The 72089-nt window shown below is 36.5% G+C and overlaps 1 protein-coding gene and 1 non-coding gene across 4 annotated transcripts; one reads left to right on the top strand and one right to left on the bottom strand.

Annotated features, from left to right (window-relative positions):
• Window positions 1-4008: 4008 nt before the first annotated feature.
• LOC115859961 (U6 spliceosomal RNA) lies at window positions 4009-4111 on the top strand. The gene has a single exon (XR_004042279.1). It is a non-coding gene; the product is annotated as a U6 spliceosomal RNA (small nuclear RNA).
• Window positions 4112-46213: 42102 nt separating this feature from the next.
• LRIF1 (ligand dependent nuclear receptor interacting factor 1) lies at window positions 46214-63964 on the bottom strand. Of its 3 annotated transcripts, none has more exons than XM_060301420.1 (4): window positions 63458-63765; window positions 51152-52661; window positions 49638-49910; window positions 46214-48818 (listed from the first exon to the last, which is right to left on the bottom strand). In XM_060301420.1, exons 1-4 carry the CDS (start codon window positions 63523-63525, stop codon window positions 48381-48383), a joined length of 2289 nt encoding a protein of 762 aa, XP_060157403.1. In that variant the 5' UTR covers window positions 63526-63765; the 3' UTR covers window positions 46214-48380. The 3 variants fall into 3 exon arrangements, with proteins under 3 accessions (XP_060157403.1, XP_060157401.1, XP_060157405.1); XM_060301418.1 differs by having other exon boundaries at window positions 46215-48818; window positions 51152-52653; window positions 63458-63964; XM_060301422.1 differs by lacking the exon at window positions 51152-52661 and having other exon boundaries at window positions 46221-48818; window positions 63458-63955.
• Window positions 63965-72089: the final 8125 nt, after the last annotated feature.

The raw sequence follows: 72089 nt of genomic DNA, 5'->3' as shown, positions 1-72089 counted from the left end.
ATATGATAATCTCAATAGATGCAGAAAAACTTTTGAAAAAACTCAACACCCATTTATGATAAAAACTCACCAGAAAGTGGGCATGGTGGGAACCTACCTCAACATAATAAAGGCCATATACGACAAACCCACAGCAAACATCATTCTCAATGGTGAAAAATTTAAAGCATTTCCTCTAAGATCAGGAACAAGACAAGGATGTCCACTCTTGACACTATTATTCAACATAGTTTTGGAAATCCTAACCATGGCAAACAGAGAAGAAAAAGAAATAAAAGGAATACAAATTGGAAAAGAAGTAAAATGTCACTGTTTGCAGATGACATGATACTATACATAGAAAATCCTAACGATGCCACCAGAAAACTACTGATGCTAGTCAATGAATTTGGTAAAGTTGCAGGATACAAAATTAATGCACAGAAATCTCTTGCATTCCTATACACTAGCAATGAATTAGCAGAAATATAAATTAAGGAAACAATCCCATTTACCATTGCAACAAAAAGAGTAAAATAGCTAGGAATAAAATTACCTAAGGAGGCAAAAGACCTGTATGCAGAAAACTATAAGATACTGCTAAAAGAAATCAAAAATGACACAAACAGATGGAGAGATATACGATGTTCTTAGATTGGAAGAAACAAGTTTGTCAAAATGATTATATTACCCAAAGCAGTCTACAGATTCAATGCAATCCCTATCAAATTACCAATGGTATTTTTCACAGAACCAGAACAAAAAATTTTACAATTTGTATGGAAACAAAAAAGACCCCAAATAGCCAAAGCAATCTTGAGAAAAACACAAAACAGAACAAAACAAACAAACAAACATGGAAGTGAAGGAATCAGACTCCTTGACTTAAGACAATACTACAAAGCTACAGTAATCAAGACAGTAGGGTACTGGCACAAAAACAGAAATATAGATCAATGGAACAGGATAGAAAGCCCAGAGAGAAACCAACACACATATGGTCACCTTATCTTTGATAAAGGAGGCAGGAATATACAGTGGAGAAAAGACAGCCTCTTCAATAAGTGGTGCTGGGAAAACTGGACAGCTACATGTAAAAGAATGAAATTAGGACACTCTCTAACACCATACACAAAAATAAACCCAAAATGGATTAAAGACATAAAGGTAAGACCAGACACTACAGAACTCTTAGAGGAAAACATAGGCAGAACATTCTTTGACATAAATTACAAGATCTTTTTGACCACCTCCTAGAGTAATGAAAATAAAAACAATAATAAACAAATGGGATGAAATGAAACTTAAAATCTTTTGCACAGCAAAGGAAACCATAAATGAGATGAAAAAACAACCCTCAGAATGAGAGAAAGTATACGCAAATGAAGCAGCTGAGAAGGGATTAATGTCCAAAATATACAAATAACACGTGCAGCTCAATATCAAATAAACAAACAACCCAATCAAAAAATGGGTGGAAGTGCTAAATAGACATTTCTCCAAAGAAGACATACAGATGGCCAAGAGGCACATGAAAAGATTCTCAACATCACTAATTATTAGAGAAATGCAAATCACAACTACAATGAAGTATCACCTCACACCGGTCAAAATGGCCATCATCAAAAATTCTACAAACAATAAGTGCTGGAGAGGGTGTGGAGAAAGAGAAGCCTCTTACACTGTTGGTGGGAATGCAAACTGATACAGCCACTATGGAGAACAGTATGGAGGTTCCTTAAAAATCTAAAAATAGAACTTCCATATGACCCAGCAATCTCACTACTGGGTATATACCCAGAGAAAACCATAATTCCAAAAGATGCATGCACCCCAATATTCATTGCAGCTCTATTTACAATTGCCAGGACATGGAAGCAACCTAAATATCCATCAACAGTGGAATGGATAAAGAAGTTGTGGTACATATATACAATGGAATATTATTCAGCCATAAAAAGGAATAAAATTGTGCCATATGCAGAGACATGGATGGACCTAGATACTGTCATACAGGGTGAAGTAAGTCAGCAAGAGAAAAACAAATATCGTATTAACACATATATGTGGAATTTAGAAAAATAGTAAAGATGAACCTATTTGCAAAGCAGAAGTAGAGACAGAGACATAAAGAACAAACTTATGGACACCAAGGGAGGAAAGGGTGGGGGGGTGGGATAAATTTGGAGATTGGGATTGATATATATACACTACTATGTATAAAATAGATAACTAATGAGAACCTCCCGTATAGCACAGGGGAAAAGAAAAAGAAGACACAATCTGTTTGTTAGACATATTTTAAGGTAACCTTAAAAATACATTCTAATATACACTAGGTGTAGACAAATACTGTTTGATTCCACTTATACGAGGTACCTATAATAGTCAAATTCATGAGTCAGAATGTACATTGAAAGATGCCAGGGACCAAGGGATGAGGGGTGGGTTGGGGAGGGGGAATGGGGATTTAGTGTTTAATGAGGACAAAATTTCAGTTTAGGAAGTTGAAAAATTCTGGAGATGAATGATGGTGAGATTTGCACAACAATGTGAATGTACTTAGTGCCACTGAACTGTACAGTTAAATATGGTTAAAATCATGTGTTTTATATTATGTGACTTTTACCACAATTTAAAAAATTACTTTAAAAAAATCAGGAGACTTTCCTGCTTGAAACCCTTCAATAACTATGTTTCTCTTAGAATAAAGTCCAGATTCCTTATTATGCCTACCAGGCTCTACATGATATGCTTTACTCTTAGGTCTTCAACCTCAACCCCTGCCATTACCACTCTTTTATTCTATGCTTCAATTATGTTAAAATTTATTTAGTTGCTCTAAGTTTTATCAGTACTAAACTTTTCCCACTCATCCACTGATACCCTTTGTCTGGACAATTCTTACCCTCTGCTTTCTCTAAGAAAGCTTTCCTTAATACTGTAAAGTTTAATATTGAAATTGAGCAGAACCCCTGAGGGGCTCCTGGGCACAAAATCCTTTCTGTCTCCTGTTTCTTGACTCTGTCTCCATGACCTTCCCTGAGTTCCAAAGGGCAGATTCCAACAGTTGCTAACCTGGGAAAGGAAGGGATGAAAAGACAAGGGAGGGGCAGCCAGGAAACAATAGTGCAGCCTTAAGGCATGGTCCTGGTTCCACCTCAAGGGATGCACATAACAATGTCTTTAAGCCCTTTAACATGTCATTATTCTTCATACCAGAGAAAGGCCTCCTGAGGCTACATTAAAGGAACCAGAGAAACTCATCAAGAAGATTACCTGAGATCAGATTAGAGGAGTAGAGGCCCTGCACACACACTAATCTTATCAGCAACCTCACCCTTGAACCATTGCTATAAAACTCCTCATCAAATCCTCCCCTGTTGGGACACATAGTTGTTGGGGCAGGAGCTCATTGTGTCCACCTTTGCCTGGCAAAGCAATAAAGCTATTCTTTTCTACTTCAACCAAAACTCTGTCTCCAAGATTCGATTTGGCATTGGTGCACAGAGGCTGAGCTTTCAGCATCAATATCTATTGAGGTTTTATCAAGTATGAAACAGTGTGCTAAGAACTTTACATACATATTCCTATTTAGTCTTGACAAAATGTCTCTTGTGTTTACCTCCATAACACACTCATAGAAATTCCATAGTTCTTATCACATTTTTTAATCAACTATTTGTCTATATTAATTATATTGGCCTGATCACATTAGAAAAAGAGAGAGGAAATGTAAAAATTAACTATAAATAAAAATTGGGCCATAACCACAGATATAGTTAAAATTTTACAACCCTTGAGAGAATATAGTAAAAAAAAAAATTAGGACAATCAATTTTTTAAATGTATGTGGTGGAGATAATTTTCTAAAATAATAGAAATCATCCAAATTGATTAAAACGAAAAAGAGGATTTCTGTTTCTGATAAGACAACAGACAATATTACTAGACTAAACTTCTTATTTTAAATAACTAAGCTGCTAGATAAAAACTTTAAAATGTTTTATTAAGAGCACTGTTGAATGCTTGCTTTGGCAGCACACATGCTAAAATTGGAATGATACAGAGAAGATTAGCATGGCCCCTGCACAAGGATAATACACAAATTTGTGAAGCATTCCATATTAAAAAAAAAAAAAAAAGCACTTTTGAGCAGCAAAGAAAGTAAGAAATTCTCAATCCAGGGATATAGTGATGGTGTGAACCAGGTAGGTAAAAGGAATTTGAGGGCCTTTGCTAAACTAGGTGAACTTGGGTATCAGTTTTCATAGTCTCATGGCACATGGAGTACAGGAGGAAAATTTTGTGATCTGCTCAAAATGGGGACTATAAGAAGAGATCTTTCCCCGTTTAAGTCAAAGACCCCAAAGGGTTTCACCTTAATGTAAGAGAGAACTAGAAATACTGCTCACTTTCACCAAAGATTACATGAAAATCTGTCTGAAACTTGGCAGTTTAGCAGAGGAAAGCAACAGTCCTAAAACACTGAATTCATAATCTGGCTTAAGGTGTGAGATTAAATTTGCACTTAAGGTGCAAATTTATAGTGTCTGAATCATTCTTAAACTCTCAAACTAAAAATTTAATGTAGCTCCAAATAAAATGTTATCCTTAGCTCTGGCAGAAACAAAATGCACACACTTTCTGAAGGAACCCACATAATACCAGGTCTCCATGAATTTTTAAAAGCAAATTTTCAATGAAATTGAACTACTCAGACAAAATTCACTAAACACATGAGAAAACAAGGCACTCTTAACCAAGAGAAACAACAAAATAGGAAAGGATGCATGAAACTCCAGATATTGCAGTAACTTGACACAAAATATAGATAGTCATGTTATTATATATTTACAAAAATTAAGGACTGGTTTTCAAAATGTGCAGAGAAGAATCTAAAAGACTAAGCATTTTGAATAATGAAAATTTAATAATTGAAAATTTTAAAACATAAATGAATACATTGAACAGCAGATTTGATTCAACTAAAGATAGATTAATAAACAGGAAGATTTATACAAGTAGATTAATCAGAATGTAGCTGCAGTGTGTTAAATTGTGTCCCCAAAAAAGATATGTTCAAATCCTTGGCACTGGGACTTCCCTGGTGGTTCAGTGGTAAAGAATCTGCCTTAAAATGCAGGGGACATGGGTTCAATCCCTGGTCAGGGAACTAAGATCGCACATTCCATGAGGCAACTAAGCCCACGTGCCACGACCTCTGAGCTTGCACACCTCAACTAGAGAGCCTGCGTGCCACAAACTACAGAGCCCACATGCTCTGGAACCCGTGCACCACTACAGAGTCCACGCACCCTGGAGCCTGTGCACCACAACTAGAGAAGAGAAAACCCACATGCCACAACTAGAGAGAAGCCAATGTGCTGCAATGAAAGATCCTGCATGCCTCAGTGAAGATCCCGTGCACTGCAACTAAGACCCAACGCAGCCAAAAATAAATAAATTAATGAATAAATAAATCTTAAAGAAAATCCTTGGCACCTATGAATATGACCTTATTGAGAAATAGGGTTTTTGCAGATGTGATTGTTAATAATCTTGAGATGAGTTCATCCTAAATTTAGGGTGGGCTCTAAATCCAATGTCTGTTGTCTCTATAAGAGAAAGGAGAGGAAGATTTGAAACACAGATACAGATGAGAAGACCCATAAGGAAAGACCATGTAAAGTCAGAGGCAGGGAATGGAGTGATGGGTCTACAAGCCAAGGAACACCAAGAATTGCCAACAACCACAAGAAGTAAGAGAGTGACATGGAACAGATTCTTCCCCAGAGCATCCAGAAGGAGCAAACCCTGAAGACACCTTGATTTTGGACTTCAACCCTTCAGAACCATGAGAGAATAAATTTCTGTGGTTTGAAGGCACCAAATTTACGGTAATTTGTTCCAGCAACTCTAGCAAATGAACACAGTATCACACAGAAAGAGTGAAAAATATTAAAGTGAAGTTAAGAAATGATGAGGACTGAATTAGAGAGTCTAACGTAAATGTAACTGGAGTTCCAGAGAGAGGAGATACAAAGCATGGTAGACACAATACCTGAAGTGATAACAGCTGAGAGTATTCCAGAAATGATGAAAATACAATTAATAAATAAGAAGTCCAATGAATTATTTTCATGAGGGAAAATAGAAACTCATGCCTAGACATAGCATGATGACGCCCAGTAAAAATAAAGAATTTTAAAACAGCCATAGAATTTGTGGTTCTAGTAATGGGCAAACAGAAGTATAATATTAGAACACCAAAGTTGCCTATGTCCAAAGGTATGAACTAATGCTACAAGTACTTGCATTTTGATATTTTGGGTGTGGGGAAAAAGTCTTGTGGGAGACCTTTATATTGAACCACACCCTCAGTCATAACAAAAGAGAGGTTGACCCACTGTATTTCCTTCAAACTCTGATTATTTGTGGAATGGACTGCTGTGGTTTTGAACCAAGTAGGAAAGGAAAAAGAACAGGAAAATCAAAAAGAAACATACTTGTGTGGTTATAACAGCAGACAAGTCTCCCATGTTGTTGCACACTAGGTAAGCAAGGTCTAGGTGGAGTAATGACTCACAGAACTTAAATTTGGTTTGAAGTTGTCCCAACTAAACATGCTTAGAGACCTAAGAGAGGTAAATCAAAAACCTATATTGAGGAGGGAAAATCCATCTTATGCCTCAGGAAGTGTCCCAAAATAATTTTTCAAGGACAATGGCTAGCAAGTAATCAAAGTTTCTGAGACAAAAAAGAAAGCAACAATATAACATGAGCAAGAACCAACATAAACCAGAGTCAGCAGAGACAGAGTTCAGATGTTGAACTTTTCAGACACATGTTTTAAATCAATTGTGTTTACCATGTTATAAAAGTAAGTCACAAATGTTAAAATTTCTACCAGAAATAGGAAACTATAAAAAAACACAGACTTTAAAAAGAACCAAATAACATCTAGAAATGAAAAAAGGCAATAACTGAAATTAAAAACCTCAACAGATGTATGTGGTAACAGATTGAATACAAACAAATGACAAAATATGTGACCAGGAAGATAGGAGAAAAATATATTGAGAATGCGGCATAGATATATATAAATATAGAAAATGTACAGAGGACAAGAGATACATAAAATACAGTTTGAGTTCATTTGATTTTAGTCCTGGAAGGAATAGAGAGAAATGAGCCAAAGGAAATATTTGAAGAGAATATATCTAAGAATTGATGAAAGGCTCCAATGTATAGATTGAAAAGGTCCATTTAATTTCAAGGATAAGTAAAAATAAATCCACAGTCATGACTATCATATGAAAACTGAAGAAAACCAAAGACAGAAAAATCTTGACAGCAGCCAAAGAAAGATTATTTCTGAAGAAATGACAGATTGACCATTGATCAGTAGTAAATCTCTCCAAAGACAGTGGACTTCAAAGTGCTGAGTTTGAAATAAGAATGTTCTTAGAGAAATAAGTCAAGAGAATTTTTCATCAGCAGATGCTCATTAAAGAAAATTATAAAGGATAAATTTCAGGCATAAAGAAAGTGATCCTAGATGGAAGGTCTGAAATACAAATAGAATCAAGGAGAAAAAAAATAGTAGTAAATATGTGGGTAAATGTAAATGACCATTGATTCTATATAAAATAATTATAATAATGTATTGTTGGGGTGGAAAAAGAGATGGATTTAAAACACTAGACAACAACAAGTCAAGAAGAGGATAAATGGAGTTAAAATGTTCATTGTATATCTAAGAGGTAGATAAATATTTTTTAAATTCAGACTTTGAAAAGTAAAGTGTACATGTTATAATTTCTAGAGTAGGCACCATAAGAGGAGAAATAACATTTTAAAACTTCCAAGAGAATATAATAATGATAAAATAATATTTAGTCAATTAAAGCAAAGTCAAGAAAAAAAAGAGTGAACATATATGATAAATGTAAAGGACAAAATAAGAGGGTAGAAAGAAACTCTAATTTATAAGTAATTAAATTGAATGTAAATGAATGATATTAACTAGTCAAAGGACAAATTATCATACTGAATTTTTTTAACGTTAAACTATATATTGTTTATAAGAGAAATATCTAAAATTTCAGAGGAATGAAAATATATAGGATATGTCCTTTGCTCATAATCCATTTAGACTGGAAATCTACTAAAGAAAGACAAAAAAGCACTTGCATTCATTTAGAATTTAAGAAGTACACTTCCTAGAAACCCATGGAACAGAGAAGAAATATAAATTACATATAAATTTTTAAATATAAATTAGAATATATTTTGAACTGAATGATAACACTAATACTGTATATCATGATCTATGGGAAGGCACTGCAATTTGGAGAGAATTTACAGCCTTAAATGCATATATTAGAAAAAGAGAAAAGATGAGAATTAATGAGCTAACATCTCAAGAAGTTAGAAAAAGAGAAGCAAAACAATTAAACGTAAACATTTTTTTAAAGCAGAAGGAAGAAAATTAAACAAAGGAGCAGAAGTTAAAAAATAAAAAACAAGCATAAGCAAAGTCCAAAGTATGCTCTTTGAAAAGACAAACTTCTGGTGGTGAGACTTCGGGTGGGGTGGGGAGAAAGGAGAAAGAGAGGGTGGGGGGGGAGAGAGAGAGAGAGAGAGAGAGAGAGAGAAAGCCAGAGAGAAAAGGCAAATAACAAGAATGGAAAAGGGGACATCATTACAGATGCTGCAATGACATTAAACAGATAATAAGAGCACCATCTTTAGAATAAACTAGATAATTCTACAGTAGCAGAAAACAACACAGATTTATTTCTTGCTTGTGTTACATATTTATTATTGGGAGAGGGCCACTTCTCACTGAAGTCACTCAGACACCCTAGCTAATGGAGTTGAAATTTATGCCCACAAATAAACCTGTGCACAGGTTTATAGCAATTTTATTCATAATTGCAAAAGCTTGGAAGCAAGCAAGATGTCCTTCAGTAGGTGAATGGATAAACACACTGTGGTACATCCAGGCAATAGAATATTATTCAGTGCTAGAAAGAAATTAGCTATCAAGTCATGAAAAGACATGGAGGAATCTTAAATGCATATTCAAAGTGAAAGAAGCCAATCTGAAAGCTACATATTGTATGATTCCAACTATATGACATTCTGGAGAAGGAAAATCTATGGAGACAGTAAAAATGATTAGTGATCACCAGGGGTTGGGGGAAAGGAGGATGAATAGGCAGAGCAAATAGTATTTTTAGGGCAGTGAAACCATTATGTACGATACTATAATGGTTGATACATGTCATTATACATTTGCCAAAACCCATAGAATGTTCACCAAAGTGAACACTTATGTAAATTATGGGCTTTGGATGATCATGATTTGTCAATGTAGGTGCATCAAGTTTAACAAATGTACAACTGTGGAGAAGGATGCCAACAGTGGGGGGAGGATGTGCATGTATGGGGACATGAAGTATATGGAAACTCTGTACTTTCTGCTAAATTTTTCTGTGAATCTAAAACTACTCTTAAAAAATAAAGTTTGCAATCTAAAAAATAAAAGTGAAGCAAAGACAATTTGAGGCAAAAATAATACAGGCATTTATCACCAGAAAAACCTCATTAAAAGAAATTCTAGATTGGGAGTCAACAAGATGTTGACATAGGAGGATCCTGAGTTTCCCTCCTCCCACAGATGCAATGAATGTACAGTTACACACATAGAAATTCCCTCTGAAAGAGATCCAGAAACTAGCTGAGTGATTTCTACACAACAGACTAATGAGAAAATACTGACACTGAAATGGGTAGGAAAGACTGAGACACTCTCTTACACCATAAACCCCACCTTTAGCACAGTACCATACAGTTGGGAGGGAACACCCAACTCCCAGATTCTTCTCAAAGAGTGAAGAGTTTGGACCCCACAAAAGTTTGGATCCCAACTTTTGGACTCCCATCAGAGGGACAGGTTCCCAAAACACCTAGCTCTGAAACCCAGTGGGGCTTGTGTCCAAGAGACCCACAATACAATGGAAAACACAAAAAAGCAATTCCTAATGGGCACATGAGAACTCACCATGCCTCTCCCTCCAGGGTTCAGCACAGATGAAGCAGGTAAAATCACGCATCTCCTAGTATTTCCTTGAAAGAAGCTTATCAGAATACTTTGAAATCTACTATCTGAGGGCCAGCCTTCCAGTTTTGCAGGTACTAGGGACTGGCTGCAATTCTCCCCAAAGACCAGGGAAGAATGCAGACACCCATTCCACCTTCTCCTTCAGCCCATTCCAAATTATTAGTATCTGACTGGAAGGAGATTGTACACATGTGTGCAACCCAGTTTTTAGAGCTTCCACAAAAGGGGAATGTCCCCAGATTGCGTGGCTCTGATAACCAAAGAGACTTCCTTCAAAAGTCCCACAGGTCTCATACAGCATATAAAGAAACAATTCTTAACAGGCTATCCTCCAAGGCTTAGTGCAAAGGGAGCAGGCAAAATCATACATCTCCAAATCTTTCCCTGAAAGAGGTTTATTTGCATACTTAAAAACTATTGTCTGAAGGTCAGACTTCTAATTTAGCAGGCACTAGGGACTGGCTGCCATCTTCCCCAGAGGCCAAGAAAGCTTATGTACACCCTGATCCAATAACAAGATTAAGTTGACAGTGTCTTCCTGAAAGGAGCTTGTACACACATATAGTGCCCCAGGATTTGCAGGTCCCATATGAGGTATGGGTCACTGGATCACTTGGCTCTATAGCCAGTGTTGCTTGCATTCATGAGTCCCACAGGACTGTAACAAATATAGAAACACTTTCTTAACAGGTGTAGGGGCATCCCCTTCTCTGTGGCTGTACATCAAGGATCAGTACAGACAGAACAGGCAAAATGGCCATCTCCCAGTTTCTCCCTTGGAGGAGGTTAAATGCATACTTTCCCAGCTGCTACCTGAGGATCCAGGTTCTAATCAACCTGCATCTAGGTGCTGATTGAAATCCTCCCTTTTGGGACACTGAGATGTCTTGACATACCCTAAACTACCGGGAGCCACTGAAAATGGAGAAGGAGGCTTGGACAGTCACAAAAGATTGAAAGACAGCTAGGAGCTCAGGCCAAACCATCAATGAGGTTCAATCTCCTATAAAAGACCACTCTATCAAGATGGGGAGAGGTGGTTATTTTATCTAATGCACAGAAACAAACACAGTCAAAGAAGATGAAGAAACAGAGGAGTAAGTACCAAACAAAATAGCAAGATAAAGCTCCAGAAACAGATCTTAATGAATTGGAGATAAGTGACTTACCTGATAGAGAGTTCAAAATAATAGTCATAAAGATGCTCACTGATATCAGAAGGGTAATGCAAGAACAAAGGGAGAATTTTAATGAAGAGATAGAAAATATTAAACAGTACCAAAAAGAAATCATAGAGATGAAAAATATAACTAAACTGAAAATTTCACTAGAAGCATTCAATAGCAGACTAGACCAAGTAGAAGAAAGAATTCCAAGGCAGTGGAGTTCATCCAATCAGATGAGTAAATAAAAAAGAATGAAAAAAGTGAATATAGCCTGATGATGATAGAAGACATCATCAAGCCAACCAATATATGCATTATAGAGGTCCCACAAGGAGACAAGAGAGAGAAAGGGGGCAGAAAGCTTATTTTTAAAAAATAATGGTTGAAAACTGCACTAACCTGGAGAAAGATAAAGATATCTAGGTTCAGGAATCCCAGAGAGGGACCCAAATAAATAAACCCAAAGAACCATACCAAGACACATTATAATTAACTTGCCAAAAAGTTAAAAACAAGGAGAAAATCTTAAATAGCCAGAGGAAAGCAACTTATAATTTACAAGGGAACTCCCATAAACTTTCAGCAGATATTTAAGCAGAAACTTTGCAGACAGGAAGATGTATTCAAAGTGTTGAACAAAAATCTGCCAACCAAGAATACACTACCTGGCAAGGTGTGCCTTTAGAACTGAAGGAAGGATAAAGAGTTTTCCAGACAAGCAAAAGCTTATGAAATTAATTACCAATAGAATAACCTAACACGAAATGTTAAAGAACATCTCCAAGTTGAAACAAAAGGGCTCTAATTAATAACAGAAAAATATATGAAAGTATAAAACAACAGTATTAAAAAACAGCTATAATTACATCAATTTGTTAATGGATACACATTGTAAAAAGATATAAATTAGTGATATCGAAACCAAATGTGGAGAGAGGGAGTGTAAAAATGTAGAACATTTGTATGCATTCAAAGACAAGTGATCAGCTTAAAAGAGACTGCTATAAATATATTTTATATGTCTCAAAATAACCACAAAGTTAAAGCTTATAGTAGATACACAGAAGATAAAGAGAAAGGAATCAAACAATATCACTACAAAAAAATGGCAATAGTAAGTCCACGTCTATCAATAATTACTTTAAATGTAAATGGACTAAATTTTCCAATCAAAACACACAGAGTGACTACATGGATTCAAAAAACCCAGAAAACAAAAACCAAGACCCAACTATATGCTGTGTACCAGAGATGTACCTCAGCTTTAAGGACACACATAACTGAAAGTGAAGGGATGGAACAAAGATATTCAATGCAAATAGAAATCAAAAGAAATCAGGGGTACCTATACTTATATCAGACAAAATACACTTTAAGCTAATGACTGTTACAAGAGACGCAGAAGGTTTTTCTATAATGAAAAATGGATCAATTCACCAAAGGGTATATAAAAGTAGTAAATATTTCTGAACCAAATATAGAAGCACATAAATATATAAAGAAAATATTAACAGATCTGAAGAGAGAAATTGACAGCAATACAATAATAGTAAAGAACTTAAATACCACAATTCAATAATGGATAGATCATCCTGACAGAAAATCCATATAGAAATATTCAATTTTAACTACACATTAGATCAGATGGTCATATCAGACACTTAACATTCCATTTAACAGTAGTACAATACACATTTTTCTCAAGCTCACATGAAGCATTCTCCAAGACAGATCATAATTTAGGCCACAAAAGTCTTAATAAATTTAAGAATATTGATATTATATCCACCATCTGTTCCTACCACAATGGTATGAAATTAGAAATCAAATACAAAAAGAAAACTAGAAAATTCACAAACATGTGGAGAATAAACATGTTCCTGAACAACCAAGGGTCAAAGAAGAAATCGAAATAAAAATTAAAAAAAAACCTTGAAACAAATAAAAATGGAAACACAACATACCAAAACTATGGGATGGAGCAAAAGCAGTTCTAAGGGGAAAATCTAGAGCGATAAATGCCTACATTAAGAAAAAAGGATGATCTGACATAAACTAACTGTAAACCTCAAGGAACTAGAATAATAAGAAGAAACTAAACCCCAAGTTAGTAGAAGGAAGGAAATAATAAAGATCAGAGTGGAAATAAATAGAGACTAAAAAGAAATAGAAAAAAAATCAATGAAACCAAGAGCTGTTTTTTTAAAAGAAAAAGAAAATATACAAACCTTTAGTTATATTTACCAAGAAAAAAAGAGAAAGGATTCAAATAAATAAACTTGGAAATGGAAGAAGAGTCATTACAACTGATGCCACAGAAATACAAAGAATCATAAAAACAAGTATATGCTTGTTTATTGAACAATCTAGAAGAAAGCAATAAATTCCTAGAAACATAAAACCTTCCAAGATTGAATCATGAAGAATACGAGCAGTCCAATTACTAGTAAAGAGCTTGAGTCAGTAATCAAAAACCTCCCAAGAAAGAAAAGTTTATAATCAGAAGACTTCACTGATAAACTCTACCAAACATTTGAAGAATTACTATACATCCTTCTCAAACTTTTCCAAAAAATAAAAGAGGGGGGCACTTCCAAACTCGTTTTATGAGGTCATCATTACTCTGATACCTAAGTTAGGCAAGGACACTACAAGAAAAGAGAATTATAGTCCAAAATCCCTGACAAACGTTGATGTAAATATCCTCAACAAAATATTAGCAAATCAAATTCAACACTACATTAAAATGATCATACACCATAACCAAGTGGGATTTACTCCAGGGAAACAAGGATGATTTAACATCTGCAAATAAATCAAGGTGATATACCACATTAACAAACTGAAAAATAAAAATTATATGATCATATTAACAGATGCATAAAAATCATTTGACAAAATTTAACAACATTTCATGATAAAACTCTTAACGAATTGACTACAGGGGAATGTATCACAAAGTAATAAAGTCCATAAATTACAAGCCCACAGCTAACATCATACTCAACAGTAAAATGTTGAATTTATTTCCTCTAAGATCAGGAACAAGATGAGGATGCCCACTCTTGCTACTTTTACTCAACATAGTAGTGAAATTCCTAGCCAGAGCAATCAGGCAATAAAAAGAAACAAAAAACATCCAAATAAGAAAGGAACACACAAAATTATTTCTATCTGTGGATGGCATAATATTATGTATAGAAAACTCTGAAAACCCCACCAAAAACACTGTTAGAACTAACAAACAAGTTCAGTAAAGTTGCGGGATAAAAATTAATATAAAAATGTAAATTGTTTCTATACACCAACATTGAACTATCAGAAAGAGAAACTGAGAACAATCCTATTTACCATAGCATCAGAAATAATAAAATACTTAGAAATATATTTAACCAAGGAGTTCTAAGTTCTATATACTGAAAACTAAAAGAAACTGAAGAAAATTCAAGGTAATGGAAAGATGTTCTTGTTCATGGATTGGAAGAATATCATTAAATGTCCATACTGGGGACTTCCCTGGTGGTGCAGTGGTTAAGAATCCACCTGCCAATGAAGGGGACAGGGGTTCGAGCCCTGGTCTGGAAGATCTCACATGCTGTGGGACAACTAAGTCCATGCACAACAACTACTGAGTCTGCTCTGTAGAGTCCATGTGCCACAACTACTGAGCCCATGTGCCACAACTACTGAAGCCTGCACATCTTAGAGTCTGTGCTTAACAACAAGAGAAGCCACCACAACGAGAAGCCCACACACCACAACGAAGAGTAGCCCCCACTCACCGCAACTAGAGAGAGCCCACGCACAGAAACAAAGACCCAACGTAGCCAAAAAAAAAAAAGAAAGAAAACGTCCATATTGCCCAAAGCAATCTACAGATTCAACATAGTTCCTATAAATTCCAATGACATTTTTCTCATAAATAGGAAAAACAACCCTAAAATTTATATGGAACCACAAAATACCTCAAATAGCCAAAGCAATCTTGAGAAAGAAGAACAAAGCTGGAGGCATCACATTTCCTGATTTCAAACTATTTTACAGGGACTTCCCTGGTGTTCCAGTGGGTAAGACTCCACACTCCCAATGCAGCAGGCCCTGGTTCAATCCCTGGTTGGGGAACTAGGTCCCACATGAAAATAAGAGTTTGCATGCTGCAACTAAGGGGTCCACATGCCGCAACAAATATCCCACACGTCACAACTAAAACCAAGTGCAGCCAAAATAAAAATAAATAAATATTTTTTTAAAAACCTATTTTACAAAGCACGGTCATCAAAACAGAATGATTTTGGCATAAAAAATACATGTAGACCAATGGACCAGAATAGAGAGCCCAGAAATAAACCTATGGATATGTGGTCAATTAACGTACAACAATAGAGCCAAAAATATACAAAGGAGAAACAACAGTCTCTTCAATAAATTGTGCTGAGAAAACTGGTTAGCTACATGAAAAAGAGAAGAACTTGACCCCTGGCTTACACCATACAAAAATTAAACTAAAAATGGATTAAAGAGTTGAACATAAGATCTGAAACTGTAAAATTCTTAGATGAAAAGAGACTGTAAGCCCCTTGACATTGGCTTTGATAATTATTCTTTTTGGATTTGACACAAAAAGAACAAACAAAGGCAAAAATAAGCAAGTAGTACTACATCCTGAACAGACATTTTTTCCCAAGAAGAAATACAAATACAACAGGTACATGAAAAAAGTGTTTAACATCAGTGATCATCAGGAAAATTCTAATCAAAACCACAATGATCTAGAGAGACCTTCAAGATGGCAGAGGAGTGAGACATGGAGATCACCTTCCTCCCCACAATACATCAGAAATACATCTACATGTGGAACAACTTCTACAGAACATCTACTGAACAATGGCAGAAGACCGCAGACTTCCCAAAAGGCAAGAAACTCCCCACATACCTGGGTAGGGCAAAATAAAAAAGGAAAAACAGAGAGAAAAGAATAGGGACAGGACATGCCCCACAGGGAGGGAGCTGTGAAGGAGGAAAAGTTTCCACACACGAGGAAGCCCCTTCACTGGTGTAGACTAGGGTGGGGTGGGGGGGTCGGGGGACGGTGGTGGTGAGGGGGAAGCTTCGGAACCATGGAGGAGAGCGCAGCAACAGTGGTGCACAGGGCAAAGTGGAGAGATTCCTGCACAGAGGATCAGTGCCGACCAGCACTCACTATCCTGAGAGGCTTGTCTGCTCACCGGGCAGGTGGGGGCTGGGAGCTGAGGCTCGGGCTTCTGAGTTCGGGTCCCAGGAAGAGCACTGGGGTTGGCTGCGTGAAAGCCTGAAGGGGGCAAGTGTACCACAGCTAGCTGGGAGGGAGTTCAGGAAGAGGTCTGGACCTGCCTAAGAGGTAAGAGACTATTGTTTCGGGGTGCAAGAGGAGAGGGGATTCAGAGCACTGCCTAAATGAGCTCCAGAGACAGGCACGAGCTGCGGCTATCAGCGTGGACACCAGAGATGGGTATAAAACACTAAGGCTGCTGCTGCAGTCACCAAGAAGCCTGTGTGCAAGCACAGGTCACTATCCACACCTCCCCTCCCAGAAGCCTGTGCAGCCTGCCACTGCCAGGGTCCCATGATGTAGGGACAACTTCCCCGGGAGAACACATGGTGCCTCAGGCTGTTGCAACATCACACCAGCCTCTGCCTCTGCAGGCTTGCCCCACATTCCGTATCCCTTCCCCTTCACTGCCTGAGTGAGCCAGAGCCCCCTAATCAGCTTCTACTTTAATCCTGTCCTGTCTGAGCGAAGAAGAGACACCCTCAGGTGACCTACATGCAGAGGCAGGGCCAAATCCAAAGCTGAACCCCAGGAACTGAGCAAACAAAGAAGAGAAAGGGAGATTTCTCCCAGCAGCCTCAGGAGCACCAGATTAAGTCTCCACCATCAACTTGATGTACCCTGCATCACTGGAATACCTGAATAAACAATGAATCATCCAAAAATTGAGGTGGTGGACTTTGGGAGCCACAATATATATATTTTTTCCTTCTTCTCATTTTGTGAGTATGTATGTGTATATTTCTTTGTGTGATTTTGTCTGTAAAGCTTTGCTTTTACCATTTGTCCTAGGGTTCTGTCTGTCCGTTTGTTTTTGTTTTTATAGTATCATTTTTAACGCTTGTTGTCATTGGTGGATTTGTTTTTTGGTTTCATTGCTCTCTTCTTTCTTTTATTTTTTCTCTTTTTTATTACTTTTTAATTTTTTTATTTTTAATAATTATTTTTAAATTTTATTTTAATAACATTATTTTATTTTATTTAGTTCTTGCTTTCTTTTTTTCGCCCTTTTCTTCTGAGCCTTGTGGCTAACAGGGACTTGGTACTCCAGCCGGCTGTCAGGCCTGTGCCTTTGAGGTTGGAGAGCTGAGTTCAGGACATTGCCCACCAGAGAACTCACGGCTCCATGTAATATCAAACAGCAAAAGCTGGGTTTCCCTGATGGTGCAGTGGTTGAGAGTCCACCTGCCAATGCAGGGGACACGGGTTCGTGTCCCGGTCCGGGAGGATCCCACATGCCACAGAGCAGCTAGGCCTGTGACCCATGGCCACTGAGCCTGCACGTCCAGAGCCTGTGGTCTGCAACAGGAGAGGCCACAACAGTGAGAGGCCCATGTACCGCAAAAAAACAAAAACAAACAAACAACAACAACAACAAATGAAAGAGCAAAAGATATCCCAGAGACTTCCATCTCAACACTAAGACCCAGCTCCACTCAACAACCAGTAAGCCACAGTGCTGGACACCCCATGCCAAACAACTAGCAAGAGAGGAACACAACCCCAGCCATTAGCATAGAGGCTGCCTAAAATCATAATAAGTACACAGACATCCCCAAACACACCACCAGACGTGGTTCTGCCCACAAGAAAGACAATATCCAGCCTCATCCTCCAGAGCACAGGCACTAGCCTCCTCCACCAGGAAGCCTACAAAAGCCATTGAACCAACCTTAGCCACTGGGGGCACACACCAAAAACAACAGGAACTACAAGCCTGCAGACTGCAAAAAGGAGAACCCAAACACAGTAAGTGAAGCAAAGTGAGAAGACAGAGAAATACACAGCAGATGAAGGAGCAAGGTAAAAACCCACCAGAGGAAACAAATGAAAAGGCAATAGGAAGTCTACCTGAAACAGAATTCAGAGTATTGATAGTAAAGATGATCCAAAATATTGGAAATAGACTGGAGAAAATACAAGAAACATTTAAAAATGACTTGAAAGAACTAAAGAGCAAACAAACAATGATGAACAACACAATAAATGAAATTAATTAAAACTTCTCTAGAAGGAATCAATAGCAGAACAACTGAGGCAGAAGAATGGATAAGTGACCTGGAAGATAAAATAGTGGAAATAACTACTGCAGAGCAAATAAAGAAAAAAGAATAAAAAGACTTGAGGACAGTCTCGGAGACTTCTGGGACAAGATTAAATGCACCAAGATCCGAATTATATGGGTCCCAGAAGAAGAAGAGAAAAAGAAAGGGACTGAGAAAATATTTGAAGAGATTATAGTTGAAAACTTCCCTAATATGGGAAAGGAAATAGATAATAAATTCCAGGAAACACAGAGAGTCCCATACAGGATAAATCCAAGGACAAAACCTGAAGACACATATTAATCAAACTATCAAAAATTAAATACAAAGAAAAAATATTAAAAGTAGCAAGGGAAAACCAACAAATAACATACAAGGGAATTCCCATAAGGCTAAAAGCTGATCCTTCAGAAGAAGCTCTGCAAGCCAGGAGGAAGTGGCAGGACATATTTAAAGTGATGAAAGGGAAAAACCTACGACTAAGATTACTCTACCCAGCAAGGACCTCATTCAGATTTGATGGAGAAATTAAAATCTTTATAGAGAAACAAAAGTGAAGAGAATTCAGCATCAGAAAACCAGCTTTACAACAAATGCTAAAGGAACTTCTCTGGCAGGAAACACAAAAGAAGGAAAAGACCTACAATAACAAACCCAAAACAATTAAGGAAATGGTAATAGGAACATACATATCAATAACTACCTTAAATGTAAGTGGATTAAATGCTCTAACCAAAAGACATAGACTGGCTGAATGGATACAAATATAAGACCCAGATATATGCTGTCTACAAGAGACCCACTTCAGACCTAGGGACACATTCAGAACTGAAAGTGAGCGGATGGAAAAAGATATTCCATGCAAACGGAAATCAAAAGAAAGCTGGAGTAATAATTCTCATATCAGACAAAAAAGACTTTAAAATAAAGACTATTATAAGAGACAAAGAAGGATACTACCTAATGATCAAGTGATCAATCCAAGAAGAAGATATAACAATTGTAAATATTTATGCACCCAACATAGGAGAACCTCAATACATAAAGCAAATACTAACAGCCATAAAAGGGGAAATTGAAAGTAACACAATCATAGTAGGGGACCCTAACACCCCAATTTCACCCATGGACAGATCATCCAAAATGAAAATAAATAAGGAAACAATAGCTTTAAATGATACATTAAACAAAATAGACTTAATTGATATTTATAGGCCATTCCATCCCAAAACAACAGAATACACATTCTTCTCAAGTGCTCATGGAACACTCTCCAGAACACAACATATCTTAGTCACAAATCAAGCCTTGGTAAATTTAAGAAAATTGAAATAGTATCAAGTACCTCTCCTGATCATAACACTATGAGACTAGATATCAATTACAGGGAAAAATCTGTAAAAATTACAAATACATGGAGGCTAAACAATACACTACTTAATAACCAAGAGATCACTGAAGAAATCAAAGAGGACATCCTAGAAATAAATACCTAGAAACAAATGACAATGAAAACACAATGATCCAAAACTTATGGGAGGCAGCAAAAGCAGTTCTAGAGGGAAGTTTATAGCAATACAATCCTACCTCAAGAAAGAAGAAATATCTCAAATAAACAACCTAACCTTACACCTAAAGCAAATAGAAAAAGAAGAATAACAACAACAAAACCCCAAAGTTAGCAGAAGGAAAGAAATCATGAAGATCAGATCAGAAATAAGAGAAGAAGAAATGAAGGAAACAATAGTAAAGATCAATAAAACTAAAGGCTGGTTCTTTTAGAAGATAAACAAAATTGATAAACCATTAGCCAGACTCATCAAAAAAAAAAAAAAAGGGGGAGAAGACTCAAATCAGTAGATTTAGAAATGAAAAGGGAGAAGTAACAACTGAAACTGCAGAAATACAAAGGATCATGAGGGATTACTACAAGCAGGTATGTGCCAATAAAATGGACAACCTGGAGGAAATGGACAAATTCTTAGAAAAGCACAACCTTCTGAGACTGAAGCAGGAAGAAATTGAAAATGTAAACGGACAAATCACAAGCACTGAAATTGAAACTGTGATTAAAAATCTTCCAACAAACAAAAGTCCAGGACTAGATGGCTTCACAGCCAAATTCTATCAAAAAATTAGGGAAGAGCTAACACCTATTCTTCTCAAACTCTTCCAAAATATAACAGAGGGAGGAACACTCCCAAACTCATTCTATAAGGCCACCATCACCCTGATACCATAACCAGTCAAAGATGTCACAAAGAAAGAAAACTACAGGCCAATAACACTGATGAACATAGATGCAAAAATCCTCAAGAAAGTACTAGCAAACAGAATCCAACAGTACATTAAAAGGATCATACTCCATGATCAAGTGCGTTTTATCCCAGGAACGCAAGGATTCTTCACTATATGCAAGTCAATCAATGTGATACACCATATTAACAAACTGAAGGATAAAAACCATATGATAATCTCAATAGATGCAGAAAAAGCTTTTCACAAAATTTAACACCGATTTACGATAAAAACCCTGCAGAAAGTAGGCATAGAGGGAATGTACCCCAAAATAATAAAGGCCATATATGACAAACCCACAGCCAACATCATTCTCAATGGTGAAAAGCTGAAACCATTTCCACTAAGATCAGGATGAAGACAAGGTTGTCCACTCTCACCACTATTATGCAACAGTGTTTTGGAAGTTTTAGCCATAGAAATCAGAGAAGAAAAAGAAATAAAAGGAATCAAGATCAGAAAAGATGAAGTAAAGCTGTCACTGTTTGCAAATGACATGATACTATACATAAAGAATTCTAAAGATGCTACCAGAAAACTATTAGAGCTAATCAATGAATCTGGTAAAGTAGCAGGATACAAGATTAATGCACAGAAATGTCTTGCACTCCTATACACTAATGATGAAAAATATGAAAGAGAAATTAAGGAAACCTTCCCATTTACCACTGCAACAAAAAGAATAAAATACCTAGGAATAAATCTACCTAAGGAGACAAAAGATCTGTATGCAGAAATCTATAAGACAATGATGAAAGAAATTAAAGATGATACAAAGAGATGGAGAGATATACCATGTTCCTGGATTGGAAGAATCAACATTGTGAAATTGACTATACTACCCAAAGCAGTCTACAGATTCAATGCAATCCCTATCAAACTACCACTGGCATTTTTCACAGAAGTAGAACAAAAAATTTCATAATTTGTATGGAAACACAAAAGACCCTGAACAGCCAAAGGAAACTTGAGAAAGAAAAACGGAGCTGGAGGAATCAGGCTCCTGACTTCAGACTATACTACAAAGCTACAGTAATCACGACAGTATGGTACTGGCACAAAAACAGAAATATAGATCAATGGAACAGGATAGAAAGCCCAGAGATAAACCCATGCACATATGTTCACCTTATTTTTGATAAAGGAGACTAGAATATACAATGGAGAAAAGACAGCCTCTTCAATAAGTGGTGCTGGGAAAACTGGACAGCTACATGAATAAAATAGAACAGTCCCTAACACCATACACAAAAATAAACTTAAAATGGATTAAAGACGTAAATGTAAGGCCAGACATTATCAAACTTTTAGAGGAAAACATAGGCAGAACACTCTATGACATAAATTACAGAAAGATCCTTTTTGACCCACTTCCTAGAGTAATGGAAATGAAAACAAAAATAAACAAATGGGACCTAATGAAACTTAAAAGCTTTTGCACAGCAAAGGAAACCATGAACAAGACGAAAAAACAATCCTCAAAATGGGAGAAAATATTTGCTCATGAAGCAACTGACAAAGGATTAATCTCCAAAATTTACAAGCAGCTCATGCAGGTCAATATCAAAAAAACAAACAAACAAACAACCCAATCCAAAAATGGGCAGAAAACCTAAACAGACATTTCTCCATAGACAATATACAGATAGCCAATAAACACATGAAAGAATGCTCAACACCACTAATCATTAGAGAAATGCAAATCAAAACTACAATGAGCTATCACCTCAGAGCAGACAGAGTGGTCATCATCAAAAATCTACAATCAGGGCTTCCCTGGTGGTGCAGTGGTTGAGAGTCCACCTGCCGATGCAGGGGACACGGGTTCGTGCCCCGGTCCGGGAAGATCCCACATGCTGTGGAGCAGCTAGGATCCATGAGCCATGGCCGCTGAGCCTGTGCATCCGGAGCCTGTGCTCCACAACGGGAGAGGCCACAACAGTGAGAGGCCCGCGTACCGCAAAAAAAAAAAAAAATCTACAATCAATGCTGGAGAGGGTGTGGAATAAAGGGAACCCTCTTGCACTGTAGGTGGGAATGTAAATTGATAAAGGCACTAGGGAGAACAGTATGGAGGTTCCTTAAAAAATTAAAAATAGAACTACCATACAACCCAGCAATCCCACTACTGGGTGTGTACCCTGAGAAAACCTAATTCAAAAAGAGTCATGTACCACAATGTTCATTGCAGCTCTATTTACAATAGCCAGTACACGGAAGCAACCTAAGTGTCCATAGACAGATGAGTGGATAAAGAAGATGTGGCACATATATACAATGGAATATTATTCAGCCATAAAAAGAAATGAAATTGAGTTATTTGTAGTGAGATGGATGGACCTAGAGACTGTCGTACAGAGTGAAGTAAGGCAGAAAGAGAAAAACAAATATTATATGTTAACACATATATATGGAATTAAAAAAATGGTACTGATGAACCTAGTTGCAGGGCAGGAATAAAGATGTAGACATAGAGAATGGACTTGAAGACATGGGGTGGGAGTTGGAAGCTGGGGCGAAGTGAGAGTAGCATCGAATATATACACTACCGAATGTAAAATAGTTAGCTAGTGGGAAGCAGCAGCATATAACAGGGAGATCAACTTGGTGCTTTGCCATGACCTAGAGGGGTGAGATAGGGAGGATGGTAGGGAGGCTCAAGAGGGAGTGGATATGGTGACATATGTACGCATATGGTTGATTCACTGGGACGAAGTGAGAGAGTTGCATGGACATACATACACTAGCAAATGTAAAATAGATAGCTAATGGGAAGCAGCCACTTAGCACAGGGAGATCAGGTAGGTCCTTTGTGACCACCTTGAGGGGTGGGATATGGAAGGTGGTAGGGAGATGCAGAGGGAAGAGATATGGGGATATATGTATATGTAAAGCTGATTCACTTTGTTATAAAGCAGAAACTAACACACCATTGTAAAGCAATTATACTCCAATAAAGCTGTTTAAAAAACAAAAAAAGAACAAAACAAAACAGAAAAAACCCACAATGATCTATCACCTCAAGTCTGTTAGGATGTCTATTATCAAGAGACAAGAGACAAAAATATTGATGAAGATGTAGAGAAAAGGGAACAATTGTGCACTGTTGGTGAGAATGTAGACTGGTAGAGCCATGGTGGAAAACAGTATGGAGGTTCTTCAATAAATTAAAAATAGAGCTATCATATGACTCAGCAATATCTCTTCTGAGTCTATGTGCAAACGGGACAAAACCACTCTCTTGGAAAAGTATCTGTACTCTCATGTTCTTTGCAGCATTATTTGCAATAGCAAAAGCATATAAATAACCTACGTACTAAGTGTTCATTATGAATGAATAGACGAAGAAAATGTGATACCCACACACAGATTGGAATATTACTGGTCTCAAAAGAAGGGAATCCTGTCATTTACAAGATGGATTAACCTGGAAGGCATTATGTTAAGCGTAATAAGACAGAAAGAAAAAGATTAATACTGTATGATATCACTTATATGTGAAATCTTCTTTTTTAAATGTCAAACTCATTGAAATACAATATAAAAATGGTTGCCAGGGTCTGGGAGGCTGGGGAATTAGGGAGAGGTTGGTAAAAGAATACCAACTTTCAGTTATAAGATCAATAAGTTCTGAGGATCTAATGTGTAACATGGTATCTATAGTTGATTAAACTGTATTGTATAATTGAAAACTGCTAAGAAAGTAGACCTTAAATGTTCTCACTAAAAGAGGAAAAAGTAAATATGTGAGGTACTGGATGTGATACTTAACTTGATGAGGGTAATTCTTTCAGAATGTATATTAATATCATATCATCATTGTACACTTTAAATATCTTACAATTTTATTTGTCATTTATACCTCAATAAAGGTGAAAAAAAAGAAATTCTAAAGATGTATTTGCTTAAAGCAAGTACAAAATGGTGCTAGACAGAAGATCTGAGATGCATAAGTTAATGAGAAAAGAAAGTGGGCAAATGTAAGTGAACATATATGAAACAATAATATTAGTGTTTATTGGAATTTTAAAATTTTACTTAAAAGATATACTCAAATTGTCAGACAACAATAACATTTAAATTATGAGAGGTACATATATGAAGTTAAAGTGTTCTGAAATCTGTATAATCTGGGAGATGAGTAAAGATTTCAATTAAATTAAGACTTTAGTAAGTTAAGTTTGCATGTTGTCATTGGTTGGGTTACCACTGAAAGTACGGAAATAACACAAATAGCTGCCAAACTAGTAGAGGTAAAAAATAAAATGTTTAAAAAAAATACTTATTCAATCCAAAAATATCAAGAAAGGACCTTTCTACTAGTGGAACTAACAGAAAGCACCAAATAAAATGGCAAATATAAGCCCAACTATTTCAATAGAAAAACTAAATGTAAAATCATTAAAGGTCCAATTTTTTAAAAAAAAATCATTAAATTGGATAAAAACAAAATTAACCTAACAATAATAACAACAAAAACTGTCTTTACATCAGGCAGAAAGTACTTTAAGGAAAACAACATTATTACAGGTAAAGAATCACTTCATTTCACCAGAAAAAAATTAAATATTTTTATGTACCTAATTACATAGCCCTAAAATATATAAAAGCAAAAATTGACAGAACCATAGGGAGAAATAGGCAAGTAAATAAGTATAGTGGAAATTTTCTAGAAAACTTCTTTCAGTGGTAGATAGAACATTAAAAAAATCAGTAAAGATTTAGTAAACATGATAAATAAAATTGACCTAACAGACCCATATAGAATGCTATCCAACCAATCTGAACAATACAGATTGTTTTCAAACACACATAATATTAGTTTACTATTTCTATTTCACAAATTTAGTGGCTTAAAACAACATAAATTTATTCTCTTACAGTTCTGGATATCCGACGTCTAAAATGGACCTTAAGGAACTAAAGTCAAGATGCCATCAGGTCAGATTCCTTCTGGAGACTCTAGGAGAGAATATGTTCCTCTTTTAACTTCTAGAGCCTATGGCATTCCTTTGCTCCTGGCCACATCGCTCCAAACTCTGCTTCCATTGTCACATTGCCTTATTCCCTCTACAGTCAAATCTGCCCCTCCCTCCTTCTTGTGATTACATTGGACCTACAGGGATAATCCAGGATAAATTCTCCACCTCAAGATTCTTATCACATCTGCCAAGTCCCTTTTATTGTTAAGGTAACTTATAGGTACTGGGCATTTAGACATCAACATTTGGGGGGCATTATTTAGTCTACCACATAAATAAACATTTACCAAATTTGACTATATAAACGATCATAAATCAAGTCTCAAAAATATCAAGTGATTAAAATCATACAGGGTATTCTTTTACCATAATGCAATTTTGCTAGAAATCAATAACAAAAGATAACCAGAAAATCTCCATATATTTGGGAATTAAGAAGTAGACTCCTAAACTGACATGCATTAGAGAAATAAACAATGACAATTAGAAAACTTTTAAACTGAAAATAAAAAATACATACTCTTAAGGGATAGTGGTTGAGAATTTTTCAAAATAGATTAAATGTACAAGATGGAGTTAAAACAGTGTTATACTGAGATTTAATTTCTAAATTCATATATTAGAAGATAAAAAAGATTGAACATTTAAGATCTGTGTATTCACCTCGGGAAGTCAAAACAGAACAGAAAAATAACCTGAAAGTAAAGCAAAATAAATAATAAAAAATAAGCAAGAATTAGTTATGCAACAATATGTAGTAGGTAGGATCAATAATACTAGAAATATTCTTTTTAAAAATCTAGTATAAATCGGGACTTTCCTGACAGTTCAGTATTTAAGACTCAGTGCTTCCACTGCAGGAGGTATGGGCTCATTCCTGGCCAGGAAACTAAGATCCCACATGCTACATGGTGCAGGGTCCCTGCCCCCCAAAAGAAAAAATCTAGTATAAACGAAAAACTTCTGGTAAGATTGTACTGGGAAAAAAAAGAAAAAGGCATAAATGAAAAATATGAAGAATGAGAAGAGCTATCCCTAGAAATTCCAGAGAGATTAAGAGTATTGTGAATAACTTATGATGATACATTAAAAACACTAGTTGAACTGGGAAAAGTTTTAGACAATTTTTTTTTTTTTTTGCCGCACTACTCGGCTCATGGGATCTTAGTTCCCCCACTAGGGATTGAACCCAGGCCCACAGCAGTGAAAGTGCCAAGTCCTAACCACTGGACCACCAGGGAATTCCCTGGGAAAAGTCTTAAGAAAATAATTTATCAAAACAATTTCAAGTAGAAAACATGAAGAGTCAATAACTGTTTATAAAATTGAATCAATAGTCAAAAATATTCTCATAAAGAAAATCTAGGCCAAGATGGCTTCACTGGTGAGTTTTACCAAATATTTAAGTAAGAAATTATTTTAATCTTCCAAAAAACAAAAACAAAAGAAAAACCAGGGTATAGAAAAAGATTGAATACTCCTCAAGGTAAACTTGATACCAAAACCTAAAAGAACAATATGAGAAAGGAAATTAATAAACATTCTTAGTCATAAATTTACATGCAAAAATCTTAAAATATTAACAGAATTAATTTTGGAATAAATTTCTGGATAAAACATCATTATCATGTTAGGTTTATCTTAGGAATGATACAATCAATGTAACTCACCATGCTGACCAAGTAAAGGAGAAAAACATTATCCCCTCAATAGATGTAGAAAAATCATTTCATAAAATTTAACTATATCACTAAGTATTAAAACAAAAATGAAATACCTTGTAATAAACTAGTAATTAGAAGGGAATTTTTGTAACCTATTTTGATGGATGATGTTATGTGGACTTTGCTAGGTCACAGCACCCAGATATTTGGTAAAGCACTATTCTAGATGTTTCTGTGAAGGCATTTTTGCATGAACTTAAGATTTAAATTAGCATATTTTGAGTAAAGCAGAATGCCCTAGGTAATGTGGATGGGCCTCACTCAATTAGTTGAAGGTCTTAAGAAAACTGCCCTCCTTCAAAGAAGAGGGAATTCTGCCAGCCGACTGCCTTCAGACTTAAATGGAAAACCTCCCCTAGGTCTCTCACTTGCCAACTTACTCTGTGGATTTTCCAACCTCCTCAGTTGCATGAGACAATTTCTTAAAAGAAATCTCTTTCTCTCTCTCTCTCTCTCTGTCCCTCTTCTTCCTCTCTGTCTCTTCAGTCCTCCCTTTGTATCTGCAGGGGATTGGTTCCAGGAGCCACTATGTACACAAAAATACCCAGACATTCAAGTCTCATAGTTGGCCCTCAGTATCTGAAGGTTATGCATCTGCATGTTCAAGAACTAGAGATGAAAATTTCAATCTGTGGTTGGTTGAATCTATGGATATGAGACTTGTAAATATAGAGGGTGAATATATATTTATTGGATAAAATCCACTCATAAGTGGACCCTTGCAGTTCAAACCCATGTCTTCAAGGGTCAGCTGTATATATAGACATATATGTATATGTACACATATACACACCCTATTGATTTCTCTTAAGACCCCTGACTGATATACCTACAAAAGAGTATTTACCAAAAAAAACAAACAAACAAAAACAAAAAACAAACATTATTCTGCATGGGAAAATTTTGAATTTCTTCTCTTTTATATTGAGAAAAAATAATTATTTCATATTAAACCAGAGATTCTGGAGCAAGAGAATAAGGCAAAGAAAATAAATGGATGAGAATGGAAGAAATAAAACCACCATTATTGGCATATGATATGTGACTGTGTATGTAGGAAATCTAAAGAATCTACTTATAAACTATTAGAAATAATAAGATATACCATCAATATAAAAAATGTATCTTGATATACCAATAGTGTCTAGTAGAAAATGAAATTTTAATCAGATATCATAAAACTTTTTTTAATTAAGTAAATCAGATGACAAATCTAATAATAGATGTGAAGAATATTATGGAGAAAATCACAAAACTTTATTGAGAGAAATTAAGGTAGGTTTAAATAAATGGACACCCCATCTCATGGATTGAAAAGACTGACAAAAATGTCATTTCCCCAAAAATTGATTTATAATTTAAATATTATATTATCAAAAATACAATCAAAAGCACAATAATGTATGAGTATGAGTAAGACAAGAGCTGACAATGATTCTAAAATTTAAATGGAAGTTGACAGAACTGGAAATAGTCAAGATACTCTTGAAGAACTATTGATATAAGGTAGGAGACTTGATCTATGAAATATACACATTATTAAGCTAAGGTAATGAAGATAATATTGGCATAGGGATAGATAGTTCAACCAATGGAATAGAAGACAAAATATAGAAACACACTCATGCATATATGAAAACTTGATATATGACAGATGTGGCACTAGAGAGCACTGGAGAAGTGATGGATTTCTTAATATATGGTGCTGTGACATTTGTGTACCAATATGGAAATAAATAATTGTACTCCTACAAAAATCAGTTCCAGAATCAGTGCTGTTTAAATGACCATACCACTCAAGGCAATCTACAGATTCCAAGCAATATCAAATTACCAATGGCATTTTTCACAGAACTATAACAAAAACATTTTAAATTTGTATGAAACCACAAAAGACCCCACACAGCCAAAATAATATTGAGAAAGAGGAATGGAGGTGGAGGAATTATACTCCCTGACATCAGACTATACTACAAAGCTACAGTAATCAAAACAGTATAGTTCTGGCACAAAAACATACACATACATCAATGGAACAGGATAGAAAGCCCAGAAATAAACCCACGCACTTATGATCAGTTAATCTGTGACAAAGGAGACAAGAATATACAATGGAGAAAAGAAAGCCTCTTCAACAAGCAGTGCTGGGAAAACTGGACAGGTACATGTAAAAGAATGAAATTAGAACATTCTCTAAAACAATATACAAAAAATAAACTCAAAATGTATTAAAGACCTAAATGTAAGACTGGATATTCTAAAACTCCTAGAGGAAAAGATAGGCAGAACACTCTTTGACATAAATTGCAGCAATAGTTTTTTGGATCTGTCTCCTAGAGTAATGGAAATAAAGATGAAAATAAACAAATGGGACCTAATTAATCTTAAAAGCTTTTGCACAGCAAGGGAAATCACAAACAAAACGAAAATACAACCTACAAACTGGGAGAAAATATTAGCAAAGAATGCTACCAAAAAGGGATTAATTTCCAAAATATAAAAACAGCTCATACAGCTTAAAATCCAAAAAAACAAACAGCCCAATCAAAAAATGGGCAGAAGCCCTAAACAGAAATTTCTCCAAAGAAGATATAGAGATGACCAACAGGTACATGAAAAGATGCTCGATATTGCAAATTATTAGAGAAACGCAAATCAAAACTACAATGAGGTATCACCTCACACCAGTCAGAATGGCCATCATGAAAATGTCTACAAATAATAAGTTCTGCAGAAGGTGTGGAGAAAAAGGAACCCTCCTACAATGTTGGCAGGAATGTAAATTGGTGCAGCCACTATGGAGAACAGTATGAAGGTTCCTTAAAACATTGAAAATGGAGTTACCTTATGATCCTACAATTCCACTACTGGGCATATATACAGAGAAAACTCTAATTCAAAAAGCAACATGCACCCCGGTGTTCGTTGCAGCACTATTGACAATAGTCAAGACATGGAAGCAACCTAAATGTCCATTGACAGATTAATGGATAAAAATATGTGGTGTATGTATATATACAATGGAATCTAGTCATAAAAAAGAATGAAATAATACCTTTTGCAGCAAGATGCATGGACCTAGAAATTATAATATTAAGTGAAGTAAGTCAGATAAAGATAAACATCATATGATATCACTTATATGTGGCATCTAAAAAATGATACAAATGAACATATTTACAAAAGAGAAATAGACACTTCGACATGGAAAACAAACTTATGGTTACCAAAGAGGATAGTAGCGGTGGGGGGAGAGATAAATTAGGAATTTTGATTAACATATACACACTACTATATATAAAATAGACAAACAACAAGGACCTACTGTAGAGTACAGGGAACTATATTTAATATCTTGTAATAACCTATAAGGGGAAAGAATCCGAAGAAAAAAGAATATATATATATAACTGAATCACTTGGCTGTACTCTTGAGACCAATACAACATTGCAAATTACACGTCAATAAAAAATGGTTTAAAAATAAAAAGATAAATGAGCATACAATAATACATAAATAAACATTATACTAACTTTTTAAAATTATTTTTAAAAAATCAATTCCAGGTGAAATAAATACCTAACTATGAAATAAAAAGAAATATAAAGTTTTTAGAAGATAATATAGGAAAATTTCTTCTTGATCTTGGGGTAGATAAGGAATTTTCCAAAAACATGACAATAGTCACAGAAAGAAAAGACTGATGAATTTGATTACTTTCCACATATCAAAAAACATCCCCAAATAATGAACAGACAAACCACAGAGGAGGAGAGAATATCTGCATCACAGATAATCAACAAAAATCTTCTATTCAGAATGGATAAAGAATTCCTACAAATGGACAAGAAAAGTACAATATAGAGAAAATGGACAAAAGACTTGAAATGGCACTTCACAAAAGAGGAAATTCAAATGACTGGTAAACATATAAATTACTCAGACTCTTTAGGAATCAGGGAAATAAGATACCACTGCATACATATCATTTTGGCTAAGTAAATAAATAAATACTAGAGCTGACTAATTCCTGTGTTAGATAGGATATGGAATATTGGGAACTCATACGCTGCTGATGAGTACATAAATTAATACAATCCCTTGTACAACAGTGTGACACTTTCTGTGATGCAGTAATTCGACTGTTAGATAAGCATCCTACAGAAATGCATAGTTACATGCACAGGGAAATAGTATAAATTTTTGTTTTATAGAAGCATTGTCTATAACAGTTAAACACTGGGAAAATTCCTAATGTCTATCAACAATAGAATGGATAAATTGTGACTATTCATGCAATGAAATACTACATGGCAATGAAAATAAATGAACTAAAGGATGATTCTTTAAAATGTAATATTGGATGGAAAAAACAGCACTCTGATAAATATATACAGTATATTTCTATTAAGCACCTATAAAGTTATATGTTATATTTTACACCAAAATTTTTTAATTACCATTTTTAATGTATCAAAAATATAAGTATCTAGAAATAAATTTCTAAAAAGTTATGCAAGAGCTTCTTGAAAAATATATTAAAACTCAATTGAGGGGGGACCTTGAAGATGGCGGAAGAGTAAGACGCGGAGATCACCTTCCTCCCCACAGATACACCAGAAATACATCTACATGTGGAACAACTCCTACAGAACACCTACTGAAGGCTGGCAGAAGACCTCAGACCTCCCAAAAGGCAAGAAACTCCCCACGTACCTGGGTAGGGCAAAAGAAAAGAAAAAACAGAGACAAAAAAATAGGGACGGCACCTGCACCAGTGGGAGGGAGCTGTGAATGGAGGAAAAGTTTCCACACACTAGGAAGCCCCTTCGTGGGCAGAGACTGCGGGAGGCGGAGGGGGGAGTTTCGAAGCCGCGGAGGAGTGCACAGCAACGGGTGCGGAGGGCAAAGCGGGGAGATTCTCGCACAGAGGATCGGTGCCGACCGGCACTCACCAGCCCGAGAGGCTTGTCTGCTCACCCGCCGGGGCGGGCGGGGCTGTGAGCTGAGGCTCTGAGGCTCGGGTTTCGGTTTCGGACGGAGTGCAGGGAGAGGACTGGGGTTGGCGGCTTGAACATAGCCTGAAGGGGTTAGTGCACCACGGCTAGCCGGGAGGGAGTCCGGGGAAAAGTCTGCACCTGCTGAAGAGGCAAGAGGCTTTTTCTTCCCTCTTTGTTTCCTGGAGCGTGAGGAGAGGGGTTTAAGAACGCTGCTTAAAGGAACTCCAGAGACGGGCGCGAGCCGCGGCTAAAAGCGCGGACCCCAGAGACAGGCGCGAGCCGCGGCTAAAAGCGCGGACCCCAGAGACGGGCGGGAGACACTAAGGCTGCTGCTGCCGCCACCAAGGGGCCTGTGTGCGAGCACAGGTCACTCTCCACACCCCTCTTCCGCGGAGCCTGTGCAGCCCGCCACTGCCAGGTTCCCGGGATCCAGGGACAACTTCGCCGGGAGAACGCACGGCGGGCCTCAGGCTGGTGCAAAGTCATGCCAGACTTTGCCGCCGCAGGCCCGCCCCGCACTCCGTGTCCCTCCCTCCCCGCCGGCCTGAGTGCGCCAGAGCCCCCGAATCAGCTGCTTCTTTAATCCCGTCCTGTCTGAGCAATAAACAGACGCCCTCCAGCGACCTACACGCAGAGGCAGGGCCAAATCCAAAGCTGAGCCCTGGGAGCTGTGAGAACAAAGAAGAGAAGGGGAAATCTCTCCCAGCAGCCTCAGAAGCAGCGGATTAAAGCTCCACAATCAACTTGATATACCCTGCATCTGTGGAATACCTGAATAGACAACCAATCATCCCAAATTAAGGAAGTGGACTTTAGGAGCAAGATCTATGATATTTTTTCCCTTTTCCTCTTTTTGTGAATGTGTATGTGTATGCTTCTGTGTGAGATCTTGTCTGTATAGTCTTGCTTCCACCATTTGTCCTAGGGTTCTATCCGTCCATGGTTTTTTTTTTTAACTTTTTTCTTAATAATCAATTTTAATTTTAATAACGTTATTATACTTCACCTTCGTTCTTTCTTTCTTTCTTTCTTTCCTTCCTTCCTTCCCTCCTTTAGACAACGAATCATCCCAAATTGAGGAGGTGGTCTCTGAGAGCAAGATTTATGATTTTTCCCCCTTTACCTCTTTTAGTGAGGGTGTATGTGTATGCTTCTGTGTAAGATTTTGTCTGTATAGCTTTGCTTCCAACATTTGTCCTAAGGTTCTATCCGTCCCTTTTTTTTTTTCTAAATAAGACTTTTTTAATTCAATAACTTTATTATACTTTATTTTATTTTTACTGTATCTTCTTTCTCTCTTTTTTCCTTCTTTCCCTCCTCCCTCCCTCCCTCCCTCCTTTCTTTTCTTCTTGCCTTCTTTCCTTCTTTGCTTCTTTCTTTCTTTCTTTCTTTCTTTCTTTCTTTCTTTCTTCCTTCCTTCCTTCCTTCCTTCCTTCCCTCCTTTCCTTCTTTCTTTCCTCATACTTCTACTAATTCCCTCTACTTTTTCTCCCTTTTATTCTGAGCTGTGTAGATGAAAGGCTCTTGGTGCTGCAGCCAGGAGTCAGGGCTCTGCCTCTGAGGTAGGAGAGCCAACTTCAGGACACTGGTCCCAAGAGACCTCCCAGCTCCACATAATATCAAACGGCAAAAATCTCCCAGAGACCTCCATCATAACACCAGCACCCAGCTTCACTCAACGACCAGCAAGCCACAGTGCTGGACAACCTATGCCAAACAACTAGCAAAACAGGAACACAACCCCACCCATTAGCAGAGAGGCTGCCTAAAATCATAATAAGGCCACAGACACCTCAAAACACACCACCAGACGTGAACCTGCCCACTAGAGAGACAAGATCCAGCCTCATCCACCACAACACAGGCACTAGTCCCCTCCACCAGGAAGCCTACACAACCCACTGAACCAACCTTAGCCACTGGAGACAGACATCAAAAACAGCGGGAACTACGAACCTGCAGTCTGCAAAAAGGAGACCCCAAACACAGTAAGTTAAGCAAAATGAGAAGACAGAAAAACACACAGCAGATAAAGAAGCAAGATAAAAATGCACCAGACCTAACAAATGAAGAGGAAATAGCCAGTCTACCTGAAAAAGAATTCAGAATAATGATAGTAAGGATGATCCGAAATCTTGGAAATAGAATGGACAAAATGCAAGAAACAGTTAACAAGGACCTAGAAGAAATAAAGATGAAACAAGCAACGATGAACAACACAATAAATGAAATTAATTAAAACTTCTCTAGAAGGAATCAATAGCAGAACAACTGAGGCAGAAGAACGGATAAGTGACCTGGAAGATAAAATAGTGGAAATAACTACTGCAGAGCAGAATAAAGAAAAAAGAATGAAAAGAACTGAGGACAGTCTCAGAGACCTCTGGGACAACATTAAATGCACCAACATTCGAATTATAAGGGTTCCAGAAGAAGAAGAGAAAAAGAAAGGGACTGAGAAAATATTTGAAGAGATTATAGTTGAAAACTTCCCTAACATGGGCAAGGAAATATTCATTCAAGTCCAGGAAGCACAGAGAGTCCCATACAGGATAAATACAAGGAGAAATACGCCAAGACACATATTAATCAAACTATCAAAAATTAAATACAAAGAAAGCATATTAAAAGCAGCAAGGGAAAAACAACAAATAACACACAAGGGAATCCCCATAAGGTTAACAGCTGATCTCTCAGCAGAAACCCTACAAGCCAGAAGGGAGTGGCAGGACATACTGAAAGTGATGAAGGAGAAAAACCTGCAGCCAAGACTACTCTACCCAGCAAGGATCTCATTCAGATTTGATGGAGAAATTAAAATCTTTACAGACAAGCAAAAGCTGAGAGAGTTCAGCACCACCAAACCAGCTTTACAACAAATGCTAAAGGATCTTCTCTAGGCAAGAAACACAAGAGAAGGAAAAGACCTATAATAATGAACCCAAAACAATTTAGAAAATGGGAATAGGAACATACATATCGATAATTACCTTAAATGTAAATGGACTAAATGCTCCCACCAAGAGACACAGATTAGCTGAATGGATACAAAACAAGACCCTTATATATGCTGTTTACAAGAGACCCACTTCAGACCTAGAGACACATACAGACTGAAAGTAAGGGGATGGAAAAAGATATTCCATGCAAATGGAAACCAAAAGAAAGCTGGAGTAGCAATTCGCATATCAGACAAAATAGACTTTAAAATAAGGACTATTAAAAGAGACAAAGAAGAACACTACATAATGATCAAGGGATCGATCCAAGAAGAAGATATAACAATTGTAAATATTTATGCACCCAACATAGGAGCACCTCAATACATAAGGCAAATACTAACAGCCATAAAAGGGGAAATCGACAGTAACACATTCATAGTAGGGGACTTAAACACCCCACTTTCACCCATGGACAGATCATCGAAAATGAAAATAAACAAGGAAACAATAGCTTTAAATGATACATTAAACAAGATGGACTTAATTGATATTTATAGGACACTCCATCCAAAAAAACAACAGAATACACATTTTTCTCAAGTGCTCATGGAACATTCTCCAGGATAGATCATATCTTGGGTCACAAATCAAGCCTTGGTAAATTTAAGAAAATTGAAATTGTATCAAGTATCTTTTCTGACCACAACGCTATGAGACAAGATATCAATTACAGGAAAAATCTGTAAAAAATACAAACACATGGAGGCTAAACAATACACTACTTAATAATGAAGTGATCACTGAAGAAATCAAAGAGGAAATCAAAAAATACCTAGAAACAAATGACAATGGAGACACAACGACCCAAAACCTGTGGGATGCAGCAAAAGCAGTTCTAAGGGGGAAGTTTATAGCAATACAAGCCCACCTTAAGAAGCAGGAAACATCTCGAATAAACAACCTAACCTTGCACCTCAAGCAATTAGAGAAAGAAGAACAAAATAACCCCAAAGCTAGCAGAATGAAAGAAATCATAAAAATCAGATCAGAAATAAATGAAAAAGAAATGAAGGAAACAATAGCAAAGATCAATAAAACTAAAAGCTGGTTCTTTGAGAAGATAAACAAAATAGATAAACCACTAGCCAGACTCATCAAGAAAAAAAGGGAGAAGACTCAAATCAATAGAATTAGAAATGAAAAAGGAGAGGTAACAACTGACACTGCAGAAATAAAAGAGATCATGAGAGATTACTACAAGCAAATCTATGCCAATAAAATGGACAATCTGGAAGAAATGGACAAATTCTTAGAAATGCACAACCTGCCAAGACTGAATCAGGAAGAAATAGAAAATATGAACAGACCAATCACAAGCACTGATATTGAAACTGTGATTAAAAATCTTCCAACAAACAAAAGCCCAGGACCAGATGGCTTCACAGGCGAATTCTATCAAACATTTAGAGAAGAGCTAACACCTATCCTTCTCAAACTCTTCCAAAATATAGCAGAGGGAGGAACACTCCCAAACTCCTTCTATGAGGCCACCATCACCTTGATACCAAAACCAGACAAGGATGTCACAAAGAAAGAAAACTACAGGACAATATCACTGATGAACATAGAGGCAAAAATCCTCAACAAAATACTAACAAACAGAATCCAACAGCACATTAAAAGGATCATACACCATGATCAAGTGGGGTTTATTCCAGGAATGCAAGGCTTCTTCAATATATGCAAATCTATCAATGTGATAAACCATATTAACAAATTGAAGGAGAAAAACGATATGATCATCTCAATAGATGCAGAGAAAGCTTTCAACAAAATTCAACACCCATTTATGATAAAAACCCTGCAGAAAGTAGGCATAGAGGGAACTTTCCTCAACATAATAAAGGCCATATATGACAAGCTCACAGCAAACATCATCCTCAATGGTGAAAAACTGAAAGCATTTCCACTAAGATCAGGAACAAGACAAGGTTGCCCACTCTCACCACTATTATTCAACATAGTTTGGGAAGTTTTAGCCACAGCAATCAGAGAAGAGAAGGAAATAAAAGGAATCCAAATCGGAAAAGAAGAAGTAAAGCTGTCACTGTTTGCAGATGACATGATCCTATACATAGAGAATCCTAAAGATGCTACCAGAAAACTACTAGAGCTAATCAATGAATTTGGTAAAGTGGCAGGATACAAAATCAATGCACAGAAATCTCTGGCATTCTTATATACTAATGATGAAAAATCTGAAAGTGAAATCAAGAAAACACTCCCATTTACCATTGCAACAAAAAGAATAAACTATCTAGGAATAAACCTACCTAAGGAGACAAAAGACCTGTATGCAGAAAATTATAAGACACTGATGAAAGAAATTAAAGATGACACAAATAGATGGAGAGATATACCATGTTCTTGGATTGGAAGAGTCAACATTGTGAAAATGACTCTACTATCCAAAGCAATCTATAGATTCAATGCAATCTCTATCAAACTACCACTGGCATTTTTCACAGAACTAGAACAAAAAATTTTGCAATGTATAGAAACACAAAAGACCCCAAATAGCCAAAGCAATCTTGAGAACGAAAAAAGGAACTGGAGGAATCAGGCTCCCTGACTTCAGACTATACTACAAAGCTACAGTTATGAAGACGGTATGGTACTGGCACAAAAACAGAAAGATAGATCAATGGAACAGGATAGAAAGCCCAGAGATAAACCCATGCACATATGGACACCTTATCTTTGATAAAGGTGGCAGCAATGTACAGTGGAGAAAGGACAGCCTCTTCAATAAGTGGTGCTGGGAAAACTGGACAGGTACATGTAAAGGTATGAGATTAGATCACTCCCTAACACGGTACACAATAATAAGCTCAAAATGGATTAAAGACCTAAATGTAAGGCCAGAAACTATCAAACTCTTAGAGGAAAACATAGGCAGAACACTCTATGACATAAATCACAGCAAGATCCTTTCTGACTCACCTCCTAGAGTAATGGAAATAAAAACAAAAATAAATAAATGGGACCTAATGAAACTTCAAAGCTTTTGCACAGTAAAGGAAACCATAAACAAGACCAAAAGACAACCCTCAGAATGGGAGAAAATATTTGCAAATGAAGCAACCGACAAAGGATTAATCTCCAAAATTTACAAGCAGCTCATGCAGCTCAATAACAAAAAAACAAACAACCCAATCCAAAAATGGGCAGAAGACCTAAATAGACATTTCTCCAAAGAAGACATACAGACTGCCAACAAACACATGAAAGAATGCTCAACATCATTAATCATTAGAGAAATGCAAATCAAAACTACAATGAGATATCATCTCACACCAGTCAGAATGGCCATCATCAAAAAATCTAGACACAATAAATGCTGGAGAGGGTGTGGAGAAAAGGGAACACTCTTGCACTGCTGGTGGGAATGTGAATTGGTTCAGCCACTATGGAGAACAGTATGGAGGTTCCTTAAAAAACTACAAATAGAACTACCATATGACCCAGCCATCCCAGTACTGGGCATATACCCTGAGAAAACCAAAATTCAAAAAGAGTCATGTACCAAAATGTTCATTGCAGCTCTATTTACAATAGCCCAGAGATGGAAACAACCTAAGTGCCCATCATCAGATGAATGGATAAAGAAGATGTGGCACATATATACAATGGAATATTACTCAGCCATAAAAAGAAACGAAATTGAGCTATTTGTAATGAGGTGGATAGACCTAGAGTCTGTCATACAGAGTGAAGTAAGTCAGAAAGAAAAAGACAAATACCATATGCTAACACATATATATGGAATTTAAGAAAAAAATGTCATGAAGAACCTAGGGGTAAGGCAGGAATAAAGACACAGACCTCCTAGAGAACGGACTTGAGGTTATGGGGAGGGGGAAGGGTGAGCTGTGACAGGGCGAGAGAGAGTCATGGACATATACACACTAACAAACGTAGTAAGGTAGATAGCTAGTGGGAAGCAGCCGCATGGCACAGGGATATTGGCTCGGTGATTTGTGACAGCCTGGAGGGGTGGGATAGAGAGGGTGGGAGGGAGGGAGACGCAAGAGGGAAGACATATGGGAACATATGTTTATGTATGACTGATTCACTTTGTTATAAAGCAGAAACTAACACACCATTGTAAAGCAATTATACCCTAATAAAGATGTTAAAAAAAAAAACTCAATTGAAAGCCATTACAGAAGACTTAAATAAATGGAGAAAGGCACCATGCTTAGAGATTGTATCTATTAACATTGTATACATGTTAATTATCTCCATTTTATTGATTTAATTCAACCTGAATACATGTCCAACAGATTACATTATGGAATTTGACAAGATATTTCTAAAATTTATATAAAAATGCAAAAGATCAAAAATGCCAAGATACTCTCGATGAAGAAGAGTAAGATAGGGTACTTGCCAAGATTTATATTAAAGCTATTATAATTTAGACACAAGTACTCACTAGGACATAGATATCCCCTCACTTAAACTTAGTTACAGCTTATAGATATACTAAGATATGCACATAAGTAAACTAAGAGAAAGACCAGAAGATAAACCCATACATATATGGACACTTGCTATATGATGAAGTTGGTATTACATGTTAGTCAAGAAAAGACGAACTTGTCAATTAAGAATCTTGAAACAATTGGTTAATCATTTGGAAAGAAATGGAATTGAACTCCTTGTTCACACTATACATACACGAAAATCAATATGAAGTGAATTAAAGACCAGTCTTTGAAAGGAAAAATTCTAAAACTCTTAGCAGAAATTATTAGAGAATTTAAAAAATAAATTCAGGGTAGTATATAAGTCAGAGTTCAGTCAGAGAAGCAGAACCAGTAGAATGTGGAATATGTGTGTGTGTTTGTGTATGTGTAAAAAGATTTGTTCCAGGAATCTAACTTTCTTGCCTCCTTGTGAGGATCTATTTTCTCCCTATCTGATCCTGAATCTTCAAGTCCACAGGGCAGGAAATCAGGAAGAATAGATGAATGTGGCATGAGGGAGAGGAAGAACAATCTAGAACACCCAGGGCCAAGCTGAGGGACACAGGATAGATTGAAACCTGTGTCAGTTCTTGTTGTCTGTGACCTTGATGCTACACATGTCCTCTTTGTCACAGAGCTAAACACAATTACTTGGCCAACAAATAAGAGAAGCTGAAGAGAAATCCAGGGGAAGATGAAGTAGTTCCAGATCGGGCCACACCTCATGTCAATGAGATGCACCAGTAGATCAGAGACAATGTGTGTGAGCTACAAAGTGGCTGCTGCTTTGCTTTTGCCCTCCAAGTCTCCTACAGGAGTCTGTCTCTCTTGTAGTCGACCCTAACTAGAAATACTATATACAAAAGGGAATTCTGGGAAATGTAGTTTAGCCTAGCCAAGCTGACATAGTACAAAGCCACCAGAGGTGGAAATATTTTTCTTAAGACACAATGAGCAGGGAATTCCCTGGCGGTCCAGTTGTTAGGACCCTGTGCTTCCAATGCAGGAGGACTGGGATCGACCCCCTGGTCAGGAAACTAAGATCTTGCAAGATGTGGGGCCAAAAAAAAAAAAAAAAAAAGACAAAATAAGCTGTAATAGCACATGTTAAAGTAGTTTTATTCAAGAAGGAAAGATGAGAAGTATATTTTCTGGGCTCCTGAATATTTGAGAATATCTTTTTCTTGATATCATATATCATTCAGAACTTAGGTTCGTAGAAAATTCTTCATTTACGATTTTTCCCCTCAGAACTGTAAAATTTGTGCTGTTTTTATTTTTCCCTTAATATTCCTGAAACAAAAGCAGAAATTTATGAAAGTTTTTGGCTACCTTTTAAGCAATATTTTTTGTCTGAATAGTTTATAGTATTCATTCTGTCTTTCTAACCTAAACCTTTTGTCAAAATGTGGTAGATACACAGTAATGTTTCTAGCCATAAAAAAATTCCTAGCCTTCATTGCAGTTAGAGGTTGTCATGTAACGTAGTTTGGCCAGTGATCCAATAACACATGAAGAGTTTTTTTGCTTTCCTAATATATCTCTTTTTTGCCACTTTTTTCCTGCTCTTGAAACTGGAATAAGACATTGGAGATGGAGCAGCCTCCACATGACTATTCATTCTCTCTTCATGTTCACTGGCAATACATCAGTGAACAAAATAGTCAGACCTCTTCCTAACTTTAACTTAGGTGCAGCTTAAACTCTGCTGTATATCAATGTGTAATAATATAATTAAATAGGTAAAATATGCAGAATATTGATGATGATAATAAGGGCTATGGGAAAAATAATATCAGAATATGGAACTCCAGGAGGCTGGTAGGTGCAAAATAAAATAGGGTTGTGAGGAAACTTTCACTGATAAGATGACATTTGAGTAAAGATGAAAAATGTGAAAGAGCAGGCCATGAAGTTAGCTAAAGGAAGAACAACCAGTGGTATCTGGGAATAAACAAATGCAAAGACCTGAGCCGGGAATGTACCTGCTATACCTAAGGAACACCAAAAAGTTAGTTTGGCTAAAATTCAGTGGGGATGGGGAGACTAGTAGGAGATGAAATTAGACAGGAAGGAGGGGAACAATTAGTGTAGGGCTTTTCCACCATTGTGCAGAATTTGGCATCTAATTTGAGTGAGATAGAAAGCCACTAGAGGACTTTGAACAGTGGAGGGAATGTTCTGATTTACAATTTTTAAATATTTTGTCTTGTTTATAAACTTTTTATTTTGACCTAATTTTAGACTTACAGAAAACTTGTAAAAATAGTACAAAGAGTTCCCTTATATCCCTTATCCCACTTCCCCTATGTTAACATTTTACATCAAAAATGGTAAATTAATACTAGTGCAATATTATTAACTAAGCTACAGGTCTTATTCAAATTTCATATTTTTTCCTTCACTGTGTCCTTTTTCTGTTCCAGAATCCTGCTCTGGGTCCCATATTACATGCAGTTTTGTTTTGATTTTTCCTCCTTAGTCTCTTCCAGTCAGCAACTGTTTTTCACTCTTTCCCTTGTCTTTCATGACCCTGACACTTTGGAAGAATACTGATCAGTAATTTTGTAGAATGCCCCTCAAATTGGATTTGTCTCATATTTTCTCATCATTGGAAAGAGTATTAGCTCAGGCTGCCATAACGAAATACCACAGACTGGGTGGTTTCAATAACAGATATCTATTTCTCTCAGTTTTGGAGGTTCAAAGTCCAAGAGCAAGGTTCCAGCCAATTCAGTTTCTAGTGTGAGCTCTCTTCCTGGTTTGCAGATGGCAGCATTCTCACTATGTCCTCATTTGATCTTCAGTGTGAGCATGCTGGCTCAGCGCATTTTGCTGGCAGGGGTGGTTGGACGGGACCATTCTGAAGTCTCATAAGGACACTAATCCTATTGGATCAAAGTCCCATCCTTATGACTTCATTTAACCTTAATTACTTCCTTAGAGGCCCCATCTCCACACTGGGGGTTAGCTCCTCAATGTATGAATTTTAAAAGGGACACAAACATTCAGTCTATAACAGGTTTTGTATTTTTGGAAAGACTACCACCTACAAAAATATCTTTATGCATCATATCAAGGGATTCATGATATTGTTATGTCTTATTACTGGTGATATTTATCTTGATCATTTGGATAGGTTGGTGTCTGCTAGGCTTCTCCCCTATAAAGTTACTTTATTTCCCTTCATAGTTAATAAGTATCTTTGGGGAGATGCTTTGAGACTGCAAATCCTGTTTCTTCTCAAACTTTTGCTCCCTCATTTTAGCATCCATTGGTGAATCTTGTCTGCAACAGGTATTACTAGGGCACTTACAATGATGATTCTCTATTTCCCCTTTCCATCTACATTTATTAACTGATATTCAATTGTGAGGAAAAGCTGTCCCTTCTCCTTCATTTATGCATTTGATTTTTATATTTGCATAGACTCACTGGGTATATATTATTCTAGGGGTTAAACTCAAACACTGTTTTTATTATTCACATTATTCCAGTTTTGGCCATAAGATGCTCCTTCAGATTAGCTCCTCTGTTTTTGATAAGCCTCCAACTTTTGGGGGAGAATTTCCTTATCTTCTGACCTCACAATATGTTTTAGGTTCACCTTGTGTTTTCTTTGCTCCAGCCTGCCCTGAAATCAAATTATCTAAGAAACCCTGGTTCCTTATGTTAGAGAATCGTGTTTAGAAACCAAGATCTGGTGCTAAGTGTGCTCATTGTTCTGGAGTGTCACTGCCTCTAGGCCTTCTCATTGAATGAGTTAGTTAGGAAATATATGAATGTATACTAACCCCCCCCATATATATATATTTCTTTATCTGTCTGAATATATATCAAAAACCATGAATTTATACTGATGCCTCTTATTGTAATCCAATACCACAGGGTTTATTTTAGCCTTCTTCCTTTCCTTATGTCTTTCTCCAATTGTAAGAAGCCTGGCTTTCACTATCTACAATATATGTACTTACTTTTCAATTCTAGTATACACACAAATGTAGTTTCAGGATTGCTAACTCATATCCCTGTGAGAAAAACATTTACTAACTAGATTACAGTGCTTAAGTCTTTAGCTTTGTGCTCACTGAAGATACTGCTTCTAAGTTACTTAGGTTAGTTGTTTCTTTTCCATTCCCTTAAGTATGGTCATGTTATTCTTTCACAATACATTTACTTTCATTTGTTAGTATTTGCATTCCAGTTTGTGTTGTCATCATTTCCTGCTTGGTTTTAATCATTTGCTTATTTAGGGGTATGTGAAGAGTATGCAAGACATTACTCATTCTAAGAGTTCTACAAAAAGATATAATCAGAGAAATGTTACTCTACTTCATCCTTGCTAACCTATTGCCATTCCCCTCTTCTTTCTATCCCTTTCCTTTAGGTATCAGTCTTGTTAGCTTTTGGTTTATCCTTCCTGTATTTTTTTTGTACAAATAAACAGATGTTTGTGTATTTTCTTATAGCTCTTCTTTCTTATATGAAGGGTAGCATGCTATACTCTTTTGTGCTTTGCTATTTCTCATTTTATAGTATGTCTTAGAAATCACTTCATATCAGTTCATAAAGCTCTTCCTCATTCCACTGTGTATACATATCATGGTTTTTTCAACCACTTTCCTATGAATGGGTATTTAGGTTGTTTCCAATACTTTGTAATTAAAAACAATATTGTAATTAATATATTTCTGTATATATATTTTAATATTGTTGGAGGTATATCTTCAGGATAGATTCTTAGAAACAGAATTGCTGGTCCCATTGGTTGAAAGGTAAATACATATGTAATTTTGTTAGACACCATGAAATTTTCCTCCAGAAAAATCGTACCAATTTGTATTGCCATCAGCAACGTATAAACAAGTCTATTTCTTCACAGTCTTGCCAAAATAATGTTTCCACATTCATAAATATTTTCCATTCTAATGAAAAATGCTGAGTGGTGTTAATTTGCATTTACCCAATTTCCAGTGAATTTGAATATTTTTCATGTTTGAAGGTCATTATTATATATTTTATCATAAATTGTTCATATAGTTTTCCCATTTTTCTATTCTGTTTTTTTTCCTTTCCCCCTCATTACTTATACATTTAACAAAATTACTTGGCTATCGTGATAAATAAAGGTTGTCGGAGGACACTGATGGAAGCAGGGAGACAGTTGGTGCTTTCAATAATCCAAATGAGAGATAATGCAAGGTTGTCACAGTAGAGGTGGTAAATAATGATCAGATTCCAGGTAAATGGAGAAAATTTCCTAACAGACTAGGGCATGAGAAAAAGAAAAATCGAGGTTTACTCCAAGTGTGTACACTTGAACAAGTGGAAGCCTGAATTTGTCATTAACTGAGATAAAGAAGATCTTGGTTGAGGCAAATTGTGGGTGTGGATAATTAGAACGTAGGTTTGGCCTGTGTTAATTTTGAGATGCCCACTGGACTTCTAAATAGAAATGTCAAGAAGGTGGTTGGATACACGATGTTGAAGTTCAGAAGAGAGTTCCTGAATATGGATGGTAATTTGATCCATGAGAACTAGGTGAGACCATCATGACTGAATATAGGTATAAAATAAAAGACATACAAGGACTGAGCTGTATGTAACTCCAATATTATGGATCATGGAGAAGGGAAGGAATCAACCAGGGACTAAGGAGCAACCAATAAGGTAGTAGGAAATCAAGAATATGGTGTCTTGGTAGCAAAGTGAAGAACAAATTTCAATGACAGACTTATAAAAAGTGTCAAATGCTACTGACAGGTCAAATAAGATAAAGACTAAGAACTGACCATTAGATTTAGCAATATGTTGATTGTTGAACACCTTGAGAAAAACAGGTTTAGTGGAGTGGTCAAGACAAAACCCTAATTTGAGAGAATTTCAGAGTGAGAAGTAGGAGTTTGAGACCATCAGTATAAACAAATTTTGAGAATTTTGCTATAAAGAATTCAAGCCACATTTCCATACCATGGAATTTATTATCAGAAGAAATGTGGTGCTTGATGATTCCATGAGCAGCAAAGCCTTAATAGTAAAAGAAGCAGAAAACATCAAAAGGAGAAGGTAAGAAAATGAAATGAAATGAAAATGGATGCAACATGTCTATTAGGATGATTTTAGTTGAATTTATTTTATTTAACAAACATTGATACATTGCTATGTGTCAAGCACTATTCAAGGATTTGTAAATACAATTCATTCAATAATCTTCCAATCCTCAAAATTCATTTGAGATTGCCCTTTTTCCAACCTTTAAATGTAGTCTGACATGAGCCCACCATTTTAACTTCTCTGTTTATACTGTTTCCCTAAGTGAAGTTTTCCAGACCTATGACTTCAAATAATATCTATTTACTGATAGCCTTTAACTATGTATCTCCTAGCCCCCAAATTTAATGTTTTAGCTTGATGGGAAAGTGAATTTTTAATATTTTAGTTTGTATTTTCAATTTTCCCACAATGGACATGTACTGGTTCTTTTATAAAATGTTTAAAATTTTTTCAAAGGAGGTAATAATTCATGAAATTATATTCCCACTGATAGATAAATTAAGACTGACAATTGACCACTGCATCTAGCAACATGGAAGTCACTGGTGTCGTTAACAAGATCCATTTTGGTGGAGTAGGGGGAGAAACATCTGCCTGGAATAGTTTGGCAGTTCCTCAATGAGTTAGGGTATGACCAGCAATTACACTCCTAGGTATATACCCAAGAGATTTGAAAACATTATGTCCACACCAAAACATATACCCAAACGTTCAGAGCAACACAGCAACATAACATCCTAGTAGCCAAATGTGTACACAACCAAAATGTCCATAGACAAATGAATGATAAAGTGTGTTATATCCATACAGTGGAATATTACTCAGCAATTAAAGAATTACATACTAATACATGCCACAACACAGATGAAACTTGAAAACATTAAGCTAAGTGAAAGAAACCAGTCACAAAGGGACATATATTGAATGATTCATTCCATGCATATGAATATCCCAAACAGGCAAATTTATAGAGACAGAAAGTGTTGGTGGTTGCCAACGGCTGGGGGAAGGAGGGTCTGGGGAGTGACTGCTAATGGGTATGAGGTTTTTTGGAGGTAATGAAAATGTTCTAATTAGATCATGTTGATGGTTGCACAACTCTGTGAATATAACCACCACTGAGTTGTACACTTCAAAAGGGTGAACTTTATGATATACAAATTATCTTAATAAAGCTGTTACAAAAACCCAAAAAGGCAAGAGAATCTAGCTGATGCTCAGTTTGCATTTGTTCTACTCCTTCTCAGTATTTTCTGACTTATTGTTTTCTATTTTGTTGCCAATGTCCAGGTTTTATTTGACCAACACTATTCCAGGAATTTGTTAATCATTTTTTTAAAAAAATAACCCTTTCCTCCCCCTTAATCCCCATCTCTACACCATTCTCCAACTCGCTAAATCAAAGATAACCAGATAGGAAAATGTCTGCCTCTATTATGAAAAACTACACTTTACCACTTTAAAAAGTATTAAATGTGGCCATGTTCATATTTACTTTTCACACAATCCAAGTCACATATGTACAAATTCCCCCCCCCCACAAAAAAAGGAAGCATTTGCCTAGGAATAATAACATATCACTTTAAGCAAACAATACACTATATAGCCTGAATTCTAAAACCCATTTTGTATTATATGAAACTACTTTGTAAAGGTTATAAAACAAATGTCCCTCACTCTTGAGAAATGTTTGAATTTTTAAATAATGCTGCTATAATACATTTTCTTTCATGAAATTAAAAAAAAATCTTACAACAATGGTGAGAATGTATCATTTATGGGTAAAGAGACATATAGATATACAAGCCCATTGGAAAAGCTAAGTTTAGAGCTGATTTCCTCTGTTGGATTGTATAATTTAAAAAGTACACAATAATTACCTATTGTTGGAATAACATCTGAGCAATTTAGCTAAATGTACAAACAATAACAAATATTCAAACTTGGGGAATTCAAGTTAAAGTAATAGAAAAATAGAAAATTTTTCCTTCCAAAAAGAGGTATCTAGACAAAGATTCAGATACCCCATGAGATTATTCACAAAAGTCATATAATCAACCTTTTCTGTATTCCTTAAATAAAATTTGATAATCAACTGATGAAAAGACAAGTTTAATATTCAAAGACGCTTTCAGAATGCATCTATAATTAACTTAATGCAAAAGTATATGAAAAAACACAGCTATTTCACTGGTCTTTACATATAGCAACATTTCATTATTTTTGGCTCATCTTCATACGCATTTCTTCAAGAGCTGCTTCTTTTTCTCTCAGCACCTGCTTAAGTCTTCTTATTTTTTCATCTCTAATGGTTTCTTCTAACTCTGGTGGTGTCATGGGGAAAATATCTTCAGTATAGTTTTTATTGAAGGAATGGCTTTGCTCAAAAGCTGTATTTGAACTCAGTGTGCCTTTCTCTTCATTCCCATGGGTAGAGTGTTCTACCTCAGATCTCTTCTCTTCCCTGGTTTTGTTGCAGCCTCTGAGAATGTTATGGTGTGATACATTTGAAGTTGGTAAAATACTGCTAACGAGTTGGGAACTGGTGACATTAGTTCCTCCATTTACAGTTGTGTTATAAACACTCTCAGTTCTTCTCTTCTTTGTGTGATCCATCTTCTTATTGGTTTTTGCTTTTCTTTTCTTACCAAAACCCTGTTGCAATGTTGAGTAAGATTCCAAAAGAAAAACAAAATATTATTGCTGAATAGTGTGCTCTCGAATTTAACAAAGTTTGCAGATACAAATATTTAGCCATTAAATTCAACTCAACAAAATATAATTCACATATTCCTGCTTAAGTCAAATATTAGAAGCTATATTGATCTACTATGCAAACCTAACAACCATATGTGAAGAGCATAAGAAACAGAATTTATTTATTTATTTTCTCCTCTGCAGAGTAGGCACATAGGGAAGATTATCACTGGGAAAGGTTGACCGGTTTCAGATCTGAAGTTCAGGATATTATACAATAATGAAATATTTATAAGTAGAATGACAGTAAGCAAAGTTATAGGGATTTTATTTTCATCATTATTGTGTAGATTTCTTAAGATGTTTAAATTAAAGTAATACTTCAGTGAGTATCTGCATGCTTATATTTTCCCTGCATTTCTGTCATTTCTTTTCTTTTCTTTTCCTTTTTTATTTTTTTTGGCCATGCCTTGTGGCTTGTGGGATCTTAGTTCCCTGACCAGGAATTGAACTGGGACCCTCAGCAGTGAGAGCTCGGAGTCCTAACCACTAGATTGGTAGGGAATTCCCTAAAGCAACATTTTTAATTAACTGGGGACGCATTTTTACCTGTGCATATATGGTTCTTCTTAACATTGTTTTAGTATAATACATATACATGCAAATTTGGTAACAACTATCATTCATATTAATGCACAAGACTAAAAAAAAATCAAGAAAATTAATACATTCATATATCTTTGGAGTACCTACAAAGGACACTTTAAAATCTATTACCTGTTTTCTCCCTTCCTCCTTCACTATAAACTCTGTCTCTTTGTAAGTATCACTTTTCACCAAACAGCTAAAGGAATCAAAACCTCCTCCAGAGCCCAAATGGTGAGGAATCCGAGTAAGGCACACGCTCAAATCTTTAGTAAGACCAAATATCTTTCTAAGTTCAGCATCATTGTTCAGATATGATGCCTTATTGCTTCTTCCTTGGGAATTGTTCTTGTCATTTCTTTCTTGAGTAACTTTTTCTAATGTTGATGCCATCTCATTCTGGATCTGGAAATAGGAAAAGAAAACACACAAACAATACTGCCAATTACTTAAGCTATTTTATCAGACTAGCAACTAAGTGATTACCTCATCTTACTTAAAATGCTATGCTTTAAAGTCCTAAATGATTGGATTGTATTACTCTTGCCTTACCACCCACACTTGAAAAGCTGAACTTAACTGAGCAAAACCAAAATGTTCTCCTACAATTTTACTTTCTTGTACTAGGAAAGTAACAGGTAGTTAATTCTCAAACAAATGAAATGAGAATACAGACTAATGACAAGTTAAAAATAATCAATATAACATCATGTTGGAAATTGTCATCTTTTGGAAAACTCTTATAGCTTTAATCAATTTGTACTTAATCAGAATTTACCTCCTTACATCTCTGGAGTTCATTGAATTCTGTACTGAAGGGGAGAAATACTGAACATTATTAAGTAGACCTCTAAGAAGGAAAATGTGGGTACAAATATTTAGTGATTACACATGTACATCTTAAGTAGAACAGAAGGATAACTATGTGGATATGTTGAGTAATTGAATGATTCAGAAAGAAGGACTAAAAAGAGGAACAGGAGACTTGTATACTAAAAACACAAAAAACAACCAAACAACCCAATCAAGATGTTGATAAATTCTTCTTCCACAAATGACTGAAAGGTATTAATTAGCCATGTCCTGCCCCTTCTACCGTCTACCTAAAAAACTTGCCAGATATCTCCCTACCACCACAAAACAAACAAACAAATCCCAGCACTGCTCTGTGCATAATATTAATCTCTTCATATACTAAAAGTAAGCTCTTAAGTATATATGTATGCATGTATATGTATGTGTACAAAGATAAGTATGTGTGTGTGTATATATATATGTATATACATATATATATACACACACACAAAATTTTACTAAGCTTTGAATTCACATTATCCTTCTCCAACTCTTCTAAATCTTGTTGCTCTGTGATTTGTTTGTTTAATTTTGCTTTGAAGACTTGGCATGCCAAATGATTCTAGAGAAAAATACTGCTTCAGCTCTCTCTATTACACTCCTCAAACATTTCCTTCAGATGAAAGCTTTGACTTAATTAAGCATTCATGTGCGTATGGTATGTGTGTGATGAAGAGGAGGATGGGAGAGGAGGGAAAGAGAGGTATCATAGATAACTAACTTTGAGAATTAAGAAAGAAAAATTTTCTATATACATAGATAAAAAGAACACCCTAACATGGGAAAATTACCTTTGGTTCTTGGTCTCTGAAAACACACTGTTGTGAAGTAACAGTTGTTGCATCAACAGAGGAACTTATTTTCTCTATGCTGTGGATGATATTTCCTTTTCTGGGGGAATTTTGTCCTGTACTAAATCCATCTGGAAAGTCTGGCTTTGAGAATAAAGTCTTACTGTGCTTTAAGTAGTTAATGGATTGGTTCATACTATGTGGGTTTGGGGTAGAAAGAGATGGTTTCTCCACTTTCTTATTCTTCTCTGCCCTTAGATTGGCCATGGAAGCAAGCTGGGTATTTGAAAGTGATTTTGTCTCCATCTGGGAAGATTTACTTTTAGCCAAAACAATACTTACAACCTCTCTGGATATTTCTGTGACTGGACTTGAACTTACTATCTGTGATGTATCTTTTCTTGGTGGAATATCAGGAGAAACAGAATTCTCTTGGTCAATTTGTGATGGCAAAACATCTGTCCCCTTTTTAGCCAATAGATAGACTTTCCCATTAAACATAACCAAAGCATTATCTTTAATAGGCATACTTTTGGATTGTGTCCCACTAGGACTGATGGTACTCAATGGTGGCAAATTTACAGTATTATCTCCCAAACTTTTCCTATCTACAAAAGTTTTTAAAATCTTTGAAGCCACATTATTTGAAGATTTAACAGGAACAAGAGATGGAGTGCAAGGCTGTAGATTCTCTTGAAAAATCCATTTCACTGGAGCAGCTTGAGAATGCTGACCACCTTTTAATTGTGTCTCTTTAGCAACATTCATTGGAATCTGTGTGGTGTTTAGTATCATTGGCTTTGCTATTTCTGTAACAGGTTTTGGGTAAATGTTTTGAAAGTTCTTGGTAACTACATTTTTCACTGTATTTACAGGAGATACATAAATAACAGTTGGTATTTGGGAGGCCTCAACTGTTCCTGAGGTACTTGTGGTTGCAGTTGCAAGTATCTTTTGCTGAACTGAAGGAGGCAATGAAGACGCTGGTACAGATTTCACTTCAGCATGGGCTGGAATCTGTAAATGATGCCCAGAAGGCAAAACCGGAGACTTCACAGTCATTGGAAGACTCTGGGTATTTACTAAAATATAAGATGAATCATTTTGTGTTGAGGAGGGAGAAACAGCAAACGTTTGCATGGTGAGTCCATCAATTTTCACACCATGCCTCTGAACTTTAGAAACTGATGAGGTAAAATTTTCAGTTCCCACAGAAGTAACTCTAACTTTTTCTGCTGTGTCTACTGTTCTTGTAAGAAAATAGTTTGAAGAACTGGCTGGCTGAAAAATGGGCAATTGAACTGATGCACTTGTGGAGGAGCTGGAAATCTGAGTCTGAAAAGTAACTTGAACTGGATTTCCTGTATTCCCTTTCAAAGCATCAGACATGACTGTAGATTGAACTAGTGGTATAAGATTTCCAGAGGAATTAGGAATTGGAAGTAATTGCAGAAGATTTTTTCCATCCGAGCCAATCGTCTGAACTACTTGGTACATGCAGCCTGAAACACTTAAAAGAACATCGAGTAAATAAATACAACATACTACATGGTATATACATTTTATTTAAAAACAAGTATTTGCAAACACTATGTTTTAAAAATAAAAATTTATAAAATATAATAACATAAGTATGTAATTTGTCACTTTGAGTTTTCAAAGTGAAATACTGCAAAAGAAAGAGTTTGAAGAAGTAGAAGAGATAATCAAAGGTATGGTCAGCTTTGATATAGATCTCCTCACATGATTAGGCAATGGGTATAAGATATTAGCATTTATTCCTAAAAGTAGACTTTTCTAAGTTTTACCCTGTATAAAATTTCAGCTACTAGAATATGCTCCTCTTAAACTATTAGCATCCTTCCTTCTTTTCCTTAAATTCTTTCCTCTAGTCCTTCTCCTTTACTATTATTGACCAGGATTCTTATTTTACCTCCATTTATGCTTATTCTATTTCCCTCACTTTTTTCTCCCCCTACCCAATCTGTTCTGTATTCTTCCCACTGATAATGACAAGTTCTACTGTCAGCCATTCTTTTGCTTAAGGCATCTCTTAAGATGATACCTTAGTTTGCCACATTTCTGGAGACTAAACTGAGTTACTCATGTAGGAACTAGTTTCTTCTTTGATTTATTGTTCCAGCATGTTTGATGTTTGGTGTTAAATAGCTCTTAGTATGGCAATTACTCATATTAGTTCCAATTGTCAGTCAACCCATATTTATAATAGCAACATCATTTCAGCTGAATGGTTTTCAGTGAATGTGGAATACACTGGAAGTCAATAATTTTTTTAACTTAGCCTATTTTGATTCTATTAAAAGTTATTAGCTATTACTTAGCACAGATTATCTGATTTTTTTAAAAAAATCCAATACTAATCTGTATCTGTTTGTACAATCAATTATTTGTAGATTACTTAAATGCAGACACCTCAAGTTATCCTGAAACCATCCTTCAGTTCTTGGAAAATACTAAACCCTCATGGGACTCAGGGTAGTCACACATGCTACTTATTCTTCACCCACCCATATACTCAACTCTCAACATAAATGATACTTCCCAGAGGATACATTCTCTGGCCACCTTAACTACCCTTGCTCTTCCTTCACAGGTAATAATATTACATCTGTTAGTTTCCTTCATGGTACATATCATAAGTTGTCATCATATATTAATGGATTTTTTCCACTGGTCTACATATTGTCTCTCATACTAAATTCCAGCAATATGGGTACAGAGTCCATGTCCTATAGACCCAATATGGCCTTACATGGCTAAGATTAAATGAAAAAAATTTAAGAATGAAAAATAATAATAATTAGAATTCTCAGTAGTGTAAAGGTGTGTTTTTCTGCCTATAGGTGTTTTTAAAGCTTCAGGTATTAATACAAATCAAAGCCAAAAATTCTATGCATCTTAGGAAGCACTGGATTTAGTTTTACCTTTTTGCAACCCCAAATAACATAATTATATACTTATAAATATTTAAAAGTTTTCTGGCCCTTTGATAGCACTTCAAAATGTTATATTTACTTTCAATAAATTAAAAGTTAATCTCTAAAGAAGTATAAACATAAAGAAAAGTATGAATTCTTGCTTTGACAGGTTGAAGAAGAAAACTCACCTTCACCTCCTCCCTATCCCCCAAAAAGCAAATATAAACTGGATCAGAACTTAATTTATTAAACCAAAATTTACTGAGTGTCTGTTATGGTTTAGGCACCAGACTCAGTTATGTAGCTCAGTAAGCTACAGCCTGGGGCCAAGTCTGGCCCTCTCCCTGTTTTTGTATAGTACACAAGCTAAGAATGGTCTTTATATTTTAATTTAAAAAAATCACAAAAATAACATTTTGTGATATATGAAAATTATGAGTTTCAAAACTCTGTATCCATAAATAAAGTTTTATTAGTACACAGTCACACACATTTTTTATGTATTGTACATGGCTGCTTTCTGCTGCAACAACAGAGTTAAGTAGTTGCAGCAAAGATCACATGGCCTATAAAGTCTAAACATTTACTATCTGGTCCTTTACAGAAAATGTTTGCTAGCCTCTAAACTAGTTCAACCCACAATCCCTAAAAGAACTTAAAATGCTGGGTACATGGACATGTAAATAGGCAATTTTTATTGAGATAAATGATGTACTTGGAAGAGTACAAAAATGCTCACTCCTTTTCTTTAAACATTTTCTTCCCAAGGTTTCCTAGATATGACATACTTCTATCCCTGTAGTGACTCCTCAGTCTTCTTTGCCAACTCATTCTGCTTGAATCAACCTTAAAATGTTGGAATTCACCAAAGCTTAGAGTAAATTATTCTCTTCTTACTCTGTAAGCTTTCCCCCAGATGATTTATTCTATATGCATGATTTCAACTAAACTACCATTTATATATCAACAATTCAAATAGTTATAATAGCTCCTTTGAGATTCAGGCTTATATGTCCAACTTCTCTCTTGACATTTCCATTCAGAATCTCAAATGCACCTAAAACTCAACATGGTCTTTTCCAGTGTTCTTCCTTCAGTAAATGGCATCCGAACTATCTTAGATGCCTAAATCTGAACAAGTAATTCCAACTTTCTTACCATCTGTATTCAACCTATCACAAAATCCTGTTGATATTAACTCCTAAATTTCTCTTGACCTATTCAATCGTTTACAAATCAATTGTTCCCACTCTAGTCCATCTCTGGCTTGGTCTATTATGGTAGCTTCATAACTGGTCTTTTCTTCAGTCTACCATCTCCTTTTAAAATTACTCAGCACTCTAACGCCAGCCCTTCCCAGCTTAAAACATTTCATCAGCTTCCCACTTTCTTTGAGTGGTAGAAAGAAAATCAAGAGATTCTGATGCAATGGAAGCCAAAGGAAGAGAGAGTTTCAAAAAAATTGGGCAATTCTATTGAAAGTTTCTGAGAGGCCAAGTAGGATGCAGGTTTAAAATGTATACTGGAATTAAGGGCATGAGGATCATTGATGGCTTTAAAAGAGCAGTTTGGTGAGGAAAGAAGTTGGTAGGAGTGAATATGAAGACAAAAAGGATAGACAACTCTTTTATGAACTTTGACTGTAAGAGGAAGAGAAAAACTGGAAAGCAGCTGGAAATTAAATGGGGTCAAAGAAAAGATCTTTTCTTTTTTTCTTTTTTTTTTTAATGTTAGGTGAACTAGAGCATAAATGCTCATGTGAGTCAACGAAAGGAAGAGACTGGTAATAAAGGAGAAAGAGGGGTAATTAATAATGTAAAGTTTGAAAAGGAGGTAGGAAATTGAGACCATAAGACAGCTGAAGGGACTGAACCTTAAAGAGAGCTGGAGAAGTATGTCCTTTCATTGGAACTGGAAGAGAGGTTAGGTGCATTTGCAGGTAAATTTAAAGCTTTGGTGTTAGAAGGTTGAGGTAATTCTGATCTAGTGGCTTTTACTTGCACTGTGAAATAAGGATATGACATCAATTGCTAAGAAGAGCAAAAACAGGGAGAGATTTGAGGATAATCAAAAAGATTTGAAACAGTCTTTGTGAAAAAATAAGCTGACCTCAGAAAATATCAGTCATCAGGCAGGGTTGATGGCCCAGGGAGATAGGTAATGATCATGAATTCATAGTAATACCAACCTGTGCTCATGAGAGTCTCCCTGTTTCACCAGGTATAGGCAGAGAAAGTAAATCACTGAGTTCATCCAAGACTGGGGTGGCTTCAGAAGGGTATAACAAAAATCAAAGAGGAGCAAAAGATTTTAGGGTACTGAAAAAAATTACCAAATGATGAAATATAGAAACTATACTAGATGGGAAGGAAATGAGAACATAAAAGGCTAATGTATAGGGAGAAAATAAAGGGAATGGACTGAGGGCCAGATAAAGAACAGTCAGAGTGGGAATACTTAAACAACTAAGCTAAAATATAGGAACTGGTGTTTGGAAAGCAGGATGCCTAAATCAAGAATTTTGTAGATGCAGCAATTTCATCTGATAACAAGAACTATAGAAGTGGATAGCTGGTGATAGAATGGAGAAAACACTGAGGAAAAAGATCTTTGTACTGAAAGACCAGGTGACAAAGAGGTTATCCACACAGATGCTAAAGTTATGTAGGATTAGAGAGAAGATTGGGATGTGGGTGCCAAGTTCAGTGACAGAAAGTTGGTAGATGGTATTAATGAACCATAATTAGGACCATCTACCAACTTTCTGTCACTGATATGCCAAAAAGTTGTCTTGAAGCCCACTGTCTTCTGCAATCTATTTTCTTTCCCATTATTCTATGACACCTTATTCTCAAAGATTATGAAATATGTCCACACAGTTAAATCTGGCTTTACTCTATACTCATTCCCTAGGTGCTCTCTGCTGAAATTAGCACTGGTAGTTAATTATCCCTCCATCTTGAACCTCTTTCTACTACGATTTCCATTGTGTACAATATTTCTTGTCTTTCTTAATGTTCCCTTTCTTATTCATTTTCTGCATTTTAAGTATCCAACTATGACTTCTCCCCAAAGTACAGTTCTTGACCCTGTTTCTTCTTTAACACATTCTTCCTTTGTAAATCAACCATACTTCAATAAAAAAATAAAATTTAAAAAAGGCATTCTTCCTTAAAGAGTGCACCAAGGTAATAGTTCAAAGCTTCAACTATTACCTTCAACTATCTCTTCTGCAATGATGACTCTCACGTTATATCCTTTTATTCTATCCCCTAATATTGACCTCAATTCCATATTTGTGATGTCTGACCAAACATTTTCACTTTTAATACCATTACTTTAAAGTTAAAATTACTCTGTACTGAAAACTACTACTCTATCTTACCATCCAGTCATGTGTCAGCACTACTGTTTTCCAGGTCACTTAGGTCTTAAATCACCTCGTAATCTCTATCTTTACCACCCTCTTTATTCACCTTTAATTCACCCATAGTACTTTGTATAGATGCTTACAAAGGATAAACATTCAATAAATGTATACTGAATGAATCACCAAGTCCATAAAGTTTTTTTTTTTCTTTTTTACAGCTCTTACTCATATTCTCTTTCTTCACCTTTGCCACTTCTACTTGCTACATCAGACCCGCATCACCTTGTATCTAGTCCTCATTATCTCATTCCTGTGTTTGGCTCTGACTTTTAAACTCATTTTTCTGACTGTGGCCATTATCATTATGTATCTCTGGCAAACTAAATCATTGTTTTCATCCTGTTACCTCCTTGCTCAAAGTTTCAGTAATTCATCATTGCCAATTCAGCCTGACATGAAAATCATCTACAATCTAGCCCCAACCAATCTCTACAATAGTACCACCTAGAACATCTCAGCATAAAATCTCTGGTCCTACCAGAAAGGTCTCTACTATTCTGGATTGTCTTATGTACATTATTTACTCTAAGCATTCTTTAAGGTTTTTTTTTTCTTCTCTAACAATTTAAAACATAGTTATAAACTGAGGATCAATCCATCTTCTCCACGAAATATCTGCTAGTCACTCAAACTCATATTAATTTCTTCCAAGTTGGAATCCCTAAAGCACTCTCATTGGTGCCACTAATGCTAGGAGTTACATAATGCCTTCTATAAGGCCTTTGATCTATTAGTTAATTTTAAAAAATTAGTAAAGTATTTTTTTCCTCAGTGAGCTTGAAACCCATTATGGTCAGAGACTATATCATTTATTTTGTAACTGTTCTTCCAATACCAGGCACAGTAGGCCCTCAAAAAATTATATAAAAAATAAGGCAGCTCTTTCAAATATTTCAAATATATTGAAATGTCTCAATACCTTTAATGTTTAGTCTCATTTAGTTTATGTACTTCATTTGTCAGTAACACCTGGTTAACACATTAGAAGCTTCAACAGAGCAGAACACACGCTTTTATAATTAATTATTTGCATGGGGCAAACACATTTTAATTGGCATATTAGTTAAACAAATCACACAGAATTCTGATACTTCATTCACATACTTTATTATATGGCCCCTATATTTCCGCTTTATAAAAACATTTATATTGCACAAACTCTTCAAATCTAATCATGGATTTTTCCTCTCTTCTTCATTTCCCCTCCAAAAAAGGGAAGGAAAATACAGTTTCTTCTATGTCAGTATATCAGTAGAGATTCATACAATCTACCAGAGACCATAAATTCCTTAAGGGTAGGTTATTCTATTCATATCTATATTCTCTACACCTAATAGAGCAACTGGCACACTGTAGACAATATTGGCTGAATTGAATCCTACAAACTCTGATTTTAAAAAAGTCTGTGATTTCCTAGTAACAAATGGAATGAGTTCTAAAAATTAAACTGAAATGCAGAATGCTAAGGAAAGAAGTGATGAATCAGGGTGAAATTCATACTTCTTCAATCAATATATATATTTTTCAGTTATAGAAGAGATCTTCCACTTAACATACTAAAACCCTATAAAGATTCTGTTTTCTTAAAGATCATATTCTGTTAGTTAAGGTTAGAACTAAAACTAAAACCGGACTTTGCATCCCATGCTCTGGTTAGGTCACTTAAAAAGAAGAGTAATCAACATGCTAATTACTTTAAACCAACTAGGATGTGAACTGAGAAACTACACTGGAAAACTAATACAGTTTAAGGCTTTAAAAGAGAACACAGGAATACATTAGAAAGATTCTGGGCTTCTAATCCTGGCTCTTCCAATTATTAGTTGATTGACTTTGGTAAATTTACTTAACCTCTTTGAATCTTTCTTCATTTGTAAAGGTTTGCTATAACTGGTTGGGACTCTAATAAGCTCCCAATATAAGCTAGATATCATCTTCCACAAAAATATATAATTGGTGTTCAAGAACAAGTAAATGAATCAGATAATCTTTTGAAAATGTGAGAAATTTAATAAAAGATATATTAAACATACTTATAATATTATATAACTTCTGACATTTTTGACTATTCTAATTTTGAGTGAAGCATTTACAGATTAGATATGGAATGATAAAAATTTTGCAGGTTACTGAACATTTCGTAGATAATTTTGCAAAATTTTCAACTGCTAAGAGACTTTCTTCCATCTTACTCTCTCTGATTCAACATTATGTACATACATAACATACACAAGTACATAATGTAATAATATATATGATAATATTTACCATATAATATTATATACATAATAGATATGTTATTGTAAACAGTTGTCATTAACTCTAACCCTAATAAACAGTCCAACAAGGTAGGTATTGCCATTCCTATTTTATAGTTGAGAAAATGAAGATTTAGTAATATTAAATAACTTATTCAGAGACATGCTTTCTTGGGCAATCCCATGCATTTTCTTGTATTTACTTTAGCATAACCCTAATATAACAGGGTCCCAAAAATTCATGAATAAACTGAGAGATTAATGAGAAATAGATTTCAGTTAGCCTTATGGTATGTGTGTCTCTCTCTGCCTCTCGTACACGTACACGTACACACACACACACACACACACACAAATCACAAAAGCTAAGATAATAACACTTACACTGTACAAAACTAAATGCACACTGAACTGACAATGAAACATTATCTGTCTAACCAAACCAAGCCCCCTGCTGAGGACACCCATTTTATCTCCCTATTTAAGAACAAAAGGTCAAAGGCAGATAGAAGCCAACGGTCTATCACTCTCTATTTTCAGCTCTGACCCTGCCTGAGTTTCAGATTCAAATATCTCACTGATTGCTTTCTTGGTGTGTTCCTAACCTCAATTAATTTACCAATATCTACCCAGAAAATTGGCATCATAATTGATCCACTTTTCTTCATGCCAGTTCACTGACAAGGTCTGCCTATTTTCCTTTCTATATTTCTTTGAATCCAACCCTTGCTCTACATTAGCTAGTGCAGGCTCTCTGAGTATCTGAAAGGACAACTGAAATAGAATCCTTATATGCCTGACCCCTCACCCCCAAATCCACACTGCCATCAGTTACCTAAAACGACACCTGACCATGACAGTTCTTTTCTTAAAATCCTCTGAAGGCTCTCCAACAGATGAAGTCTAATCTTCTCAGCAAACCCTTAAGAGCTCTCTATTTATCCCACTTATTACTAGTAATAAGTCATACTGCTGTTTTTTTTAATCAATTCCCTCTTCCTGGCATAGCCTGCATTCATCTTTAATTGGATAGCTCATACTTCCATTCCCCAACTCAGCCACTCCAGAAACCTTTCCTACAATTCCCTTTCTGTATGCCCTCACAGCATCATCCTGTACATAACACTATTAAAAAGTGTATTACATCATATCCACCTCCAGACTTAAGGTTTTTCATGGGCATGGCCCATATCCTACTCTTTAGTCAGCCTCTCAATTTAGCACAGTCTGTCACATAGCAGGCACTCAGTGAACGTTTTTTAACCAAATGTTTGAACGATACAGATAATAAGTGGTGACGCAGCATATGAACCTAGGTCTCTGTAACTCTACCTTGTTTCTGTAACTCTACCAAGGTCTTTGTAACTCTACTGTACCATTCTGACTCCTGCTTTGCTCTTTGCATATGAAGTCCAAATCTAAATAAACTTAATGTTTACTGTCACAAATATCTTCCAGATTTTTCCTTTGTATTATAAGATTAAATTTGGGTTTTACATTTTATGCACTGATGAAGAGATACTTTTTAAACAATAAACATTCTGTATCACATTACTGAAAAACTTTACAGCAGGAAAGAAGTAACTCAAGAAAAATTCAAGTACCTACAGAAAATAATAAAATCATATAGTCATTCTAAACTTATGAAAAAAATGATTTTATACCATCAAAATATAAGAAAATATAAGAAATATAAGAAAATGAAGCTTCCAATAAACTAAAGAGATGACATTAATCCAACTATTTGCAAAAGTATATTTGGACATCATGCAGATTGTTGCTTATAAAAAAGAATAGAATCTAATATGCAATCAATAACCAAAGTAAATGTCAAATTGTTTCAGAAAAGCATCTTGTAAATGTCTTAAGTATGTGATTTAAAATCGAGGAGTTGAAGAAATAAATGCATTCAAAAATGATAAAAAATAATGCATAAACCAATGAGTTAATGAACTCCAGATAACTGATGAATGTAACTAAAACAGAATTCAACTTGTAATGTTTTAAAAATATAGATAGCCAAAAGAAGTAGAAACTGGATAACAGAGTTAAATTACACAATACACAAAAAGTAAGGTTCTTACTCTGTCTAATTTCTGATATTGAAAAAGAATGCAATCCTGAAACAAATTGTGTTAAATTAGGGTAAATCAGATGTTATAAAATATCCAGGTACTAAAACAAGATAGAAGAAATGAACAATCATTAAAGACTAATTCTATTTTTGCATATCTATACAGGGCACTACCTCTGCCTTCCCCTTCAACTTCCACCAAAAATAAGCCAACAAAAAACATACATGCACAAAAGCTGGCTCTTGTTAAGATCTGAAATACAATGGTTCTTTCTTGGCAGTTCTTCCATACGGTCTTAGCTCAACACTTTTGGTGACCATTTCTCTTTAGAATATTATGCATACTTTTTTAAAGTGTTTATTACAATTAGGTTTTATAGCTACTTGTAACTACCTACTTCCTGGGCTAAAATTTGTACAGAAGTAAAGTTGTATCCTTACGATAATAATAATAGCTAACATTTAAATAATGCTTTTCTATTTTTCCTATACTAAGTATTTTAGTATATTCATTCTTTTAATCCTTAAAATACCTCTAGGTGCTCTTATTTACAGACTGGAAACCAGGTCACTTGGCCTCACAAATAGTAACTAGCAAAGCTAGCATTAAACCTAGTGAGCCCGATTTTCTTCAATCATAAATGCTCTTCCATGATTTTTATATCTCCATTTCCATGCCTTCTTCTTCACATTTTCCTTCTGCAGGGACTCGTTAACTTTCTTCTCGCCGCTTATTATATACCCACAAACCATGGAGAGTACAACTTAAAATATTCTACCTTAGCAAACAATTTTGTTCCAGTTTTATTTCTTCTTGATTAATATGAGCTTAAAAAAACCACTGAGTTAGTGATAAACTATTGTCTAAATTTACAAATAAGTGTCTAAGAAATACTCGAATCTCCCCCTGACAAATGTAGTTCCTCTACATAAACATCCAATTCGAGACGACATTCTCATTACACCTGCTTCGAATATGCTGTTCGAAGGGATTAACTTTACATGATAATTTCTCTATCTTCACTTTTCTTTATCTTCAAATAAAGCTATTATTCGAAATTTTAAAAAAATCGATTCCCTTATTCCAGAACAATTTTTCGGTTTCTATATTCATATACTCTTATCAATTACACAAAAATATGTCCTTTCCTTCTCACTAACTCTCTTAAATTACAGCTATTTTCCCTGAAGGTCCAGCGCCACCTGAGCTGCACTTGCTAATCCGCGCGGATTGCTGCGTGTTTTTCTGCGAGTGCGCGAGAATCTTCCAGAAGATTTTGCTCACACAGGCGCGCCGGCCATGTTGATTTTCCTCTCCCGTGGAGATCTACTCTGTCAGCCTATGAAACTTCAGACGCTGGAGTCCTGCGGAGCCAGGGCAGAGGCTGACTGCGTCAGGCTCTGAAGAGGTTTTACGTTTCCGACAGGGATGTGCTCTAAGGGCTCTAAGTGCCAAACTGCCGCGAACTTCCCCTGGAGTGCTCACCCAGCGGGATCAAAGGCATCTGAATTGCAGAACGTCAGGAAACGACGGCCGACTCGACATCCTGCTAAGAGACGGGCGAGGTGCGGCCATGTCGAGGGAGTTTCGAAACCGGTACTTACCAGTGCGAGGCGTTGCCTGACTTTTCCTCTGTAGGTTTCAGGAAGACCCTCTGTAGGTTATTGGACATTTTAGAGGAGTGGAAGGGACCAGTACATCCAGGAAAGGGGGCAGTGTCGGGGCCGAGGTCCTCCAAGTGGCGAGAACCAGAGAGAGAGAATGTAGGGATGGAGTTGCCCCGTAGCAGCTCAGAGAGGTTAGAAGCTGAAAGGAGAGCGACGGCGGGCTCTCGAGAGGGCGTATCCTCAGGCTTCGGATGGAGGCGGCGCAGCCACCAGAAACCGGAAGAATCGAAGAGGCTGACGGGGCGGGTCCGTCCCTAACCTCTGAGAAAACAGCCCTGAGTCTCCGCCTCAGCGCCTAGTACATCGCTCCAGAGTCACCGGGAATCAGCGCGGGAGGCGTGGCCTTAATGGTGCCGCCCCTATCGGTGCCGGGTCAGTGGTGAAGACCAAGCCAGACGGGCTCGGCCGACCCCGCCCACCGAGGCCGCCAGCGAGAGCAAAGCTCAGCCTAGCAGCTTCCGGTATCGCCACATCCGGTCGCCAAGGTGAATGGCTCGCTAACGCCCCGCCCTTATGCTGCGATCCAATCGCAGGTGATGTTTGCTGTCTCTTCTTCCGGATCAAGTAACGAATCGCCAAAGAAAATTCTCCAGATACCTACGCAAAATAAAATGTTTCCGGGGTCAATCGCAAAGTTTCTGCCTTTGTATTCGCCGCTAGTGTAAGTTTCCTCTGCCGCCAGTGCTTTAAAAGACATCGGAGCGCTCTTTTGAAGCCATATGCACTCCTGGCGTGAGAAAATTTTAGACGCCTGCCTGTGGCAAGCGCCTGTATTATTGCTACTTCCTGAGGGTTTCTTGGTTTTTTTCCTTTCTTGAAGCTTTGCCTCGAGATTTAACCTAATCTCTCTCTCCACCCCACCATTAATTCTCGCTCGAAATTACTTATTGTCATATAGTTAACTACTTGATTCTCTAAAAGTTTAATTCCCCATATAGACTTACTTTTTGGCATCTTTATTTGGATCTCCAGAGAAAAACTTTGCAGAAGTCTCTTGATTCCCGCTGTTAAAATCTCTTATCTGAGGAACAGGTTAAGTCTCTGGCTTCAGCTGGGACTAGAAGGAAGTTGTGGGAGGAGTGGTTTAGGAGATCCAGTTTTATCAGCTAGAGGCAGTAAAAATGTAAACTGGCTCAAATTTAGGAGATTGATGTATGGTAGCCAAGTTGGTTTTTTAAAAATGCTGGGTACTCATTCTCCTAACTCCTTAATCAGCTAGTACTGATGAAAGATCTTGATGTTCTGATACAGAACGTAATACTTTTTAACTACTGTTCATTCTTTGTTAAAGGTTAATTTTAGCGATGTCGAATCCTGTGTGTGTAACTGGCATTTATCTTTCAGTCAAATATTTCCCATACTAAAGAGGGGGCAGAGTGGTGAGCCCTTAATACTGTCTTGGTTCTGATCATCCTATCTGTGAAAGCAAAACTACTTGAACGAGTTGCCTATTCTTGGCTTGTTACATTTTCTCACCATTCATTTCTTAACTTTGCAGTTTGGCTTCTCCTCATATCCAACAGCACTTCTAATAAATGAAACTCATTGTCACAGATTGGGTTCCCTGGGAAGCAGACTCTTGAGATGGACTTTGGTGTGCCTGAAGTTTATTAGGGATCAGTATCTGTAGAAGGGAAGAAAAGGGAGCAAAACTCGGCAGAGGGAGACGTTGGGTTGTGACGCCCAGTCTCAACAAAGGCCTTAGACTATCCCACACAGAGCTCTAAAATTAAGATGATTTTTTTTTTTTTAAGATGAACTTCTGAAGTTTTCCCCAGTAGGATGCAGGCTTTCCCAAGTAAGGATGCATGACCTTAGGCAAGGATGATCTCCTTAGCCAAAGTAATTCCTCAAGGTGGCTGATAGCTGAGGCGTGTCTGCTGGCAGCACTCCAGTAACTGGCAGAATAAGACCTTCATTTTGCAAGGGAGGTCTGGGAGATGCATCAGAGTGTCCACTGTACTCATTAAACCACTCATTTAGCTGTTTCAATTGATACTATTTATCACAAATAGTATAAAGATTTGTTCAAATCTTTATTCTGCAGCGCTGTTAATTAATTCTTCTTGATGCCATTGGTAATATACTTTCTTGGGTTTCCTCCTACATTTTTATGTACTCTTTTTCAGTTTCTTTTGAAGGTTTATCCCTCACTTGGCCATTAAACAGAAGAGTTCCTTAAATCTTGATGATTGATCCTCTTATTTTCTCAAACTATCCTGTCTCCTCAAGCGATTTCAACCATGCCTGTGGTTTCAATGACCACCTCTAGCCATTTTTATACTAGCCAAACACATAATACTACATGCCAAGTACTATTCTAAGTGCTTTACTGATGAAGAAACTGATGCACAGAGAATAGCATAACAGCAGAGATAAAGGGACGAGAGACCAAAAAGAAATTAGAGCATATTAAAATATAGCTCTTGTTAGCTAAAAGAGTGACAAATTTAAGCAAAAACTGACAGAAATGAATAGATTAATGAGTCAACAAATGTAGAAGGTTATTTTACACACGTACATCTCTGAGAAATTAATAGTTGAAGCAGAGAAAAGATAGGCATAGATATCAAAATTTTAAACAATACAGTAAACCAGGTTGAGACATCAGATGGTAAATAATCCACTTATTGGATAGTTCACATTATTTTTGAGCACATATAAAATATGTATAAAAATAATGTGATAGGCTACAAAGGAAGCTCTACTAGTGCTGAAGGATTAATTCTATATATACTATGTTTTCCAACCAAAAATTGATTAAAATTAGCTATCCAGATAATTAAGAATAGCTTTAAGACATATTTAGAAACTGAATAACCTATTACTAAATTACCCTTGGGTTAAAGATGAAATCATAATGGAAATTAAGTGATTTAAACACATTTGTCATAAAATAAGAATGTTTAAACACACATGAGTTAAGCATCCAATTTGGAAGTATTTTAAAAAGCAAGAGAGAATACCAAAGGAAAAAAGAATAAGTAAGTGAAGTATATAACAACAAAAATAATGCAGTAAATTAACAAAGCCATAAGCTGATTCTTTGATAAAATCAATAATAGAGAGAGACCTTTAGTGAGATTAATCAAGCAAAAAAAGAGGAAAGATGCAAGTAAGCAAAATACAGGATGAAATGGTTAAATAACTATAAATACAGCAGAGATTTTTCTTTGCAAGTATTATACATAACAATTATAATACAACATTTGCTGAATCCTGCTACGATGATGAACTACTATGGGCTACTGGTTCCTTTCTCTAAATTATAAAAGGGAAACATATATTCTAAGAACTAAGAGAAATTTTAAAAACTCCTAAGGGAGGTGAAGCCTGTCTTAAAATGAATGTGTAGGGAAGAAAGTAGCTGCAGTCCAAGCACAGAAAACAGGGAAAGAATAGGTCGGGAAAAGACAGGTTTAAGTTATTTCTGTTGTCTCTCTCCCACATTGCCCTGGGATTATCAATGTCTGTCCACTCAGAAGAAAGTTAAGGAATAGTCCAGATTTGTTATTTTTCTTTTTAATCTCCAATTATTTTCACTTTTTAAAAATCTCTTTTGTTCTCTTCCTCACACATACAGCATGCTGGGAGTGGGAGGTGGGCAGGCTGGCAGGAAGAGCATGCCCTTCCACAAGTAAATTTCAGGTTTTTCACAAGGCAAAGTGCCATGTTTACTATAGTATTTATGTATTTATTAGTCATTTAACATGTTAAAAACTGTACTTACATTTTTATTTAGTCCTTGTCTTTTGTTTAGTATGTCAGAATTTTTTGGTGTTGTGCTCATAACCTCATTTTCCCTTGAGTAAAATGGGGTTTTATTGCATAATTTTGCATAGTATGGTGATTTTTAGGAATGTATATGTCATGTTATATCAGAACTGACTACAAGAATAGTCAAAAACTTTTTAAAGTCACTTCTGGACAAGACAGAGTAACAGGGACTGGATTTACCCTCCTACCTGAAGCAATGACAACAACAACCAGACAAGAATGCATGAAACAACACTTTTCAAGAAAATCAATTAATGAACAATGTCTTAGCTTGGGCTGCCATAACAAAGTACCATAAAATGAGTGGCTTATAAAAAACAGAAATTTATTTCTCACAGTTCTGGAGGCTGGAAGTCTAAGATCAGGGTGCCAGTGTGGTCAGATTCTGCTGAGGGCCCTCTTCTGAGTTGCAGACTATCAACTTCTCATTGTATCCTCACATAAAAGAGAACAGAGAAAGGAAACAACCTCTCTCTTGACTCTTATAAGGGCACTAATCGTTCATGAGGACTCCACTCTCATGCCTTCTCCTAATTACTTCCCAAAAGCCCATCTCCAAATATCATCACATGGGGGTGGGTAGGGTTTCAACATACAAATTTAGGAGGGTGCAAAAATTCCCATCAGACAGTGATCCCTGAAAGATGGGAAACAAATGAGGTAAATCTTACAAATGCCTCAGATTACTGCTTTGAGAGAGTTTCCATACTACAGCTCAGGGAGGGAAAACTGAGGAAGAACATGTCAGCCTAGCTGAGTTGTGAAGATGGAGTTGATGGTCCAGGATACAAGGCAGCTACAGTTGATAAGATAGACTATTAGAGGAAATAATTGCATTGAAGAAGAATCCCAGAGATCTGTACAGTCCCTCTTGAGTATTCAGCAGAGAAATAATAAGCACATAACTGTAAGGAAACAATCCAAAACTGGGGAAAGAACCATCCAAAAGGAATAGAGGGAAACAGTATCTAACACACACACAGGGCTGGAATCAGTACTCGTTCTCACATCTGGACTGGAAAAATTCATACTTCATGGGTGCTGTATATAGTATCTCTACACTCCAGATCCACCTAATGCACCACACAAACAAGACCTGAAAGTATCGAACTGTTTCCAAGTAAAATAACTGTATCCCAGAGCAAAACTCAAGAAAATGTTTAGCAATATAAAAATATCCAACACTCAATAAGGTAATAGTGACAATGTTAGAATCCAATTCAAGATTATCAGGCATACAAAGAGGTACTAAAATATGATCCATAATGAAAATCATCAATCAAGCAAAACTAGATGTAAGATGTTAGCTCCTAGGTATGGTTTTCTTTGTATTTATCTTATTTAGGATTTATACGCCTTCTTTAATCTGTATTTTGATAATTTAATTTTCAAAAATTGCTCACCAGTATTTCTTCAAATATTGCTTATCAATCCCCCCTCCCCGCTCTCTCCCACACACCTTACTGTATCCAATTACACATATGTTAGACCATTTATCAATATCTCATATGTCTCATGTTCTATTCAATGTTTCCTATCTTTTTTTCTGTGTGCTTGATTCTGGATATTACCCTGAACTCTTTCTCAAGTATATTGCCTACCTCAACTTCGTTTAGTTCTTTTTTTGGGTTTTATCTTGTTCCTTCATTTTGAACATGTTCCTTTGTAGCCTCATTTTGCCTAACTTGCTGTTTTTATTTCTATTTATCTGGAAGGTTGGTTAAGTTTCCCAACTTTAGAGAAGTGGCCTTTTGTAGGAGAGTCCTATGTGTCCTAGCAGCACACTCCCCTCTTGTCACCAGTGCTCTATACTCTAGGGATACCCCTCATGTGGGTTGCATGTTTCCTTCTGTTGTTGCAGGATGATTTCTATGAGTGGTCTGGTAGGCTTGGTTGGTTGTCTTGTGGAGAGGCTGCTGGCCACTGATTGGTGGGGCCAGGTCAAGAGGTGGCTGGCTGTGGAATCCTGGTGGGCCCCTGGTCTAGTCCTCACTCAATGGTGAGTGGAGTCAGGGTCCAGGAGACTCTGGGGTGCTGCCCAACAACAGGTGGGTGAAGCCAGGTCCTGAGGCTAGTGCTGGCTAGGAATAAACCTACCTAAGGCAGTAGAAGACCTGTACTCAGAAAACTATAAGACACTGGTAAAAGAAACGAAAGATGACACAAACAGATGGAAAGATATGCCATATTCCTGATTTAGAAGAATACATAATGTTAAAATGACCATACTACCCAAGGCAATATATAAATTTAATGTGATACCAATTAAAATGCCAATGACATTTTTTACAGATCTAGACCAAAAATTCTAAAATTTGTATGGAAACACAAAAGACCCTGAATAGCTAAAACAATATTAAGAAAGAAGAACAGAGCTGGAGGTATCACACTTCCTGACTTCAGACTATACTACAAAGCTACAGGAATCAAAACAGTATATATTGGTACAAAAACAGACACATATATCAATGGAACAGAATACAGAGCCAGAAATAAAACACACATGGTCAATTAATAGAAAAAGGAGTCAAGAATGTACAGTGGGGAAAAGGCAATCTTTGCAATAAGTGGTGCCAGGAAAACTGGACTGCTACATGTAAAAAAAATGAAATTAAAAATAAAAATTTTCTGGGCTTCCCTGGTGGCAGAGTGGTTGAGAGTCTGCCTGCCGATGCAGGGGACACGTTCATGCCCTGGTCCGGGAAGATCCCACATGCTGTGGAGCAGCTGGGCCTGTGAGCCATGGCCACTGAGCCTGCACATCCGGAGCCTGTGCTCCACAACAGGAGAGGCCACGACAGTGAGAGGCCCGCGTACACCAAAAAAAAAAAAAGAAAAGAAAAAAGAAAGAAAAATTTTCTGGAACTTACCTGGTCATCCAGTGGTTAAGACTCCACACTCCCAATGCAGGGGCCCTGGGTTTGATCCATGGTTGGGGAACTATATCCCACATGCCACAACTAAAATGATCTCACATGCTGCAACTAAAAAGATCCCACATACTACAACTAAAACCTCGTGCAGCCAGATAAACCAATCAATAATTTTTTTTTAAAAAGAAATTTTCTCACAGAATATACAAAGATAAGCTCAAAATGGATTAAAGACCTAAATGGAAGACTGGAAACCATTAAACTAATAGAAGAAAACATAAGTAGTAATCTCTTTGACATCAGTCTTAGTAACTTTTTTTGCTATGTCTCCTCAGGAAAACAGGGAAAACAAAAGCAAAAATAAACAAATGGGACTACATCAAACTAAAAAGCTTATGCACAGTGAAGGAAACAGTCAACAAAATGAAAAGTCTACCTACTGAACAAGAGAAGATATTTGCAAACCGTATATCTGATAAGGGCTTAATACTAAAAAATATATATAGGAAGAACTCATGCAGCTTAATATCAAAAAACAAACAAACCAATTATAAAATGGGCAGAAGACCTGAATAGACATTTTTCCAAAGAAGACATACAGAGGGCCCACAGGCACCTGAACAGATGCTAAACATCACTAATCACCAGGGAAACACAAAACCACAATGAGATTTCACCTCACAGTCATTAGAATGGCTATTATCAAAAAAAACTACAAATAACAAGGGTTGGAGAGGTTGTGGAGAAACAGTAACCCTCATATACTGTTGGATGGAATATAAAATGGTACAGCCACTTTGAAAAACAGTATGGAGATTCCTCGGAAAACTAAAAATAGAACTACCATATGACACAGCAATTCCACTCCTGGGTATTTATCCAAAGAATGTGAAAACACTAACTTGGGTAATTCCCTGATGTTCCAGTGGTTACACTCGGCAATTTCACTCCCATGGCCCAGGTTCAGTCCCAGGTTGGGGAACTAAGATCCTGCAAGCTGAGTGGTGCCGTTAAAAAAAAAAAAAAAAAAAAAAAAAAAACAAGAAAAAAGCCCACTAATTTGAAAAGATACATGCACCCATATGTTCATTGCAGTATTATTTACAACAGCCAAGATATGGAAGCAACCTAAGTGTCCACCAACATATGAATGGATAGAGAGACGAGGGGAAGATGGTGGAAGAGTAAGACGACGAGATCACCTTCCTCCCCACAGATACACCAGAAATACATCTACACGTGGAACAACTCCTACAGAACACCGACTGAAGGCTGGCAGAAGACCTCAGACCTCCCAAAAGGCAAGAAACTCCCCATGTACCTGGGTAGGGCAAAAGAAAAAAAGAATAAACAGAGACAAAAGGATAGGGATGGGACCTGCACAAGTGGGAGGGAGCTGTGAAGGAGGAAATGTTTCCACACACTAGGAAGCCGCTTCACAGGTGGAGGCTTCGGGTGGCGGAGGGGGAAAGCTTCAGAGCCCCAGAGGAGAGCACAGCCACAGGGGTGCAGAGGGCAAACTGGGGAGATTCCCGCACAGAGGATAGGTGCCGACTGGCACTCACCAGCCCGAGAGGCTTGTCTGCTCACCAGCCAGGGCGGGCGGGGCTGGGAGCTGAGGATTGGGCTACGGTCTGAGCGCAGGGAGAGGACTGGGGTTGGCGGCATGAACACAGCCTGCAGGGGGTTAGTGCACCACAGCTAGCTGGGAGGGAGTCCGGGGAAAAGTCTGGACCTGCCGAAGAGGTAACAGACTTTTTCTTTCCTCTTTTTTTCCTGGTGCAAGAGGAGAGGGGATTAAGAGCGCCACTTAAAGGAGCTCCAGAGACAGGCGCGAGCCGCAGCTAACAGCGTGGACCCCAGAGACGGGCATGAGATGCTAAGGCTGCTGCTACCGCCAGCAAGAAGCCTGTGTGCAA

This window comes from Globicephala melas, chromosome 1, assembly GCF_963455315.2.
Source record: "Globicephala melas chromosome 1, mGloMel1.2, whole genome shotgun sequence".
Lineage (NCBI taxonomy): Eukaryota > Metazoa > Chordata > Mammalia > Artiodactyla > Delphinidae > Globicephala > Globicephala melas.
The sequence above is the reverse complement of the archived record's forward strand: the minus strand, read 5'-3'. Positions and strand labels throughout refer to the sequence as shown.

Excerpts from the sequence above, each read along its gene's own strand:
- LRIF1 (XM_060301420.1), bottom strand. The coding sequence starts at position 63,525 with ATGTCCAATAACCTACAGAGGGTCTTCCTGAAACCTACAGAGGAAAAG. Across the intron at positions 52,662-63,457 it reads TCAGGCAACGCCTCGCACTG|TGTTTCAGGCTGCATGTACC; the intron begins GTAAGTACCGGT and ends TGTTCTTTTAAG. Across the intron at positions 49,911-51,151 it reads TCAGAGACCAAGAACCAAAG|ATCCAGAATGAGATGGCATC; the intron begins GTAATTTTCCCA and ends TCCTATTTCCAG.